Raw genomic sequence first — 72,089 nt, 5'->3', positions numbered from 1 at the left:
ATTTTGATGAGATGTATGTTGTCTAGCCTCTAGTGGTGTTATGTGAACGTCGACCACATAACACTTCACCATTATTTGGGCCTAGAGGAAGGCATTGGGAAGTAATAAGTAGATGATGGGTTGCTAGAGTGACAGAAGCTTAAGCCCTAGTTTATGAGTTGCTTCGTAAGGGGCTAATTTTGATCCATATGTTTCATGCTATGGTTAGGTTTACCTTAATACTTTTGTTGTAGTTGCGGATGCTTGCAATAGAAGTTAATCATAAGTGGGATGCTTGTTCAAGTAAGAACAGCACCCAAGCACCGGTCCACCCACATATCAAATTATCAAAGTACCGAACGCGAATCATATGAACGTGATGAAAACTAGCTTGAGGATATTCCCATGTGTCCTCGGGAGCGCTTTTCTCTATATAAGAGTTTGTCTAGGCTTGTCCTTTGCTACAAAAAGGATTGGGCCACCTTGCTGCACTTTATTTACTATTGTTACTTTTTGCTCGTTACAAATTATCTTATCACAAAACTATCTGTTACCACTTATTTCAGTACTTGCACAGAATACCTTGCTGAAAACCGCTTATCATTTCCTTCTGCTCCTCGTTGGGTTCGACACTCTTACTTATCGAAAGGACTACAATAGATCCCCTATACTTGTGGGTCATCAAGACTCTTTTCTGGCGCCGTTGCCAGGGAGTGAAGCGCCTTTGGTAGGTGGAATTTGCTGAGGAAAAATTTATATAGTGTGCTGAAATTTACTGTCACTTGTTACTATGGAAAGTAATCCTCTGAGGGGCTTGTTCGGGGTATCTTCACCCCGACCAGTAGAGGAAAGAGTTGCTCCTCAACCTACTGAACCTATTGCAAACGAAAATGTTCCCTTTGAAGTTCCTTCGGGTTTGTTAGAAAAACTGCTAGATAATCCTTTTGTAGGAGATGGAACAAAGCATCCTGATGAACACCTAATCTATGTGGATGAAGTTTGTGGATTATTTAAGCTTGCAGGTATACCCGATGATGTTGTCAAGAAGGTCTTCTCTTTATCTTTGAAGGGAGATGCATCGACATGGTATAGGCTATGTGATGACACGGGATCATGGAACTATAAACGAATGAAATTGGAATTTCATCAGAAGTATTATCCTATGCATCTTGTTCATCGTGATCGCAATTATACATATAATTTTTGGCCTTGCGAAGGAGAAAGCATCGCTCAAGCTTGGGAGAGGCTTAAATCAATGTTATATTCATGCCCCAATCATGAGCTCTCAAGGGAAATAATTCTTCAAAAAATTTATGCTCGGCTTTCTGAAAACAACCGCATCATGCTCGATACTTCTTGTGTTGGCTCTTTTATGATAAAGACTATTGAATTCAAATGGAATTTATTGGATAGAATTAAACGCAACTCTGAAGATTGGGATCTCGATGAAGGGAAGGAGTCAGGTATGACACCTAAGTTTGATTGTGTTAAGTCTTTTATGGATACCGATGTTTTCCGTAAATTTAGCACTAAATATGGACTTGACTCTGAGATAGTAGCTTCTTTCTGTTAATCTTTTGCTACTTATGTTGATCTCCCCAAGGAGAAGTGGTTTAAATATCATCCTCCCATAGAAGTAAAAGTAGCTGCACCTACTAAAGTTGAAGAAAAGATTGTCACTTATAATGATCCTGTTGTTCCTACTTCTTATGTTGAGAAACCACCTTTCCCTGTTAGAATAAAGGATCATGCTAAAGCTTCAACTGTGGTTCGTAAAAGCAATATTAGAACTTATACACCTCCTGAGAAAATTAAAGTTGAACCTAATATTGCTATTGTTAAAGATCTCTTAGCTGATAATATTGACGGGCATGTTATTCATTTCTGTGGTGAAACTGCTAGAATTGCCAAACCTTGTGCTAAAGATAAACATAGACCTATGGTAGGCGTGCCTGTTATTTCTGTTAAAATAGGAGATCATTGTTATCATGGCTTATGTGATATGGGTGCTAGTGCTAGTGTTATACCGCATACTTTATACGAAGAAATTAAGCATGAAATTGCACCTGCTGAGTTGGAAGGTATTGATGTCATAATTAAACTTGCCAATAGAGATACTATATCAGCAATGGGAATTGTTAGAGATGTTGAAGTCTTGTGTGGGAAAATTAAATATCCTGCTGATTTTCTTGTTCTTGGTTCCCCACAAGATAGCTTTTGTCCCATTATATTTGGTAGACCTTTCTTGAGCACAGTCAATGCTAGGATAGATTGCGAAAAGAATGTTGTTACTATTGGCTTGGGTGATATGTCTCATGAGTTTAATTTCTCTAAATTTAGTAGACAACACCGAGAAGAAGAATTGCCTAGTAAGGATGAAATTATTGGTCTTGCTTCTATTGCCATACCTCCTGGTGATCCTTTAGAACAATATTTGCTAGACCATGAAAATGATATGTTTATGAATGAAAGAAGGGAAATAGATGAATTATTCTTCAAACAGGAACCTATCCTGAAACACAATTTGCCTGTTGAAATCCTAGGGGATCCTCCTCCACCCAAGGGTGATCCTGTGTTTCAGCTTAAACCGTTGCCTGATACTCTTAAATATGCTTACCTTGATGAAAAAAGATATATCCTGTTATTAGTGCTAACCTTTCAGAGCATGAAGAAGAAAGATTATTGAAAATTCTGAAGAAACACCGTGCTGCTATTGGATATACTCTTTGACCTTAAGGGCATTAGTCCCACTCTATGTCAAGATAAAATAAATCTGGAAGAAGATACTAAACCAGTTCGTGATCATCAACGAAGGCTGAATCCTAAGATGAAAGAAGTGGTAAGAAAAGAAATACTAAAGCTTCTGGAGGCAGGTATAATTTATCCCGTTGCTGATAGTCAGTGGGTAAGTCCTGTCCATTGTGTCCCTAAGAAAGGATGTATTACTGTTGTTCCTAATGATAAAGATGAATTGATTCCGCAAAGAATTATTACAGGTTATAGGATGGTAATTGATTTCTGTAAATTAAATAAGGCTACTAAGAAAGATCATTACCACTTACCTTTTATCGATCAAATGCTAGAAAGATTATGCAAACATACACATTATTGCTTTCTAGACGGTTATTCTGGTTTCTCCCAAATTCCTGTGTCAGCCAATGATCAATCAAAAACTACTTTTGCATGCCCTTTTGGTACTTTTTCTTATAGACTTATGCCTTTTGGTTTATGTAATGCACCCGCTACCTTTCAAAGATGCATGATGGCTATATTCTCTGACTTTTGTGAAAAGATTTGTGAGGTTTTCATGGATGACTTTTCCGTCTATGGATCTTCGTTTGATGATTGCTTGAGCAACCTTGATCGAGTTTTGCAGAGATGTGAAGAAACTAATCTTGTCTTGAATTGGGAAAAGTGCCACTTTATGGTTAATGAAGGCATTATCTTGGGGCATAAGGTTTCCGAAAGAGGTATTGAAGTTGATAAAGCCAAGGTTGACGCTATTGAAAAGATGCCATGTCCCAAGGACATCAAAGGTATAAGAAGTTTCCTTGGTCACGCCGGATTTTATAGGAGGTTCATTAAGGACTTCTCAAAAATTTCTCGGCCTCTGACCAATTTATTACAAAAAGATATACCATTTGTCTTTGATGATGATTGTGTAGAAGCATTTGAAATACTTCAGAAAGCATTGATCTCTACACCTATTGTTCAACCACCTGATTGGAATTTAACCATTGAAATTATGTGTGATGCTAGTGATTATGCTGTAGGTGCTGTTCTAGGGCAAAGAGTTGATAAGAAATTAAATGTTATCCATTATGCTAGTAAAACTCTAGACAATGCTTAAAGAAATTATGCTACTACTGAAAAGGAATTCTTAGCAGTTGTATTTGCTTGTGATAAGTTCAGACCTTATATTCTTGATTCTAAAGTAACTATTCACACTGATCATGCTGCTATTAAATAGCTTATGGAAAAGAAAGATGCTAAACCTAGACTTATTAGATGGGTTCTCTTGCTACAAGAATTTGATTTGCATATCGTTGATAGAAAAGGAGCTAAGAACCCTGTTGCAGACAACTTTTCTAGGTTAGAAAATGTTCTTGATGATCCACTACCTATTGATGATAGCTTTCCTGATGAGCAATTAAATGTTATAAGTACTTCTCATAGTACTCCATGGTATGCTGATTATGCTAATTACATCGTTGCTAAATTCATACCACCTAGTTTCACATACCAGCAAAAGAAAAAGTTTTTCTATGATTTGAGACATTACTTTTGGGATGACCCACATCTTTATAAGGAAGGAGTAGATGGTGTTATTAGACGTTGTGTACCTGAGCATGAACAGGAACAAATCCTACGCAAGTGTCACTCCGAAGCTTATGGAGGACACCACGCTGGAGATAGAACTGCACATAAGGTATTGCAATCCGGTTTTTATTGGCCTACTCTCTTCAAGGATGCCCGTAAGTTTGTATTATCTTGTGATGAATGTCAAAGAATTGGTAATATTAGTTGACGTCAAGAAATGCATATGAATTATTCACTTGTTATTGAACCATTTGATGTTTGGGGCTTTGATTATATGGGACCTTTTCCTGCCTCTAATGGATATACACATATTTTAGTTGTTGTTGATTACATTACTAAGTGGGTAGAAGCTATTCCAACTAGTAGTGCTGATCATAACACTTCTATTAAAATGCTTAAAGAAGTTATTTTTCCAAGGTTTGGAGTCCATAGATATTTAATGACTGATGGTGGTTCACATTTTATTCATGGTGCTTTCCGAAAAATGCTTGCTAAGTATGATGTTAATCATAGAATTGCATCTCCTTATCACCCACAGTCTAGTGGTCAAGTAGAATTGAGTAATAGAGAGCTCAAATTAATTTTGCAAAATACTGTCAATAGGTCTAGAAAGAATTGGTCCAAGAAACTTGATGATGCATTATGGGCCTATAGAACTGCATATAAAAATCCTATGGGTATGTCTCCGTATAAAATGGTTTATGGAAAAGCATGTCACTTACCTCTCGAACTAGAACATAAGGCATATTGGGCTATTAAAGAGCTCAACTATGATTTCAAACTTGCCGGTGAGAAGAGATTATTTGATATTAGCTCACTTGATGAATGGAGAACCCAAGCTTATGAAAATGCCAAGTTGTTTAAAGAAAAAGTTAAAAGATGGCATGACAAAAGGATACAAAAGCGTGAGTTTAATATAGGTGATTATGTATTGCTATACAACTCTCGTTTAAGATTTTTTGTAGGAAGACATCTCTCTAAATGGGAAGGCCCCTATGTTATCGAGGAGGTCTATCGTTCTGGTGCCATAAATATCAACAACTTCGAAGGCACAAATCCGAAGGTGGTAAACGGTCAAAGAATCAAACACTATATCTCAGGTAATCCTATAAATGTTAAAACTAATGTTATCGAATGCCGGGGTACTGATCCACGGGCACCTATGGGACCGGCGGACCGAGTCCCTTTCGGTTCGGCGGGGGCGAAGGTCGCACGAAGAGCGGATCGAGGTGAAGCACACGAGCAGTTTACCCAGGTTCGGGCCGTACAGATGCGTAAAACCCTACTCCTGCTTTGTGGTTTGTATTGAGTTCTTGCTCGGGAGCGCGGAGTGCTACAGTACACTCCAGCAGCTAACGAGACCGAGCCTGAGAGTTCTTCCTCCCCCTATCTACGTTGCGCATGGGCCTCCTTTTATGTGCTCAAGGGGTCACCGACAGGTGGCAACGTAGACAAGGGTAAAAATGGAAAGGTGCTGCGGTTGGTACAGCTACCTGCTACAGTGTATCATACCTAACCCTGACGGCAGGGGACAAGGGCATTAAATGCCCGTCTGTGTCGCCTAAATAGTGCAAAAGGGACCTTCAGGGACGCCACCGCCCGCCACGATGGCAATCTTGTCAGCGCCGCTTGCCACCGCGCACCGCTGGCTGCACAACCTCCCGCCACGTACGCTTGGAAGGGTCCCAGAGCGACACGTTGGTGGACGTGCTGGAGCGCGGACACAGAGTGGTGGCTTGCCGCGGCAAGCGCCTTGCCGCGGTCGTTGTCTTGTCGTGTTCGGGAGCTTGTCGCTCACCGGGCCTTGCCGGGACGTGCGGCGCGTCGCGGCAAGTTCCTCGGGATGCCTTGGTTGGCCTTCCCGGCAAGCTCCTCTTGCCGGGGTCTTGTCTCCTTGGCTTGGATATGCCTTGGTTGGCCTTCCCGGCAAGCTCCTCTTGCCGGGGTCTTGTCTCCTTGGCTTGGATACTTTGTCCTTCAATGGCTCCAAAGGAACCACGGAGAACCTTGGCAGTCACCCGGCAAGCCTTGCCGCGGGATGCTGCGACTGCCCGTGCACAAGTTCGGGATACTAGGGTACCCCTACTCTAGTACACCGACAGGAGCCCCCGGGCCTGGGCCATACACGGTGCCGAGCGCTGTTGGGCCAGGCCCAAAACAGGGCACGGGCACGCGCGGCCTGGGTTACGCCGTATCTCTCTCCGTATCCACCGCGCCCTCCCCGAATGGCACACGTTGAATGCGGCATCGTGGGAGAGATCGTGGGTGGTTTCTTTATTCGGAAATGCGGAACGTCCGCCCCCTCCCTCCTTATAAGCAGGGGAAACAGGGGCAGTTCGCCCATTCGCCGGTTGCTACTCCAATCTCGGAAATCTCCGCCGCTCCCTCGTCTTCCCAAAGCTGAAAGAGAGCAGCGCCTCGCCCCCCATCGCCACCAGCACCACCAACGTCGTCGACCTCCTCCACCACTTCCGCCATGGCTCCGAAAGCCGACAAGGGGAAGGTTGTGAAGTCGACCGAGGCGCAGCGGCTTGCGGCGCTGCGAAAGGAGCGGGCAGTCTCCCCCCCCCCAAGCTTGCCGCGAGGGAGCTGAGGGAGAACTACTATCTCTTCTGGTCGACGGAGACGCGAGCGCATCCGCGCACGAAGGTACTTCCAGCCACCGCTTGGAAAATGGCTCCAAACGGATATCCTTTCTTCGCCTTGTTCTTCTACTGCGGGCTCTACCCGCCCTTCTCTGAGTTCTTCTGCGATATCATGAACACCTACGGATTCCACGTCCTTGACTTCACCCCCAATGCCGTTCTTACCATGGCAGTTTTCGCACATCTCTGCGAAAACTTTGTCGGAGTCCATCCCAATGTAGCCCTTTTTCGCCACTTCTTTATGCCCCGAGTAGAGAGAGGAGAGCCTTTGTCCGGCGGAATCGCTTGGATCTCGAGGGTCGACAAGAAGGACACTTATCTGGAGGGAGAGTTCCGCGGCAAGTGGGAGGAACGGAGAGCAGACTAGTGCTGGATTGACGAGGAGAACCCGCAGCCGTTTACCGCCCGATGCCAAACCCCAGTAGCACGCGGCAGCGATTCGAGTGACGTGGCCCCGGAAGATGATAGGCTTAAGATTGCCGTCACACGGATCCTACGCCTTAGGCTTGCCGGGCTCACTGTAGGCGCTGTTGGCGCAGATTTTCTTCGCCGCCGCATTGGCCCCCTGCAGGAACGGGGGAGACCCACCTGGGAATTCAAGAATGCGGCGGATATCATGAGGCTGCGTCCGGGCCTCAACTTCAACTTCACTGTTTTGGAGCTCAACGCGATGCTCCAGGAGCTGTTCAAGTACGACCCTCAACATCCTGAAGTGTTCAGGTTGCCGCAGGGTGTCGTTCCGCTGTGCAACAACTCCGCGCTCGACCGCATCCGTGCAATGATGCCGCAGTGTGATTCGCATGGAATTGTCCCAACTTGGCAAGAGCCTGCAGACGACGTCGTGTAGCAGTTCTTTGACGGCTTGGTAGAAGTGCCAGTCTGCTCCGATGAAAAGGATAGGCTCACCCGCGACACCACCGATGAGGAGATGACACGCATTGCCACCAGGCTGGAAGAGGCGGCGGCAGCCGCAGCCGCGGGCGAGTTTGGATTCACCGTAGAGGAGGCAGATGCAGCAGAGGCGGTAAGCCGTGCCGAGCGAGAGGAGCCCGCCGGCGAGAAAGGGCTTGCCGGGCATAACGCCGAGTCGAGCGAGCCCGCCAAGGATACGAGCGGCTCGCTGGAAATCAACTCCTCTTCGTCCTCATCTTCAGACAGTTCGCCGCAAGCAGAGCCTCCATCCCCACCAAGAAGGTGTCTCCGCAAGGCCGGGGACGTAGCGGGGCGGCAGGCGAGTGAACAGTCGCCGCGCCATGTGACGCGCTCCACCGCGGCAAGTACTGTTGCGGCGGGAGTACCTCATGCTGCTGCGGCAACTGGAGCGGGGTCGTCTCAGGCCACCGCCACTGTTCCCGCCAAGCGGCCAAGGGAAACTACTCCTCCGCCTCCTCCGCCTCCTCGTGCTGGACGTGGGCCGGACTTCGACTTCTCCGCGTTCAGCTCCGACGAGGAAGAAGAAGAAGAGTAAGCTTCTCTTGTTGTGCTTGTAGTTCTTCAATTCTTGCTATTTGGTCTTGTATCTCATTTGCTTGACTCTGAATTTGTTCCTTTTCAGGACTCTAGCCCAGAGAGCAGTGAAGAGAGCCAAGGTCCCGGTGATTGTCATCGAGGACGAGCCCACCGCGACAGCAGGAGGTGCGCCCAAGAGCACCTTGCCGGACCCGACAACTGTTCTCCAGAGCAGCCCCCAGCGTAAGTATATGGTTTACTTGCCGCCGGTAAGCGCGCATGGATACTGTTTCTTTGCTGACATCTGACTGTTGGTTTGTGTAGGCGCAGAGCAGCCCCACCAGGAGCGCCTGGAGGCCGCCCCCGAAATGCCAAGGGAGAGTCCTCCGACAAGTGAGAGTTCTCCGGCAAGGGACAGCACCAGCGTTCCCCCGGCGACGGAGACTACGACTGCTGAAACCAGTAGAGGTAATCTTTTCTTCAAAGCTTCCCTTGGGTTCTTCTTCTTTTTGGGTATTTGCTTGATTTTCTCCCCTTTTCCGGCAATCAGACCCATCTGCTGCGGAGCCGATGGAGATCGAGGTTGCCGCCGGCGACGAGGCCGCCAAAGCTGCCGCCGCAACAGCTGGCGGGGGGTCTGGCGATCGCACTGACGGCCCTGAGGCCGCAGGAGCGCCAGGCGCTGCGTCGACCGCCGACCCGTCCGCCGCTACCGCAGCGCCAGGCTCCGAAGAGCCCCAGCCAAGCGTCTACTTGAATGCCGGCGACGGCGTCTTCATCAACCTCCCCTGGGCGTCAAGCTCCAGGGTGCCGGTCGAGGGAGAGAGCTTCGACGGAGAAGTGCTCGCCTCTGCTGGGCTGACGCTAGTTGACGCGCCGAGCAGCAGCAGTGGCGAGCCTGAGGAGGAGCGGCTGCTGTGGAAGCTGTTGTCGCTCTACCGCGCGCGGCATGCCAAGCTGGAATCCTGCGAGGCGCTTGTCGCAAAGGCGGGAGCGGACATCGAGAAGCGCGCGGAGGTGCTCCGGGGTCTCAACCAGGAAGCTCTCCGGTCCCTGGCAGAGGAGCGGGAGCAACTCGCTGACGAGCAGAAGGCCTTCTTGCTCGAGAAGGCCGAAGTTGAAGAGCAGCAGCGGCTTGCCGCTGAGAAGCTGTTTGCACAGGAGGGCGAGCTGGCGCAGCAGAAAGTTAACCTCGACAGCCACGAGGAGGAGCTTGCCGCGCGTGAGCGAGAAATTGGCGGAGCTCTCAAGCAAGCAGAGGATGCTGCCGCAGTTGCCGAGGCTGCCAAGAAGGAGCTGGAGACGAAGGTAGCGCAGCTGGAGGCCGATATCAAGGCGAGTGGTGAAGAGCTTGCCGCGCTCAAGCTTGAGCGGGAGAAGGACGCCCACAACAACTCAGAGCTGCAGGCTCGTCTCGCCGAGAAGGGCAAAGAGCTTAGTGCCGCCAAGGACTCCAATGCAGATCTTGAGTTGAAGCTGACCACTTTGACCAAGACGCTGGAGAAAGTGGAGCACTGGACGGAGGGTCTCGTGAGTGCTGCCGCAGATATCGACAAGGAGCTGGCGCAGCTGGGGGTGGAGGATCTCGGGTATCCCTCTGATGAGAACCTCCAACCCAGTGCCAAGCTCACCTTGTTCTTCAAAGGCGTGGCGACGGCCCTCCAGCGGCTCCGGGAGAAGGTCCCAAAGCAGCTGGCCGACGAGTCGCGCAAGATCTGCGCGGGAGCTCTTCAAAAGGTGTTGGTGAAGGTGGCCTTCCGCAACCCAGGCCTCAACCTCACCAACGTCCTCAGGTCCCTGCCGCCGGATGCTGATCTGGAGGCGCTCAAGACCCTTGTCGCACCCATTGTGGATAAGGTGAGCGGGATCAAGAGGATTGAGGGCAATCGCGTAGACTAGGCCGCCCATTTTCTTCTTTTCTTGTCGCTGCTGGTCATGTTATGAAAACAATCTGTTAGAGCCGCGACAAGCTACTTTGTAATATAACTCTATTCTGGGTAATGATTGCAATGTTATTCCCTTTACTTGATTCCTCCCTTTGTATGTTTTTGCCCTACGCCTGGTCCATACCATTATCTTCTCCTTTCCCCCCCGGCAAACTTGTGGGCGAGGGAACCTTCCTTTCCTTGAGAAAAAAGAAAGAGGAGAAAAATAAAGATATGGAGCCTTATGGCTCGTTATTGCTTACCGGGGAGTAGGTGCTGCACAAAGTGTCAGATCTTATATGCAAAAAATAGAAAGCATGAAATTGACAAGATGTGCGGAGCACATGAGCTTTACTTATGCACGGGTTCTGCGCCCGGCTTTGTACAAAGGATTACATGCAACAGCGGCAAGACTTGTACAAAAGGTGGTTGCCGGAACAGGTTCCGGCAACCGCGCCTTACGGGTAAAACTTACGAAGATGCTCAATGTTCCAGGAGTTGCTCACCGGAATGGCATCTTCGGTCTCAAGGCGGACAGCGCCAGGCCTAGTGACTCGTTTCACCCGGTAAGGGCCTTCCCACTTCGGCGTCAACTTGTTGGAATTCTTGGCGGACTGAACACGCCGAAGAACAAGGTCGCCTTCCTCGAGACTTCTGGCATTAACTTTGCGGCTATGGTAGCGGCGCAAAGCTTGCTGGTAGCGAGCAGCTCGTACAGCAGCCTGAAGACGGTCTTCCTCAAGGAGCAGCGCGTCATCTTGTCGCAGCTGCTCTTGCTCAAGCTCATCATAAGCGAGCACTCGAGGTGACCCGTATATGAGTTCCGTGGGGAGAACTGCCTCTGCTCCATAGACTAGAGCGAAAGGTGTCTGGCCAGTGGCTCGATTTGGCGTCGTCCTGATCGACCAAAGAACCACCGGCAACTCCTCGATCCAGTTTCTTCCGCACTTGTGCAGCCTGTCGAAAGTCCTGGTCTTGAGCCCGCGCAACACTTTAGCATTTGCCCTCTCCGCTTGACCGTTGCTTCTCGGGTGAGCAACAGAAGCGAAGCAGACCTTGGCGCCAAGATCTTGGACGTACTGCATGAAGGTGCGGCTCATAAATTGCATACCGTTGTCGGTGATTATCCTGTTAGGGATCCCGAAGCGGTAAACAATCGACCTGAAGAACTTGACTGCTGACTGTGCTGTCACCTTCCTCACTGCTTCCACTTCCGGCCACTTTGTGAACTTGTCGATTGCAACATACAAGTACTCAAAGCCCCCGATTGCTCGGGGGAAGGGGCCGAGGATGTCGAGCCCCCAGACCGAAAATGGCCAGGATAAAGGGATTGTCTGGAGAGTTTGAGCTGGTTGGTGTATCTGCTTGGAATGGAACTGGCATGCTTCACACTTGGTTACTTGTGCAGTTGCATCCTGGAGGGCTGTCGGCCAAAAGAAACCTTGCCGGAAGGCTTTGCCGGCAAGTGCTCTTGCGCCAATGTGGTGACCACATATGCCTCCATGTATCTCTGCCAACAGCTTTTGTCGGTCTTCCCGGTGAATACACTTCAATTTCACACCGTTGAGTCTTCTTCTGTACAGTGTCTTGTCGACAAACTGGTACATACTTGACTGCCGGGCTACTCTTTCCGCTTCTTCTTGCTCTTCGGGAAGTTCTCCTGTCTGAAGGAAACGGACAATCTGCTGTGCCCATGCTAGAGCTTGTGGCTCGACAACAAGGACTAAAGGCAAATTTGCTGCTGCGGGAACATCCGCTTCTACGGCGAGAACCTGCGGCTGTGCCGGAGCTTGACGTTCCCCGGCAAGTTTGTCGGAGCAAAACTTGTCGGGAGTTTGTGCTTCAACGGAACAAACCCTAGGGCTTGCCGGAGCAGACTGCTCCTCAGCACTCTTGGCGTTGATCTCAGCTGCTGCGGGAACATCCGCTTCTACGGCGAGAACCTGCGGCTCTGCCGGAGCTTGACGTTCCCCGACAAGCTTGCCGGAGCTAAACTTATCGGGAGCCTCTGCTTCAACGGAACAAACCCTGGGGCTTGCCGGCGAATGGGCGAACTGCCCCTATTTCCCCTGCTTATAAGGAGGGAGGGGGCAGACGTTCCGCATTTCCGAATAAAGAAACCACCCACGATCTCTCCCACGACGCCGCATTCAACGCGTGCCGTTCGGGGAGGGCGCGGTGGATACGGAGAGAGATACGACGTAACCCAGGCCGCGCGTGCCCGTGCCCTGTTTTGGGCCTGGCCCAACAGCGCTCGGCACCGTGTATGGCCCAGGCCCGGGGGCTCCTGTCGGTGTACTAGAGTAGGGGTACCCTAGTATCCCGAACTTGTGCACGGGCAGTCGCAGCATCCCGCGGCAAGGCTTGCCGGGTGACCGCCAAGGTTCTCCGTGGTTCCTTTGGAGCCATTCAAGGACAAAGTATCCAAGCCAAGGAGACAAGACCCCGGCAAGAGGAGCTTGCCAGGAAGGCCAACCAAGGCATCCTGAGGAACTTGCCGCGACGCGCCGCACGTCCTGGCAAGGCCCAGTGAGCGACAAGCTCCCGGACGCGACAAGACAACGACCGCGGCAAGGCGCTTGCCGCGGCAAGCCACCACTCTGTGTCCGCGCTCCAGCACGTCCACCAACGTGTCGCTCTGGGACCCTTCCAAGCATACGTGGCGGGAGGCTGTGCAGCCAGCGGTGCGCGGTGGCAAGCAGCGCTGACAAGATTGCCATCGTGGAGGGCGGTGGCGTCCCTGAGGGTCCCTTTTGCACTATTTAGGCGACACAAACGGGCATTTAATGCCCTTGTCCCCTGCCGTCAGGGTTAGGTATGATACACTGTAGCAGGTAGCTGTACCAACCGCATCACCTTTCCATTTTTACCCTTGTCTACGTTGCCACCTGTCGGTGACCCCTTGAGCACATAAAAGGAGGCCCATGCGCAACGTAGAGAGGGGGAGGAAGAACTCTCAGGCTCGGTCTCGTTAGCTGCTGGAGTGTACTGTAGCACTCCGCGCTCCCGAGCAAGAACTCAATACAAACCACAAAGCAGGAGTAGGGTTTTACGCATCCGTGCGGCCCGAACCTGGGTAAACTGCTCGTGTGCTTCGCCTCAATCCGCTCTTCGTGCGACCTTCGCCCCCACCGAACCGAAAGGGACTCGGTCCGCCGGTCCCATAGGTGCCCGTGGATCAGTACCCCGGCATCTTTGGCGCGCCAAGTAGGGTTTGAGTACTTGTACGTTGCAATCGACAAGTTCACAAAGTGGCCGGAAGTGGAAGCAGTGAGGAAGGTGACAGCACAGTCAGCAGTCAAGTTCTTCAGGTCGATTGTTTACCGCTTCGGGATCCCTAACAGGATAATCACCGACAACGGTACGCAATTTACGAGCCGCACCTTCATGCAGTACGTCCAAGATCTTGGCGCCAAGGTCTGCTTCGCTTCTGTTGCTCACCCGAGAAGCAACGGTCAAGCGGAGAGGGCAAATGCTGAAGTGCTGCGCGGGCTCAAGACCAGGACTTTCGACAGGCTGCACAAGTGCGGAAGAAACTGGATCGAGGAGCTGCTGGTGGTTCTTTGGTCGATCAGGACGACGCCAAATCAAGCCACTGGCCAGACACCTTTCGCTCTAGTCTATGGAGCAGAGGCAGTTCTCCCCACGGAACTCGTATACGGGTCACCTCGAGTGCTCGCTTATGATGAGCTTGAGCAAGAGCAGCTGCGACAAGATGACGCGCTGCTCCTTGAGGAAGACCGTCTTCAGGCTGCTGTATGAGCTGCTCGCTACCAGCAAGCTTTGCGCCGCTACCATAGCCGCAAAGTTAATGCCAGAAGTCTTGAGGAAGGCGACCTTGTTCTTCGGCGTGTTCAGTCCGCCAAGAATTCCAACAAGTTGACGCCGAAGTGGGAAGGCCCTTACCGGGTGAAACGAGTCACTAGGCCTAGCGCTGTCCGCCTTGAGACCGAAGATGCCATTCCGGTGAGCAACTCCTGGAACATTGAGCATCTTCGTAAGTTTTACCCGTAAGGCGCAGTTGCCGGAACCTGTTCCGGCAACCACCTTTTGTACAAGTCTTGCCGCTGTTGCATGTAATCCTTTGTACATCCGCGCAATGATGCCGCAGTGCGATTCGCATGGAATTGTCCCAACTTGGCAAGAGCCTGCAGACGACGTCGTGCAACAGTTCTTTGACGGCTTGGTAGAAGTGCCGGTCTGCTCCGATGAAAAGGATTGGCTCACCCGTGACACCACCAATGAGGAGATGACACGCATTGCCACCAGGCTGGAAGAGGCGGCGGCAGCCGCAGCCGCGGGCGAATTTGGATTCACCATGGAGGAGGCAGATGCAGCAGAGGCGGCAAGCCGTGCCGAGCGAGGGGAGCCCGCCGGCGAGAAAGGGCTTGCCGGGCATAACGCTGAGTCGAGCGAGCCTGCCAAGGACACGAGCGGCTCGCTGGAGATCAACTCCTCTTCCTCCTCATCTTCAGGCAGCTCGCCGCAAGCAGAGCCTCCATCCCCACCAAGAGGCGTCTCCGCAAGGCCGGGGACGTAGCGGGGCGGCAGGTGAGTGAACAGTCGCCGCGCCGCGTGAGACGCTCCACCGCGGCAAGTACTGTTGCTGCGGGAGCACCTCATGCTGCTGCGGCAACTGGAGCGGGGTCGTACTTGAACAGCTCCTGGAGCATCGCGTTGAGCTCCAAAACAGTGAAGTTGAAGTTGAGGCCCGGACGCAGCCTCATGATATCCGCCGCATTCTTGAATTCCCAGGTGGGTCTCCCCCGTTCCTGCAGGGGGGCAATGCGGGGGCGAAGAAAATCTGCGCCAACAGCGCCTACAGTGAGCCCGGCAAGCCTAAGGCATAGGATCCGGGTGACGGCAATCTTAAGCCTATCATCTTCCGGGGCCACGTCACTCCAATCACTGCCGCGTGCTACTGGGGTTTGGCGTCGGGCGGTAAACGGCTGCGGGTTCTCCTCGTCAATCCAGCACCAGTCTGCTCTCCATTCCTCCCACTTGCCGCGGAACTCTCCCTCCAGATAAGTGTCCTTCTTGCCGGCCCTCGAGATCCAGGCGATTCCGCCGGACAAAGGCTCTCCTCTCTCTACTCGGGGCATAAAGAAGTGGCGAAAAAGGGCTACATTGGGATGGACTCCGACAAAGTTTGCGCAGAGATGTGCGAAAACTGCCATGGTAAGAACGGCATTGGGGGTGAAGTCAAGGAGGTGGAATCCGTAGGTGTTCATGATATCGCAGAAGAACTCAGAGAAGGGCGGGCAGAGCCCGCAGTAGAAGAACAAGGCGAAGAAAGGATATCCGTTTGGAGCCATTTTCCAAGCGGCGGCTGGAAGTACCTTCGTGCGCGGATGCGCTCGCGTCTCCGTCGACCAGAAGAGATAGTAGTTCTCCCTCAGCTCCCTCACGGCAAGCTTGGGGGGGAAGACTGCCCGCTCCTTTCGCAGCGCCGCAAGCCGCTGCGCCTCGGTTGACTTCACAACCTTGCCCTTGTCGGCTTTCGGAGCCATGGCGGAAGTGGTGGAGGAGGTCGACGGCGTTGGTGGTGCTGGTGGCGATGGGGGGCGAGGCGCTGCTCTCTTTCAGCTTTGGGAAGACGAGGGAGCGGCGGAGATTTCCGAGATTGGAGTAGCAACCGGCGAATGGGCGAACTGCCCCTGTTTCCCCTGCTTATAAGGAGGGAGGGGGCGAACGTTCCGCATTTCCGAATAAAGAAACCACCCATGATCTCTCCCACGACGCCGCATTCAACGCGTGCCGTTCGGGGAGGGCGCGGTGGATACGGAGAGAGATACGGCGTAACCCAGGCTGCCCGTGCCCGTGCCCTGTTTTGGGCCTGGCCCAACAGCGCTCGGCACCGTGTATGGCCCAGGCCAGGGGGCTCCTGTCGGTGTACTAGAGTAGGGGTACCCTGGTATCCCGAACTTGTGCACGGGCAGTCACAGCATCCCGCGGCAAGGCTTGCCGGGTGACCGCCAAGGTTCTCCGTGGTTCCTTTGGGGCCATTCAAGGACAAAGTATCCAAGCCAAGGAGACAAGACCCCGGCAAGAGGAGCTTGCCGGGAAGGCCAACCAAGGCATATCCAAGCCAAGGAGACAAGACCCCGGCAAGAGGAGCTTGCCGGGAAGGCCAACCAAGGCATCCCGAGGAACTTGCCGCGACGCGCCGCACGTCCCGGCAAGGCCCGGTGAGCGACAAGCTCCCGGACGCGACAAGACAACGACCGCGGCAAGGCACTTGCCGCGGCAAGCCACCACTCTGTGTCCGCGCTCCAGCACGTCCACCAACGTGTCGCTCTGGGACCCTTCCAAGCGTACGTGGCAGGAGGCTGTGCAGCCAGCGGTGCGCGGTGGCAAGCGGCGCTGACAAGATTGCCATCGTGGCGGGCGGTGGCGTCCCTGACGGTCCCTTTTGCACTATTTAGGCGAACGGACTCTGATAGCTCTTGTTTACTTGGCGGACGACAAGCTGCGAGTCACCCCTGACAATGAGTTTCTTGATCCCAAGGTCTGCCGCGATCCTGAGACCGGCAAGCAAGCCTTCATAATCTGCAGTATTGTTTGTTGCTTGCTCCTTGGGAAAGTGCATCTGGACTACATACTTGAGGTGCTCTCCGGTGGGTGCAACAAGTAGCACGCCAGCGCCGGCGCCTTGCAGCGAAAAGGCACCATCAAGGTACATCAGCCACTCTTTACTTGCTTCCTTGACGGGGATGCTCGTTTCTGGAATTTCTTCATCTGGTGTTGGCGTCCATTCTGCTATGAATTCTTCCAATGCTCTGCTTTGGATAGTTGAAGTACTCTCAAACTTGAGGCCAAAGCTCGACAGTTCCAGTGCCCATTCAACAATCCTGCCTGTCGCTTATGGATTCTGCAGTATCCTCTTCAGCGGAAAACGAGTGACAAATGTGATCTCATGTGCTTGGAAGTAATGGTGCAGCTTTCTCGAGGCCATGAGAAGGCCGAAAAGCAATTTCTGCACGCGAGAGTACCTTGTCCTAGCCCCTTGCAGAAGGGAACTGACAAAGTAAACTGGGCGCTGCACCATTCTCTTCTGTATCTCCTCGCGCGTCTGCGCAGATCCATCCTTGTCGAGACCAGAGCTTGTCGGGGAAGCCCCCTGCTTGTCGCTGGATGCGCTTGCCGTGGTTGCTGGCTCGTCATCTGCCTCCCTCTCTGCTACTAACGCAGCACTAACCACTTGATTGGTTGCCGCTATATACAGCAGCAACTTCTCTTGTGGCTTAGGTGCGACAAGTATTGGAGCAGAGAACAGGTATCTCTTTAAGTCTTGCAGCGCAGCCTCCGCTTCCGGAGTCCATTTCATTGGACCTGCCTTTTTCAATATTTTGAAAAACAGCAGGGCGCGCTCAGCAGACCTAGAGATAAACCTGCTGAGAGCAGCCACGCAACCGGCAAGTCTTTGTACATCCCATATGTGCTTTGGTGCTTCAATCTGCTCAATGGCCTTGATCTTGTCGGGATTGGCTTCGATTCCCCGCTGAGACACGAAGAACCCGAGAAGCTTGCCGGAGGGGACTCCAAACACTCACTTCTCGGGGTTGAGCTTGAGGCTGATCTTGCGCAAATTTGCAAAGGTCTCGTCTAAATCTTGAATCAGAGTCGCCTTGTCTTTGCTCTTGACCACTATGTCATCCATGTAGGCTTCCACATTTCTGTGCATTTGTGGCTCCAGAGAGACATGGACTACCCTTGCAAATGTTGAACCAGCATTCTTTAAACCGAAAGGCATCCGTATGAAACAGTACGTGCCACATGGAGTAATGAATGCGGTCTTCTCCTCATCCTCTTCTGCCATGAAGATCTGATGGTATCCTGAGTATGCGTCAAGAAATGAAAGCAGGTGACATCCGGCCGTGGAGTCAACAATCTGGTCAATGCGCGGCAAAGGAAATGGGTCTTTGGGACAAGCTTTGTTAACATCGGTAAAGTCGATACAAAGTCTCCATTTCCCGTTCGCCTTGCGCACGACTACAGGATTGGCCAACCACGTAGGATGGAGCACTCCTCTGACAAGGCCTGCTGCTTCCAACTTCTTGATCTCTTCTGCGATGAATTCTTGGCGCTCCACTGCTTGCTTCCTGACCTTCTGCTTGACGGGCCGCGCATGAGGACAAACGGCAAGATGGTGCTCAATTACTTTCCTGGGAACACCGGGGATGTCAGACGGTTGCCATGCAAACACGTCGACGTTCGCCCGCAGGAAAGCAATGAGCGCGCTTTCCTATTTAGGGTCGAGAGTGGCACTGATGGTAAAGGTACCACCAGTGCCGTCCTCCTTGGCGGACACCTTCTTTCTCTCTGGCGGAGCTGACATTGCCTTCTTGCACTTGCCGGTGGAGCTCGATGGTGCGTCCTCGATGGCAGCGCAGCACTCCGAAGAGGTGCGCTTGCCGGAGTGGGCATCAGAACTCTTGCTGGACTTGGTCTTCTTCTTCCCCCCGGGAGCTTCAACGGCAGGTGACTCGCGATCTGCTGCGGCTGCCGCTTCCCGGTAGATCTTGTCAGCGCAGATAAGAGCATCCTTCTTGTCGCTAAGGACAGAGATGACACTTATCGGGCCTGGCATCTTCAGCATGTTGTATGCATAGTGAGAGGCTGCCATGAACTTGGCGAGTGCTGGACGGCCGAGTATCCCATTATAAGGCAATGGAAAATCGGCAACGTCAAAAGTGACCCTCTCAGTCCTGAAGTTCAACTCGCTGCCAAACGTTACTGGCAACGTGACCTTCCCCTTCGGCTTGCTCCTTCCCGGGTTGATTCCTTGGAATGTGCCGGTCTCTTCAAGCTCGCTGTCAGGGATCTGGAGTTTGTGGAGTACAGCGGAGGAGATCAAGTTCAAGCCGGCCCCGCCGTCAACTAGCATCTTAGTGACCTTGAGGTTGCGGATAGTTGGTGAAACCAACATCGGCAAGCACCCGACCGCAGTTGTGCGATCAGGGTGGTCCTCAATATCAAAGATGATAGGCGTGCTGGACCATTTCAGAAGCTTGCGTGACTCGACAGGTGGTTCCGCCGCATTGACTTCCCGCACCCACTGCTTGAGTTGGCGGTGCGAAGTATGCAGAGAAGCACCGCCGTCAACGCACAAGACCTCTGTGGCTTTCTGGAACTCCTGCTCACTGGTCTCGACATCATCCATGTCTTCGTCGTCGTCGTCATCTTCATCCTTGTCGCGGCCGCGGGGAGGTCTGTCTCCTTGCCGCTGCTTGGCCTTGCCGCGGCGTCCTCCCCGGCCGGCGCGCTTCTTGCCGGATTCTCCAGCACCTCCTTGGGCCCTCTCCTTGTCGCGTCGCTCGTACTCAGCCTTTTGCTGCTGGACAAGCTGCTCGACCTTCTTGCAGCTCTGGAGGTCATGGCCCTTGGTGCGGTGGATCTTGTAGTACTGCTTGTCGGTGCCGTCCTGCTTGTCGGCGACTGCCACAGCCTGGCAGTTGGTGCATGCAGCATCCTCGCTGTCAGATCCTCCTGCTCCTGCATTCTCTCCGGGGAGTTTCCTCCCTTCTTTAGCACGTGCACACTTATCGGCCAGGGCATACAGCTCACTGACGTCTCTGATCTTGCACATCGCCATCTCCTCCCGCATCCTGCGGTTACGCACGTTCTGATGGAACGCGTTGATGAACGCAGCAGGGTGGACATCTGGGATGTTGTGCTGTACACGGCTGAATCTCTGAATGTACTTGCGCAGGGGCTCTCCTTCCTTCTGGGCGAGCAGATGAAGGTCACTCTCTTGGCCATGAGGTTTGTGGCCGCCTGTAAAGGCGCCGACAAACTGATGGCATAGGTCTGCCCAGGAAGATATGGAGTTGTCCGGCAAGTGCATGAGCCAAGACCTGACATTGGGCTTGAGCACCAGTGGGAAGTAGTTGGCAAGGATCTTATCGTCCCGCCCCCCGGCAGCCTGCACCGCGATGGTGTAGATGCTGAGGAACTCCGACGGATGCGACTTGCCGTCGTACTTCTCTGGTACATCTGGTTTGAAATTCTTCGTGATGGGCCACTGGACTTGCCGCAGCTCACGAGTAAACGCAGGACAACCTACCGCGTACGGCAAGCCGCCTGGTTCCCCTGGCGCATGCATGTCGACAGAGGGCCTAGCGCGCTGGTCTAATTGACGTCGCGCTTCTCTTCGGCGCTCGATGCGAGTACGAGCGTCTTCTTGCTGTCGTTCGTGAAGAACTTGGCGCTGATCGCGACGAGCTCGTGGATCTGATGACGCGGTGGAGTCGCTGTCGAGGTGGATCCGGAGAGTCGGCGATCTTGGCCTTTGGGGCGGAGAGTGCATAGTGGTTGCACCCCCACCGGTCTTGTCACCACCAGCTCGTGCCTGGCTGACTTGCCGCGGCTGCGACGTGCTCGACTGCCGTTGAGTGTCGCCGTTGGCGAAGCCGATGAGACTCTGAATGGTGGCCCTCCAGTCGTCGATCTTGTCTGCCGTTGGAGGGTAGTCCAGGAGTAGTTGAGCTCGCGCCAAAGCTTCTGCTGCAGTGGAGGGTGGCGGTGGCGAACGGTGCGAGGAGTGGGATATGCTCGGACTTCTAACTATGTTAGAAGGAGCAGTATCCCGTCCACGCGACCGTGCCTCGCTCGTGCCAGCATGTTGGCGTGCATGCTGGTCCTGAGCACTCCGTGATCCACCAGCTCGATCTTGGTCCAGCAAACGCATGGTACCGTGAATACCATGACGCTGCCGGTCCCGCGCCTCCTGAGATGGGCGCACCAGTACGGACGCCGAGGTCTTGGAGTGCGCCCGGTCGTTGTGGGAGCCGGCTACGCCGCCGATGGGCAGCGCAGCCTTGTCCTTGGACCTGGCAGCACCGTGAGCTCCGTCGTCGACGCCCGTTCTTCCGCCGGCGTCTGCCCCATCAGCCGTTTGCTCCGGCGGTGGTGGGTTCGGCGCGGACGGAGCAGCCGCTTCTGAAGCCTTCTTCTTCGGCGGCATGTTGATTAAGATGATGAAGATCTAGCTCGTGTGAACGCCGGATCTGGTTCACACAACCTCGACGCCCCTGCCTGGCGCGCCAAAGATGCCGGGGTACTGATCCACGGGCACCTATGGGACCGGCGGACCGAGTCCCTTTCGGTTCGGCGGGGGCGAAGGTCGCACGAAGAGCGGATCGAGGCGAAGCACACGAGCAGTTTACCCAGGTTCGGGCCGCACGGATGTGTAAAACCCTACTCCTGCTTTGTGGTTTGTATTGAGTTCTTGCTCGGGAGCGTGGAGTGCTACAGTACACTCCAGCAGCTAACGAGACCGAGCATGAGAGTTCTTCCTCCCCCTCTCTACGTTGCGCATGGGCCTCCTTTTATGTGCTCAAGGGGTCACCGACAGGTGGCAACGTAGACAAGGGTAAAAATGGAAAGGTGCTGCGGTTGGTACAGCTACCTGCTACAGTGTATCATACCTAACCCTGACGGCAGGGGACAAGGGCATTAAATGCCCGTCTGTGTCGCCTAAATAGTGCAAAAGGGACCGTCAGGGATGCCACCGCCCGCCACGATGGCAATCTTGTCAGCGTCGCTTGCCACCGCGCACCGCTGGCTGCACAGCCTCCTGCCACGTACGCTTGGAAGGGTCCCAGAGCGACACGTTGGTGGACGTGCTGGAGCGCGGACACAGAGTGGTGGCTTGCCGCGGCAAGCGCCTTGCCGCGGTCGTTGTCTTGTCGCGTCCGGGAGCTTGTCGCTTACCGGGCCTTGCCTGGACATGCGGCGCGTCGCGGCAAGTTCCTCGGGATGCCTTGGTTGGCCTTCCCGGCAAGCTCCTCTTGCCGGGGTCTTGTCTCCTTGGCTTGGATATGCCTTGGTTGGCCTTCCCGGCAAGCTCCTCTTGCCGGGGTCTTGGCTCCTTGGCTTGGATACTTTGTCCTTGAATGGCTCCAAAGGAACCACGGAGAACCTTGGCGGTCACCCGGCAAGCCTTGCCGCGGGATGCTGCGACTGCCCGTGCACAAGTTCGGGATACTAGGGTACCCCTACTCTAGTACACCGACATCGAAACCGTAACCCCGGAGGAATACATAAGAGACACTTTCCGCAACGTTGCAGACTCCGAAAAGGAATAGGTATGTGGTACGGTAAGTAAACCGACTCCAAAACTGTTTTTAAGGCAATATTTCTCCATTTTGGAATATTTAGAAAAATAGAAAAATAAGTAGAAGTCCGGGAAGGACACGAGGGCCCCACGAGGGTGGAGGGCGCGCCCCCCTACCTCGTGGGCACCTCGTGTGCCTTCTGGACTCCGTTTTCTTGCACGATACGTATTTTGGTCGGTAAAAAATCATTATATATTCTCCCGAAGGTTTTGACTCCCGTATCACGCAAATATCCTCTATTTTTGTTTTGAGCCGTTACCGCTGCAGATTAGAGCAAGATGTCTTCTCAAGAGTCAGTCGGGGAGAGTCGGGTGTCACATCCGGCATCGGAACCAAGGGCAAACAAGGGCGCTGACCACTTTGGGCCAGCAACGGAGGAAGAGAGGGAGGCTGACTTGATGAGGGTAGATGCCATGCAGGATCAAGAAGTCACTTCTCGCTTCCGATCTGGGTTCACGATGGGGGAACTACAGGGCTCAGCTATTCCAAACTCGGTTATCCCTTCCAATGTTAGATTTCTTTCTTATGAAAATATGAAGAGGAGTGTCACTTGTTCTCCCGCAGCTATGCAACACCCTTGGGTGCAAGGAGCCTTAGCCGTTACAGGAAAGCTTCGTAAGGAAATAATGGACCTCAAGCAGCAAGTCAATAAGCTCGAGGAGGAGAATCGTATCCTGAGGGGCATCATCGCCAAGAAAATTACACCATCACCAAAGAAGGAGACATAATCACATGGGTATGGGCAGTCCCCTTGGCAACTGCCAAGCTTGGGGGAGGTGCCCCGGCATCGTATCACAACCACATCTCCTATCTTTACCGTTTTTCCTAGTTCGATCCTATTAGTAGTATCTTGATCTAGTAGAATAAAGTTTTGGCATGGTCTATTTTTGAGTTTTGCTTTATGATCTCTCTATGTAATCGAGTCCGTGAGCTATATAATAAAGATTAGTGTTGAGTCAAGGGCTTGATTATTTTTCCATGATCTTGAATGAATAAAAGAATAGAGAAAATAATAAAAAGAAACAAAGAGTTCATATTGATCTTATTGAGAGTAATGACTTCACATAGAAAGAGTATGATGATTAAAAATTGTTGGGAGTTGACAAACATATCTTTGGTCATCGTTGCAATTAATAGGAAGTAATTAGGAAAGAGAGGTTTCACATATAAATATATTATCATGTACATCTTTTATGATTGGGAGCACTCATTAAAATATGACATGCTAAAGAGTTGATGTTGGACAAGGAAGACAACGTAATGGGTTATGTTTTCTTATATCTGAGATAAAGTATATTGTCATGGATCATCCAACATGTTGAGCTTGCCTTTCAATCTCATGCTAGCCAAATTCTCAGCACCAAGTAGAGATACTACTTGTGCTTCCAAAAACCCTTAAACCAGTTTTGCCATGAGAGTCCACTATACCTACCTATGGATTGAGTAAGATCCATCAAGTAAGTTGTCATCAGTGCAAAGAAATAAAAATTGCTCTCCAAATATGTATGACTTATTAGTGTGGGAGAAAATAAGCTTGACACGATCTTGTGATGTGGAAGAAATAAAAGCGACGGACTGCATAATAAAGGTTCATATCACAAGGGGCAATATAAAGTGACGTTCTTTCACATTAAGATTTTGTGCATCCAACCCAAAAAGCGCATGGCAACCTCTGCTTCCCTCTGCGAAGGGCCTATCTGTTACTATCATCTTCTACCTTATGCAAGAGTCATGGTGATCTTCACCTTTCCTTTTTACACTTTATCCTTTGGCAAGCACAGTATGTTGGAAAGATCCTGATGGATATATCTAATTGGATGTAGGAGAGCATGAGTTATTATTGTTGACATTACCCTTGAGGTAAAAGGTTGGGAGGCGAAACTATAAGCCCCTCTCTTTCTCTGTGTCCGATTAAAACTCCGTAACCACAAGTATTGCGTGAGTGTTGGCAATTATGAAAGAATAAATGATAGTTGAGTATGTGGACTTGCTAGAAAGCTCTGACATAGACTCTTTCTGATGTTATGATAAATTGCAATTGCTTCAATGACTGAGATTATAGTTTGTTGGTTCTCAATAAAGTTTCTGATTCATACTTTTGCATTGTGAATGGATTATTACTTGAGCATAAGAAACCATATGACAATATCTATATATGTTGCTGTTATGGGAATAATCATGATGTCCTCATGTCCGTATTTTATTTTATCGAAACCTCTACCGCTAAACATGGGGATATATTTATCGTTATCGACTTCCGCTTAAGGACAAGCGAGGTCTAGGCTTGGGGGAGTTGATACGTCCATTTTGCATCATGCTTTTATATCGATATTTATTGCATTATGGGCTGTTTTTACACGTTATGTCACAATACTTATGCCTATTCTCTCTTATTTTACAAGGTTTACATAAGGAGGGAGAATGCCGGCAGCTGGAATTCTGGGCTGGAAAAGGAGCAAATATTAGAGACCTATTCTGCACAACTCCAAAAGTCTTGAAACTCCACGAAAGTCATTTTTGGAAATAATAAAAAATATTGAGCGGAAGAAGTTTACCAGAGGGGGACCCACCTGGCCACGAGGGTGCGGGGCGCGCCCTACCCCCCAGGGCGCGCCCCCCTGCCTCGTGGGCCCCCTGTTGGCTCTCGGATGGCCATCTTCTGCTATATGAGGTCTTTCGTCAAGGGAAAAATCATAAGCAACCTTTCGGGACGAGACTCCGCTGCCACGAGGCGGAACCTTGGCGGAACCAATCTAGGGCTCCGGCAAAGCTGTCTACTAGGGACACTTCCCTCCGGGAGGGGGAAATCATCGCATCGTCATCACCAACGCTCCTCTCATCGGGAGAGGGCAATCTCCATCAACATCTTCACCAGCACCATCTCCTCTCAAAACCCTAGTTCATCTCTTGTATCCAATTCTTGTCTCCAATTCTGGGATTGGTACTAGTAGGTTGCTAGTAGTGTTGATTACTCCTTGTAGTTGATGCTAGTTGGTTTATTTGGTGGAAGATCATATGTTCAGATCCTTTATGCATATTAATACCCCTCTGATTATGAACATGAATAGGCTTTGTGAGTAGTTACGTTTGTTCCTGAGGACATGGGAGAAGTCTTGCTATTAGTAGTCATGTGAATTTGGTATTCGCTCGATATTTTGATGAGATGTATGTTGTCTAGCCTCTAGTGGTGTTATGTGAACGTCGACTACATAACACTTCACCATTATTTGGGCCTAGAGGAAGGCATTGGGAAGTAATAAGTAGATGATGGGTTGCTAGAGTGACAGAAGCTTAAACCCTAGTTTATGCGTTGCTTCGTAGGGGCTGATTTGGATCCATACGTTTCATGCTATGGTTAGGTTTACCTTAATACTTTTGTTGTAGTTGCAGATGCTTGCAATAGAGGTTAATCATAAGTGGGATGCTTGTTCAAGTAATAACAACACCCAAGCACCGGTCCACCCACATATCAAATTATCAAAGTACCGAACGCGAATCATATGAACGTGATGAAACTAGCTTGACGATATTCCCATGTGTCCTCGGGATCGCTTTTCTCTATATATAAGAGTTTGTCTAGGCTTGTCCTTGGCTACAAAAAGGATTGGGCCACCTTGCTGCACTTTATTTACTTTTGTTACTTGTTGCTCGTTACAAATTATCTTATCACAAAACTATCTGTTACCACTTATTTCAGTACTTGCAGATAATACCTTGTTGAAAACCGCTTATCATTTCCTTCTGCTCCTCGTTGGGTTCGACACTCTTACTTATCGAAAGGACTACGATAGATCCCCTATACTTGTGGTCATCACATCACACTCCTATGTTTACCGTTTTTCTTAGTTCGATCCTTTTAGAAGTATCTTGATCTAGTAGAATAAAGTTTTGGCATGATCTAGTTTTGAGTTTTTCCTTTATGATCTCTTTATGTAACCGAGTCCGTGAGCTATATAATAAATATTAGTGTTGAGTCAAGGGCTTGATTATTTTGCCATGATCTTGAGTGCATAAAAGAAAGAGAAAAGAATAAAAAGAAACAAAGAGATCATATTGATCTTATCGAGAGTAATGACTTCACATAGAAAGAGTATGATGATTAAAAATTGTTGGGAGTTGACAAACATAGCTTTAGTCATCGTTGCAATTAATAGGAAGTAATAAGGAAAGAGAGATTTCACATATAAATATATCATCATTGACATCTTTCATGATTGGGAGCACTCATTAAAATATGACATGCTAAAGAGTTGATGTTGGACAAGGAAGTCAACGTAATGGGTTATGTTTTCTTATATCTAAGAGAAAGTATATTGTCATGGATCATCCAACATTTTGAGCTTGCCTTTCCCCCTCATGCTAGCCAAATTCTTAGCACCAAGTAGAGATACTACTTGTGCTTCCAAAAACTCTTAAACCAGTTTTGCCATGAGAGTCCACCATATCTACCTATGGATTGAGTAAGATCCTTCAAATAAGTTGTCATCGGTGCAAGCAATAAAAAATTGGTCTCTAAATATGTACGATTAATTGGTCTGGAGGAAATAAGCTTTATACGATCTTGTGATGTGGAAGAAATAAAAGCGACGGACTGCATAATAAAGGTTCGTATCACAAGTGGCAATATAAAGTGACGTTCTTTCGCATTAAGATTTTGTGCATCCAACCCTAAAAGCGCATGGCAACCTCTGCTTCCCTCTACGAAGGGCCTATCTGTTATTATTTTCTTCTACCTTATGCAAGAGTCATGGTGATCTTCACCTTTCCTTTTTTTTACATTTTATCCTTTGGCAAGCACAGTGTGTTGGAAAGATCTTGATAGATGTATCTAATTGGATGTAGGGGAGCATGAGTTATTATTGTTGACATTACCCTTGAGGTAAAAGGATGGGAGGCGAAGCTATAAGCCCCTATCTTTCTCTGTGACCGATTAAAACTCTGTAACCACAAATATTGCGTGAGTGTTAGCGATTATGAAAGACTAAATGATAGTTGAGTATGTGGACTTGCTAGAAAGCTCTGACATAGACTCTTTCTGATGTTATGATAAATTGCAATTGCTTCAATGACTGAGATTATGGTTTGTTAGTTCTCAATAAAGTTTCTGATTCGTACTTTTGCATTGTGAATAGATTATTACTTGAGCATAAGAAATCATATGAAAATATTCATCTATGTTGCTGTTATGAGAATAATCATGATGCCCTCATGTCCGTATTTTATTTTATTGACACCTCGACCTCTAAACATGTGGACATATTTATCGTTATCGGCTTTCGCTTGAGGACAAGCGAGGTCTAAGCTTGGGGGAGTTGATACGTCCATTCTGCATCATGCTTTTATATCAATATTTATTGCATTATGGGCTGTTATTACACGTTATGTCACAATACTTATGCCTATTCTCTCTTATTTTACAAGGTTTACATAAGGAGGGAGAATGCCGGCAGCTGGAATTCTGGGCTAGAAAAGGAGCAAATATTAGAGACCTATTCTGCACAACTCCAAAAGTCCTGAAACTCCACGAAAGTCATTTTTGGAAATAATAAAAAATATTGAGCGGAAGAAGTGCACCAGAGGCGGAAACTTTTGGAACGAGAAAAATCAGAGGTCTTTCGTCCAGAGAAAAATCAGAAACAACCTTTTGGCACGAGACTCCGCCGCCACGAGGCGGAACCAATCTAGGGCTCCGACAGAGCTGTTCTGCCGGGGACACTTCCCTCCGGGAGGGGGAAATCATCGCCATCGTCATCACCAACGCTCCTCTCATCAGGAGAGGGCAATCTCCATCAACATCTTCACCATCACCTTCTCCTCTCAAAACCCTAGTTCATCTCTTGTATCCAATTCTTGTCTCCAAGTCGGGGATAGGTACTAGTAGGTTGCTAGTAGTGTTGATTACTCTTTGTAGTTGATGCTAGTTTGTTTATTTGGTGGAAGATCATATGTTCAGATCCTATATGCATATTAATACCCCTCTGATTATGAACATGAATATGCTTTGTGAGTAGTTACGTTTGTTCCTGAGGACATGGGAGAAGTCTTGCTATTAGTAGTCATGTGAATTTGGTATTCGTTCGATATTTTGATGAGATGTATGCTGTCTAGCCTCTAGTGGTGTTATGTGAACATCGACTACATAACACTTCACCATTATTTGGGCCTAGAGGAAGGCATTGGGAAGTAATAAGTAGATGATGGGTTGCTAGAGTGACAGAAGCTTAAGCCCTAGTTTATGCGTTGCTTCGTAAGGGGTTGATTTGGATCAAATTGTTTCATGCTATGGTTAGGTTTACCTTAATACTTTTGTTGTAGTTGCGGATGCTTGCAATAGAGGTTAATCATAAGTGGGATGCTTGTTCAAGTAAGAACAGCACCCAAGCATTGGTCCACCCACATATCAAATTATCAAAGTACCGAACGCGAATCATATGAACGTGATGAAAACTAGCTTGATGATATTCCCATGTGTCCTCGGGAGCGCTTTTCTCTATATAAGAGTTTGTCCAGGCTTGTCCTTTGCTAAAAAAAAGGATTGGGCCATCTTGCTGCACTTTATTTACTTTTGTTACTTGTTGCTCGTTACAAATTATCTTATCACAAAATTATCTGTTACCACTTATTTCAGTACTTGCAGAGAATTCCTTGCTGGAAACCACTTATCATTTCCTTCTCCTCCTCGTTGGGTTCGACACTCTTACTTATCAAAGGACTATGATAGATCCTCTATACTTGTGGGTCATCAGTCTCCTACTGGATTGATACCTTGGTTCTCAAAAACTGAGGGAAATACTTATGTTGCTTTACTGCACCACCCTTTCCTCTTCAAGGGAAAACCAACGCAGTGCTCAAGAGGTAGCAAGAAGGATTTCTGGCGCCTTTGCCGGGGAGTCTACGCACAAGTCAAGACATACCAAGTACCCATCACAAACTCTTATCCCTCACATTACATTATTTGCCATTTGCCTCTCGTTTTCCTCTCCCCCACTTCACCCTTGCTATTTTATTCACCCTTCTTCTGTTCATCTTTTCGTTTGCTTTGATGTCTTACTTGGCTTGTTTGCTCGTTTGGTTGGAATAGTTGTTTATTTATTGCTAAATAGAGAATCTAAGATCTATGGATCCTCATCTGCTTGCTAATCTTTTTAAGAGATCCAATTATGACGAACCAATTGCTAGTGAGTTTTGTGCACTAGATTATCTTTATGAAGTTTTGCTTGAAATTCGTAAATCTGAAAATGAAGTACCTTATGGAGTGATTCACAGTGGATCTTTGAATAGAAAGCATGATTGCAATGATGATAGTATAAATTCTATTAATGTCAATTGTGCTAATAATATGCAAAACCCTAAGCTTGGGGATGCTAGTTTTGCTATGTCTACTACTTGTTGCAATGATCATGATTGGGGTGATTCTTCTTATGACCTTGAAAATTTATTTAAGCCCCATGATGAATATGAGATTGATAATAATGTTTGTAATAATATTGAAAGTGGGTTTGGAAGAGTGTCGACTTTAGATCCCACATATTTGGAGAATGTTCAATCTTGTGAATTTTTTGATAAAAGTGGGTTTGGAGAGGTCATGACTTTAGTTAATGTTAATCCCACTATTTTGGAAGAGTGTCAACTTTACATGCATGTGGATCATGTTGAGAATATTGTATGTGATAGCTATATTGTTGAATTTGATTATGATCCTACATGTAATTATTATGAGAAAGGAAATTATGATTGTAAAAATTTTCATGTTACAAAATTACCTCTCATTATGTTGAGATTGCTATCGTTTGTTTCCGCTTCCTTGCATATGCTAGTTTTTGCTTGCTATGATAATTTTTTTGCTTATAAAATACCTATGCATAGGAAGTATGTTATACTTAAGTGTGTTTGTCACATGTTTTATGATGCTCTCTTTGTGCTTCAATTCTTGTCTTTCATGTGAGCATCATTGAAGTTATCAATGCCTAGCTAAAAGGCTTTAAAGAAAAGCGCTTATTGGGAGACAACCCAATATTTTTCCTTGCTTTTATTCAATAAATAATTCATCTATACTCTGTTTAGATGTGGTTTTATGCTTTTAATTAGTGTTTGTGCCAAGTAGAACCTTTGGGAATACTTGAGGAAAGTCTTTGCGATCTTGCTGTAAAAAACAGAAACTTAAGCACTCACGAGATTTGCTGCCATTTTTTATTGGAGAGTGCTATTTAGTTAATTCTATTTACAGATGAATAATAGATAAATTCCTCACGTCCACATTTATAATTTTTGGGGTTCCAGAAGTGGTAGAAACCTACAGATTACTACAGACTGTTCTATTTTTGACAGATTCTGTTTTTCATGTGTTGTTTAGTTATTTTGATGAATCTATGGCTAGTAATAGAGTTTATGAACCATAGAAAAGTTGGAATATAGTAGGTTTAACACCAATATAAATCAAGAATGAGTTAATTACAGTACCTTGAAGTGGTGATTTGTTTTCTTTTACTAACCGAGCTCACGAGATTTTCTTGTTAAGTTTTGTGTTGTGAAGTTTTCATGTTTTGGGTAAGGATTCGATGGATTATGGAACAAGGAGTGGCAAGATCCTAAGCTTGGGGATGCCCAAGGTACCCCAAGGTAAAATCCAAGGACACCAAAAAGCCTAAGGTTGGGGATGCCCCGGAAGGCATCCCCTCTTTCGTCTTCGTTCATCGGTAACTTTACTTGGAGCTATATTTTTATTCGCCACATGATATGTGTTTTGCTTGGAGCATCTTGTATGATTTGAGTCTTTACTTTTTAGTTTACCAATATCATCCTTGCTGTACACACCTTTTGCGAGAGACACACATGAATTGGAATTTATTAGCATACTCTATGTGCTTCACTTATATCTTTTGAGCTATATAGTTTTTGCTCTAGTGCTTCACTTATATATTTTAGAGCATGGTGGTGGTTCTATTTTATAGAAATAATTGATCTCTCATGCTTCACTTATATTATTTTGGGAGTTCTTTAGAACAACATGGCAATTTTCTTATAGACATAATAAAACCTTTCATACAAGTGCATTGAATACTAAGAGAAGTTTTATACTTGATGATGTTTTGAGATATGGAGATGGTGATATTAGAGTCATGCTAGTTGAGTAGTTGTGAATTTGAGAAATACTTGTGTTGAAGTTTGTGATTCCCGTAGCATGCACGTATGGTGAACCGTTATGTGATGAAGTCGGAGCATGATATATTTATTGATTGCCTTCCTTATGAGTGGCGGTTGGGGACGAGCGATGGTATTTTCCTACCAATCTATCCCCCTAGGAGCATGCGCGTAGTACTTTTTTCGATAACTAATAGATTTTTGCAATAAGTATGTGAGTTCTTTATGACTAATGTTGAGTCCATGGATTATACGCACCCTCACCCTTCCACCATTGCTAGCCTCTCTAGTACCGCGCAACTTTCGCCGGTACCATAAACCCACCATATACCTTCCTCAAAACAGCCACCATACCTACCTATTATGGCATTTCCATAGCCATTCCAAGATATATTGCCATGCAACTTTCCACCGTTTCGTTTGTTATGACACGCATCATCATTGTCATATTGCCAATCATGATCATGTAGTTGACATCGTATTTGTGGCAAAGCCACCGTTCATAATTTTTCATACATGTCACTCTTGATTCATTGCATATCCCGGTACACCGCCAGAGGCATTCACATAGAGTCATATTTTGTTCTAAGTATTGACTTGTAATTCTTGAGTTGTAAGTAAAAAGAAGTGTGATGATCATCATTACTAGAGCATTGTCCCAGTGAGGAAAGGATGATGGAGACTATGATTCCCCCACAAGTTGGGATGAGACTCCGGACAAAAAAAGAAGAGAAAAGAGGCCAAAAAAAAGAGGGGCCCAAATAAAAAAATGAGAGAAAAAGAGAGAATGGACAATGTTACTATCCTTTTTCCACACTTGTGCTTCAAAGTAGCACCATGATCTTCATGATAGAGAGTCTCCTATGTTGTCACTTTCATAAACTAGTGGGAATTTTACATTATAGAACTTGGCTTGTATATTCCAATGATGGGCTTCCTCAATTTGCCCTAGGTCTTCGTGAGCAAGCAAGTTGGATGCACACCCACTTAGTTTCTTTTGTTGAGCTTTCATACACTTATAGCTCTAGTGCATCCGTTGCATGGCAATCCCTACTCACTCGCATTGATATCTATTAATGGGCATCTCCATAGCCTATTGATATGCCTAGTTGATGTGAGACTATCTTCTCCTTTTTTTCTTCTCCACAACCACTATTCTATTCCAGCATAGTTCTATATCCATGGCTCACGCTCATATATTGTGTGAAGATTGAAAAAGTTTGAGAACATCAAAAGTATGAAACAATTGCTTGGCTTGTCATCGGGGTTGTGCATGATTTAATATTTTGTGTGATGAAGATAGAGCATAGCCAGACTATATGATTTTGTAGGGATAACTTTCGTTGGCCATGTTATTTTGAGAAGACATGATTGCTTAGTTAGTATGCTTGAAGTATTATTATTTCTATGTCAATATTAAACTTTTATCTTGAATCTTTCGGATCTGAACATTCATGCCACAATAAAGAAAAATTACATTGAGAAATATGTTAGGAAGCATTCCACATCAAAAATTCTGTTTTTATCATTTACCTACTCGAGGACGAGCAGGAATTAAGCTTGGGGATCACTACTAGGGAAAACCCTAGCAGTAGCGCTGGTTTTGTGCTCACTAGTAGCGCGGGTAGGCGCGCTACTAATAAGACGCTACAACTATTGCTTAGCAGTAACGCGTGCCCGCACGCGCTACTGCTAGGACAAATAGTTGCAGCATTTGTTCACTCCCACGCTACTGCTAATGTAACTACTGGCAGCGTGTTTTCTCTCCATCGCTACTAGTATTCTTTTTAATTTTTTTATTTTTAGTGTATGTATGCGCCATCGTACAAATATTGGTACAATACCAGTTATGAGGTTTACATCATTATGTCCATAACAGTGTGTCAAATGAAGGTGGATTAGGTTCAAGTGGAGGCAATATGTGGTGCATGTCAAAAGTATACTACTAATCCAAACTTGATCTAGTTTGGACTAGTAGTACTTTCGATGTGCACCTCATGTTGCCTCCACTTGAATCTAATCCGCCAGCACAAGTTATTTAATCATCATCATAGTCATTACCACCAACAGTATTTATTTAATCACCACTAACACTAGCTAATAATAATCATCATAGTCATTACCACCAACGCTAGCTATTTTATCATCATAGTAAAGTGTAGCACATCATCATCCTCAAACTCATTTCTAGCTAGCTAATCACTCCTGCTGCTCTCTCTTAGGTAAAATAACATAAAACATGTGTAGCTCTCCTCCTTGATCAAGTTGGAGCATGCAGATGAACCTGTCGCCTAATCGTGGGTAGCGCATCTGTTTGCTGCCCCCTAGTACTTCTCTGTGCTCCCCCATCACATATTTGGTCCAGTCTTGCACTATTAAGCATCCGTCGCTAATCTTGAATGCACTAAAGTAATCTGTAGGATATCTTGGCCGTAAGCTAATAATACTCATGGTACCTTTAGTCTCGATCCCATAAGGCACAACATTCATCGGGAGTCCCTGTTGAAGAACATCGTATGGTAACATACTTAGCAATGAAGTTTAGCTTCAAAAATAATGTATGAAAAAGATGCACTGATGACAAATAGTAAAAATCTTACCATCCTTCCTAAATAGATGTGACCGTAGTTCATTACGAACACTATTGGTCGCACGTTTTCAGTACTAACATTTCTAAGTGCGGGAAGAAAATTTGTCTTGACAGTATCAAGATCCTCAAGCCATGAAACATAATGACTTAGCTCCTCGCAGTTTAGTTCAGCCCCGGGACAATAGTAGGTCCTGTCTACCAAGCGTTGGACATGTTTGCTTGCACCGAAATAAGCTGACAATACAAATTAGTTGTCAACTATTTTTGAATAAACAATATCAAAGACATAAATCTGGTTGAGAAACTTACATAATGGTATAACTGGAGGCGTCTGCACATCGACCCAGATGTCGGTATTACCTTCAATATCATCTTCCGGACGAATATCAAAGGTGATAACCATATCAGGCTCAAATGCATAAGTCTTGCATAGTGACCGCCATGTTTTGCATCCAAAATAGGTGTAGTCTTCTGAATTGTATAATTTTACGTTGAAAATATAACCATGCTCGGTCTTCAAGTAAAATTTCTTTTCCTCCATAGTACGACTGAAACCTATCTTATCCAATACAAAAACTCTTGCATGGCAGGGGATACGCTAGTAGAATAGTAAAAAGAAAGACTTGTCATGCTTAATGTCATGCTTAAATTATAAGTTGAAGCAAATGAAGCAAATGTCATGCTTAATTATGAAAAAAGACTTGTCACTGTGACTTACTGTATCCACTTCGAAGTTCTCATCCAGCTTGATGCTGAAGCGCCTATCATCATCTAGGAAGATTCCGTCGCACAGGCCGCGCTCGTCTTCGCGGTATTTGCAAATACCGAAATCCTTTTCGTCGTCAGACATTTCCTATGTTCATAGTTAAAACATTAATTGAAAATCGATCGAAAACAACTACCAGGATACTCAACACACAAATCCAGGGCACTCGATATTTCCTACATATTCTGGCACAAGTCATGCCAAAATTCACGGAAAAATCCGGCATGGCCTTTGCTAAAATAGGACATATCGAGCGCCTGAAATTTGCCGGAACGGAAATGAATCAACACTCCGGCAAAACATAGGCCACTCGGAGGTGTAACCTGCAATCATGACCGGCCACTTGGGCAAGCACATATCCTATTTGAGCAACACAAGATATACATTTCAAAATATCTTGTACGACTTAAATTAGCATGCATTCAATAAGCAAAAGTAAATCATCTCATGCGTCCGTACATCGTCGAATATTATCACTAATACATCCCGAATAGTGTCATACATATAACATCACTAATACAACTAAAACCCTAGCACACGATGGGTATCGGCGCGGGCGGTGGACACCCACAGAGAAGGAACCATCACGGGATCATAGCTCCAGTGAGATCCCTGGAGAACCTGTGCTCCAACGCAAACAAGTAGCGACGGACGTGTGCGTCCTCCTCACTGACACGGTGACGCACCACCTCCGCGGGGTCCTCGAGCCTCTGGACCATCACTGGCCCACACGACCGCCACCAAAGAAGGTTCGGGTCAACGACAGGCTGGCTCCTCACCAACCTGCGCCTCCCGGTAGGTAGCGCCTCCCAGTACCACCCCGGCGGAGCCTAGTCCCGGACATGGCCCGTCTGGTCAAGCAGGTGTCGTCTTCCGCCGACTCGACGACGAGGATGCGTGTGATAGCCTGGCTTATTAGGGATGATAGACTACTCATATCAATAAGGAATTCCTTCTTTTCCGGGAGCCCATTCGGATAGAACTCCAAAGTTAAGCGTGCTCAGCTTGGAGTAGTGTCAGGATGGCTGACCGACCGAGAAGTTGCTCCCGGGTGCGCATGAGTGAGGACAAAGTGCGCAGAAAAGACTAGTATTGATCTGTGGGGCCAGTCTAGATCCCGCCAGGAGTAACGACCACCGGCGGGTGTATCGAGGGCGTTACAAGTTGGTATCAGAGCCGACCCTCGCGGTTACACGGATGGTTGCGGACAGGTGTGTGGTCATGTTGTTCATGACGTTTGTGACCCGTCGTGGCACCCGGCATGGCACATGTACCGGACTGGAAGCACAGACGTTTGTGCCAAGAGGGAACGTTCCTGTGGCCCGACGAGGACGTCGGTTCCTCTGAGTGGGGGTGTATGTGATAGCCTGGCTTATTAGGGATGATAGACTACTCATATCAATAAGGAATTCCTTCTTTTCCGGGAGCCCATTCGGATAGAACTCCAAAGTTAAGCGTGCTCAGCTTGGAGTAGTGTCAGGATGGGTGACCGACCGGGAAGTTGCTCCCGGGTGCGCATGAGTGAGGACAAAGTGCGTAGAAAAGACTAGTATTGATCTGTGGGGCCAGTCTAGATCCCGCCAAGAGTAACGACCACCGGCGGGTGTGTCCGGGGCGTTACAATGCGGGATAGGCATCGTCGACGTCGATGCGGGAAAAATTGCTTTAACTAAAAAAATAGCAACAAGTTCTTACTAACGAGTTCTATTAATTCAATTAGTTCTTACTAGAAATAAACTTACTATAAATAAAAATAAACTAATACCTAATTAGTACCTAGTTCTTACTAACTAATTAGTACCTAGGAACTACTGCCCTAATTACCATATAAGTAATTAACTAACTAGCACTAAAAATAGACTAGGGTTCATACTAACTAGCACTAAATAGCTTGGGTTCATACTAAGCAGAGAAGAGGGATCGGAAGGGGAGAGTGCTTACAGAGGGCGGGGAGAGAGATGGGGTCGGGGGAGACGGCGGCACCGAGGCGCGGCGAGGCGGGATCGGAGGAGACGCGGCGAGGCGGGTCGAGGGAGACGGCGGCGAGGCAGGGTCGGGGAGACGGCGGCGAGGCGGGGTCGGGGGAGACGGCGGCGAGGCGGGGTCGGGGGAGACGGCGGCGAGGCGGAGGCGACGAGGAATAGTAGAGGAGAATTGGGGGAGGAAGCAGAGGAGAGGGAATCAGGCCGCGCGGGGGGTTAGGTGAAAATAGCTTTAACAGTAGCGTGGGGAGGCAAAACGCGCTGCTGCTAAAATCCGTAGTAGTAGCGTTGTTCGTAGAAGCACGCTACTACTATACCTAGCACGTTGGGAACGGTGTGGCAATTATAGTAGTAGCGCGTTCTCTTCCTGCCGCGCTACTGCTAAGCGGGTAACAGTAGCACCGTTCTAGCAGACGCGCTACTGCTAAGTAGCAGTAGCGCCTCATTTTAACAAGCGCTACTGGTAACATTCTATGTATAAGGTTTTCCCTAGTAGTGGATGCTTGATATGTCTCCAACATATCTATAAATTTTGATTGCTCCATGCTATTATATTATCTATTTTGGATGTTAATGGGATTACTTTTACACTTTTATATTATTTTTGGGACTAACCAATTAACTGGAGGCCCAGCCCAAATTGCTGTTTTTTTTGCCTATTTCAGTGTTTCATAGAAAAGGAATATCAAACGGAGTCCAAACGGAATGAAACCTTCGGGAACATGATTTTTGGAACAAACATGATCCAGAGGACTTGGAGTGGAAGTCAAGCAATCAACGAGGCGGCCACGAGGCAGGGGGCGCGCCCTCCCCCCTCGTGGGCCCCTCATTGCTCCACCGACCTACTTCTTCCTCCTATATATGTTCACATACCCGCCAAACATCCAGGAGCACCACAAAACCCTATTTCCACCACTGCAACTTTCTGTACCTAAGAGATCCCATCTTGGGGCCTTTTCCGGAGCTCCGCCGGAGGGGGCATTGATCACGGAGGGCCTCTACATCAACTCCATGGCCCCTCCGATGATGTGTGAATAGTTTACTTCAGACCTACGGGTCCATAGCTAGTATCTAGATGGCTTCTTCTCTCTCTTTGGATCTCAATACAAAGTTCTCCTCGATTCTCTTGGAGATCTATTCGATGTAATCTTCTTTTGTGGTGTGTTTGTCGAGATTCGATGAATTGTGGGTTTATGATCCAGATTATCTATGAACAATATTTGAATCTTCTCTGAATTCTTTTATGTATGATTGGTTTATCTTTGCAAGTCTCTTCAAATTATCAGTTTGGTTTAGCCTACTAGATTGTTCTTTCTTGCAATGGGGGAAGTGCTTAGCTTTGGGTTCAATCTTGCGGTGCTCGATCCCAGTGACAGAAAGGGAAATGACACGTATTGTATTGTTGCCATAGAGGATAAAAAGATGGGGTTTATATAATATTGCATGAGTTTATCCCTCTACATCATGTCATCTTGCTTAAGGCGTTACTCTGTTCTTATGAACTTAATACTCTAGATGCATGCTGGATAGAGGTTGATGTGTGGAGTAATAGTAGTAGATGCAGGCAAGAGTCGGTCTACTTGCCGCGGACGTGATGCCTATATACATGATCATGCCTAGATATTCTCATAATTATTCGCTTTTCTATCAATTGCTCGACAGTAATTTGTTCACCCACCGTAATACTTATACTATCTTGAGAGAAGCCACTAGTGAAACCTATGGCCCCCGGGTCTATTCTTCATCATATAAGTTTCCAATCTACTTTATTTTGCAATCTTTACTTTCAATCTATATCATAAAAATACCAAAAATATTTATCTTATTATTATCATCTCTATCAGATCTCACTCTTGCAAGTGGCCGTGAAGGGATTGACAACCCCTTTATCGCGTTGGTTGCGAGGTTCTTATTTGTTTGTGTAGGTACGAGGTGACTCGCGCGTGGTCTCCTACTAGATTGATACTTTGGTTCTCAAAAACTAAGGGAAATACTCCTTGGTTCTCCTACTTTACTGCACCACCCTTTCCTCTTCAAGGGAAAACCAACGTAGTGCTCAAGAGGTAGCAGTTCATCACAGAAATTAGTTCTAGTGATACCTACACCAATTAGTGAGGAAGTTAATGATGATGATCATGAAACTTCAGATCAAGTTACTACCGAACCTCGTAGGTCAACCAGAATATGTTCCGCACAGATTCCGGTAATCCTGTTCTGGAGGTCATTGACTTGACCCTTACGAACCTACGAACTATGATCAAGCGATGATGAGCCCAGATTCCGCGACATGGCTTGAAGCCATGAAATCTGAGATGAGATCCATGTATTAGAACAAAGTATGGACTTTGATTGACTTGCCCGTTGATCGGTGAGCCATTAAGAATAAATGGATTTTCAAGAGGAAGACGGACACTGATAGTAGTGTTACTATCTACAAAGCCCGAATTGTCGCAAAAGGTTTTCGACAAGTTCAAGATGTTGACTACGATGAGATTTTCTCACTCGTAGCGATGCTTAAGTCTGTCCGAGTCATGTTAGCAATTGCCACATTTTATGAAATGTGGCAAATGGATGTCAAAACTGCATTCCTTAATGGATTTCTTAAAGAAGAGTTGTATATGATGCAGCAAGAAGGTTTTGTCAATCCTAAAGGTGCTAACAAAGTGTGCAAGCTCCAGCGATCCATCTATGGACTGGTGCAAGAATCTCAGAGTTGGAATATATACTTTGATAAAGTGATCAAAGCATATGGTTTTATACAGACTTGCGGTGAAGCCTGTATTTACAAGAAAGTGAGTGGGAGCACTACAACATTTCTGATAAGTATATGTGAATGACATATTGTTGATCGGAAATAATGTAGAATTTTCTGGAAAGCATAAAGGAGTGTTTGAAAAGAGTTTTTCAAAGAAAGACCTCGATGAAGCTACTTACATATTGAGCATCAAGATCTATAGAGATAGATCAAGACGTTTGATATATTTTCAATGAGTACATACCTTGACAAGATTTTTTAGTAGTTCAAAATGGAAAAGTCAAGGAAGGAGTTCTTGCCTGTGTTGTAAGGTGTGAAGTTGAGTAAAGACTCAAAACCTGACCACGGCAAAAAACAAAAAGAGAATGAAAAGTCATTCCCTATGCCTCAGTCATAGGTTCTATAAAGTATGCTATGCTGTGTACCAGACCTATTGTGTACCTCACCATAAGTTTGGCAAGAGGGTACAATAGTGATCCAGGAGTGGATCACTGGACAGAGGTTGAAAAATATCCTTAGTGGAACAAGGAAATGTTTCTCAGTTATGGAGGTGACAAAGAGTTCGTCGTAAAGAGTTACGTCGATGCAAGCTTTGACACCGATCTGGATGACTCTAAGTCTCGATCTAGATACATATCGAAAGTGGGAGCAATTAGCTAGAGTAGCTCCGTGCAAAGCATTGTAGGCATAGAAAATTTGCAAAATACATACGGCTCTGAATGTGGCAGACCCGTTGACTAAATTTCTCTCACAAGCAAAACATGATCACTCTTTGGGTATTAATCACATAGCGATGTGAACTAGATTATTGACTCTAGTAAACCCTTTGGGTGTTAGTCACATGGAGATGTGAACTAATCACATAAAGATGTGAACTATTGGTGTTAAATCACATGACGATGTGAACTAGATTATTGACTTTAGTGCAAGTGGGAGACTGAAGGAAATATGCCCTAGAGGCAATAATAAAGTTGTTATTTATATTTCCTTATATCATGATAAATTTTTATTATTCATGCTAGAATTGTATTATCCGGAAACTTAGTACATGTGTGAATACATAGACAAGCAGAATGTCACTAGTATGCCTCTACTTTACTAGCTCATTGAATCAATGATGGTTATGTTTCCTAACCATAGACATGAGTTGTCATTTGATTAACGAGATCACATCATTATAGAATGATGTGATTGACTTGACCCAACCGTTAGCTTAGCTCGATGATCGTTTAGTTTGTTGCAATTCCTTTCTTCATAACTTATACATGTTCCTCGGACTATAAGATTATGCAACTCCCGAATACCGGAGGAACACCTTGTGTGCTTGCTACCTCTTGAGCACGGCGTTGGTTTTCCCTTGAAGAGGAAAGGTTGATGCAGCAAAGTAGCGTAAGTATTTCCCTCGGTTTTTGAGAACCAAGGTATCAATCCAGTAGGAGACTACACGCAAGTCCCTCGTACCTACAAAAACAAATAAGAACCTCGCAACCAACGCGATAAAGGGGTTGTCAATCCCTTCACGGTCACTTACGAGAGTGAGATCTGATAGAGATGATAATAATAAGATAAATATTTTTGGTATTTTTATGATACAGATTGAAAGTAAAGATTGCAAAATAAACGGTGCAAGAAATAACTTGTTGACGGGAGATTAATATAATGGAGAATAGACCCGGGGGCCATAGGTTTCACTAGTGGCTTCTCTCAAGATAGCATAAGTATTACGGTGGGTGAACAAATTACTGTCGAGCAATTGATAGAAAAGTGCATAATTATGAGAATATCGAGGCATGATCATGTATATAGGCATCACGTCCGCGACAAGTAGACCGAAACGATTCTGCATCTACTACTATTACTCCACACATCGACCGCTATCCATCATGCATCTAGAGTATTAAGTTCATAAGAACAGAGTAACGCATTAGGCAAGATGACATGATGTAGAGGGATAAACTCAAGCAATATGATATAAGCCCCATCTTTTTATCCTCGATGGCAACAATACAATACGTGCCTTGCTGCCCCTGCTGTCACTGGGAAAGGACACGACAAGATTAAACCCAAAGCTAAGCACTTCTCCCATTGCAAGAAAGATCAATCTAGTAGGCCAAACCAAACTGATAATTCAAAGAGACTTGCAAAGATAACTTAATCATACATAAAAGATTTCAGAGAAGAATCAAATATTGTTCATAGATAAACTTGATCATAAACCCACAATTCATCAGATCTCGACAAACACACCGCAAAAAGAGTTACCTCAAATAGATCTCCAAGAAGATCGAGGAGAACATTGTATTGAGATCCAAAGAGAGAGAAGAAGCCATCTAGCTAATAACTATGGACCCGAAGGTCTGAAATAAACTACTCACACATCATCGGAGAGGCCATGTAGTTGATGTACAGGCCCTCCGTGATCGATTCCCCCTCCGGCGGAGCTCCGAAAAAGGCCCCAAGATGGGATCTCTTGGGTAAAGAAGGTTGCGGTGGTGGAAATAGGGTTTCGTGGTGCTCCTGGATGTTTTCGTGGTATATGGATATATATAGGAGGAAGAAGTAGGTCGGTGGAGCCATGAGGGGCCCACGAGGGTGGAGGGCGTGCCTAGGGGGGTAGGCGCGCCCCCTGCCTCGTGGAAACCCCGTTGGTTGCTTGACATCCACTCCAAGTCCCATCGATCACGTTTGTTCCAAAAATAACTCTCCCGAAGGTTTCATTCCGTTTGGATTCCGTTTGATATTCCTTTTCTGCGAAACACTGAAATAGGCAAAAAAACAGCAATTTGCACTGGGCCTTGGGTTAGTAGGTTAGTCCCAAAAATAATATAAAAGTGTATAAATAGGCCCATTAACATCCAAAACAGATAATATAATAGCACGGAACAATCAAAAATTATAGATACGTTGGAGACGTATCAAGCATCCCCAAGCTTAATTCCTACTCGTCCTCGAGTAGGTTGATAAAAACATAATTTTTGATGTGGAATGCTACCTAGCATAACTCTTAATGTAATTTTATTTATTGTGGCATGAATGTTCAGATCCGAAAGATTCAAGACAAAAGTTTAATAGTGACATAAAAATAATAATACTTCAAGCATACTAACTAAGCAACTATGTCTTCTCAAAATAACATGGCAAAAGAAAGTTCATCCCTAGAAAATCATATAGTTTGGTCATGCTCCATTTTCATCACACAAGAATGCTCTCATCTTGCACAACCCCGATGACAAGCCAAGCAATTGTTTCACACTTTAGTAATCTCAAACTTTTTTCAACTTTCACGCAATACATGAGCGTGAGCCATGGATATAACACTATGGATGGAATAGAATATCATGATGGGGGTTGTGTGGAGAAGACAAAAAAAGGAGAAAGTCTCACAATGACGCGGCTAATCAATGGTCCAGGGAGATGCCCATCAATTGATGTCAATGCAAGGAGTAGGGATTGCCATGCAACGGATGCACTAGAGCTATAAATTTATGAAAGCTCAACAAAATAAACTAAGTGGGTGTGCATCCAACTTGCTTGCTCATGAGGACCTAGGGCATTTGAGGAAGCCCATTGTTGGAATATACAAGCCAAGTTCTATAATGAAAAATTCCCACTAGTATATGAAAGTGACAAAACAAGAGACTCTCTATCATAAAGATCATGGTGCTACTTTGAAGCACAAGTGTGGGAAAAAATGATAGTAGCATTGCCCCCTTTTATTTCTTCTTTTTTGGGGCTTTTTTTATTTGGCCTTTCTCTTTTTTTGGGACAATGCTCTATTAATGATGATCATCACACTTCTATTTATTTACAACTCAATGATTACAACTCGATACTAGAACAAAATATGACTCTATATGAATGCCTCCGGCGGTGTACCGGGATGGGCAATGAATCAAGAGTGACATGTATGAAAAATTATGCATGGTGGCTTTGCCACAAATACGATGTCAGCTACATGATCATGCAAGGCACTATGACAATGATGATGTGTGTCATGATGAACGGAACAGTGGAAAGTTGCATGGCAATATATCTCGGAATGGCTATGGAAATGCCATAATAGGTAGGTATGGTGGCTGTTTTGAGGAAGATATAAGGAGGTTTATGTGTGACAGAGCGTATCATATCACAGGGTTTGGATGCACCGGCGAAGTTTGCACCAACTCTCAAGGTGAGAAAGGGCAATGCACGATACCGAAGAGGCTAGCAATGATGGAAGGGTGAGAGTGCGTACCATGGACTCAACATTAGTCATAAAGAACTCACATACTTATTGCAAAATTCTACAAGTCATCAAAATCAAGCATTACACGCATGCTCCTAGGGGGATAGATTGGTAGGAAAAGACCATCGCTCATCCCCGACCGCCACTCATAAGGAAGACAATCAAAGAACACCTCATGTTTCAAATTTGTTACACAATGGTTATCATACGTGCATGCTACGGGACTTGCAAACTTCAACACAAGTATTTCTCAAATTCACAATTACTCAACTAGCACACTCTAATATCACCATCTTTATATCTCAAAACAATTATCAAGTATCAAACTTCTCATAGTATTCAATGCACTTTCTATGATAGTTTTTTATTATACCGATCTTGGATGCCTATCATATTAGGACTAAATTCATAACCAAAGCGAATTACCATGATGTTCTAAAGGACTCTCAAAATAATATAAATGAAGCATGAGAGATCAATAATTTAGATAAAATAAAACCACCACCGTGCTCTAAAAAGATATAAGTGAAGCACTAGAGCAAAATTATCTAGCTCAAAAGATATAAATGAAGCACATAGAGTATTCTAATAAATTTTGATTCATGTGTGTCTCTCCCAAAAGGTGTGTACAGCAAGGATTATTGTGGTAAACTAAAAATCAAAGACTCAAATCATACAAGACGCACCAAGCAAAACACATATCATGTGGTGAATAAAAATATAGCCTCAACTAAAGTTACCGATAGAAGAAGACGAAAGAGAGGATGCCTTCCGGGGCATCCCCAAGCTTAGGCTTTTGGTTCTCCTAGAATTTTACCTTGGGGTGCCTTGGGAATCCCCAAGCTTAGGCTCTTGCCACTCCTTATTCCATAATCCATCAAATCTTTACCCAAAACTTGAAAACTTCACAACACAAAACTTAAATAGAAAATCTCATGAGCTCCGTTAGTATAAGAAAACAAACCACCACTTAAGGTACTGTAATGAACTCATTCTTTATTTATATTGGTGTTAAACCTACTGTATTCCAACTTCCCTATGGTTCATACCCTTCGATACTACCCATAGATTCATCAAAATAAGCAAACAACACACGAAAAACAGAATCCATCAAAAACAGAATAGTCTGTAGTAATCTGTAGGTTTCGGATACTTCTGTAACCCCCAAAATTCTAAAATAAATTGCTGGAAGTGAGGAATTTATCTATTAATCATCTGCAAAAATAATCAACCTAATCTCACTCTCCAGTAAAAAAATGGCAGCAAATCTCGTGAGCGCTAAAGTTTTCTGTTTTTTTATAGCAAGATCGCAAAGACTTTCCCCAAGTCTTCCCAAAGGTTCTACTTGGCACAAAAAATAATTAAACATAAAAAACACAACCATAAAATAGGCTAGATGAATTATTTAATACTAAACAGAACCAAAAAGCAAGAAACAAAAATAAAATTGGGTTGCCTCCCAACAAGAGATATTGTTTAACGCCCCTAGCTAGGCATAAAAAACAAGAATAGATCTAGGTATTGTCATCTTTAGTATGCAATCCATAAGTGGCTCTCATAATAGATTCATAAGGTAATTTAATTTTCTTTCTAGGTAAGTGTTCTATGCCTTTCCTTAATGGAAATTGGAATCTAATATTCCTTTCTTTCATATCAATAATTGCACCAATCGTTCTAAGGAAAGGTCTACCTAGAATAATGGGACATGTAGGATTGCAATCTATATCAAAAACAATGAAATCCATGGGCACATAATTCCTATTTGCAATAATAAGAACATTGATACATCTCCAACGTATCTATAATTTTTGATTGCTCCATGCTATATTATCTACTGTTTTGGACTATACTGGGCTTTATTTTCCACTTTTATATTATTTTTGGGACTAACCTATTAACCGGAGGCCCAGCCCAGAATTGTTGTTTTTTTGCCTATTTCAGTGTTTTGAAGAAACGGAATATCAAATGGAGTCCAGACGGAATGAAACCTTCGGGAACGTGATTTTCTCACTGAACGTGATCCAGGAGACTTGGACCCTACTCCAAGGAAGCAAAGAGGCGGTCACGAGGGTGGGGGCGCTCCCCCCTAGGGCGCACCCCCTGCCTCGTGGGCCCCTCGGAGCTCCACCAACGTACTCCTTCCTCCTACATATACCTACGTACCCCCAAACGATCACTAGTAGAAAAAGGGTCAAAAGTGAAGCACATTAGTGCCGGTTTGTATTTGAGCCGGCACTAATGTATACATTAGTGCCGGTTCCAGCAGCTAGCCGGGTTGCTTTCATTAGTACCGGTTTGTGGCGAACCTTTAGCACCGGTTCGTGCCACGAACCGGTACTAATGAGAGTGGTGGCAGGATGTTGTCAGACTGGGGCCCCTCCAGCCCCTTTAGTACCGGTTCTTGGCACGAACCGGTACTAAAGGTCGTCCTACATAAACCCTTCGTCCACCCGAGCTCGCTCTGTTCTTCCCCTTTCCCCTCTCCTCTCTGTTCTTCCCCTCTTCCTCTCGAGCTCATCACACATTTTGTCCAAAATTTGTCAAGATTTCAAGGCCCCCATCCATTCAAATGATCACAAAGGTTAGCAACTTTGTCCTTTCATCTCTCATTGCTAGATTAGCTCTTGCAATGCTTTATATAGTGATTAATTTGTGAGTTTACTTAGTGCCTTGTCCATGTGCTAGTATTTGATTTATATGCAATTTGAGGTCAAAAATAACACTTAGTTTGCATATGTAGGTGTGGTTTACTTAGTGCCTTCTAAATCTCCGTCGTAACCACCGTCGATTGCCCGCACCGTCCCGCCGCCGGCACCACCTTGTGGTGAACCTCTTGTTCATGAAATTTTATATAAAAATTGATGTTTGTGTGATTTGGATATATAGTTACTCGTATAATAATCTTACCCGTACGTTGTTTGTTATACATATAGTGCCATGGTTTTGATATCCGTCCCCGTCGGCCCTCGTCCTTGTTATGATTCGGATGTGGTATATATATTCTCTTTTAAAACTAGTTGCATTTCGTGTTTATGACAAATTATGCCCATCAAGTTGACATAGAAATTTTTTCTAGGAGGTATGTGAACCGGAAATTCCAACCGACCCTATTGTCGAGAGGTTAAATTTAGTTGAAAGAGAAAACGAGTACTTGAAAGAAAAATTGAAAAGAATTGAGGGGGAGAAGATGGAATTGGAGTTGCATGTTGCCGATGTTGTCGATGATCACAAGATCAAGATGGAGAAAATGCGCTTGAAGATTAGAAAGATTAGAAAATATGCCATCGATAGTGAGGCTTGGTATCACTATGTTGTTGGATCAATTGTTACCTTAGTTGCGATCTTGATCGCATTTGTTGTTGCATTTAAATGCTTTAGCTAGAGAGTTATTTGTTTGTTGCATTTAAGTGTTGTATGAACTTTATGTATGAACTTGTATTAATTTGGTCTATTCGGTGTTGTGTAATGAAGATGAGTCGGCAATGGATGTACGATGACCGATGCTCTCCCCAGTTCGTTGAGGGCGTGCATACTTTTCTGCTTGCGGCTGAGGCAAACAAGCGGGCGGATGGTTTTATGCCTTGTCCATGTGCTGGCTGTAAGAATGGTCACAATTACTCTACGTCAAGAACCATTCACGTCCACCTGTTTGAGTCTGGTTTCATGCCCCACTATAATGTTTGGACCAAGCACGGAGAAAGAGGGGTTATGATGGAAGACAATGAAGAAGAAGAGGACGACGACAGCTATCCTGGCCATGGGTTCCCTGAATACGATGATACAACAATGGGGGATGAAGATGAGCCGGTAATGCGGGAAGAAGCTGAGCCGGCAATGCGGGAAGAAGCTGAAGAAGAGGCATCAGATGAGCCCGTTGATGATCTAGGTCGGGCCATTGCCGATGCAAAGAGAATCTGCGCTAGTCATTTGGAGAAGAAGTGGCAGTGCATGTTAGAGGATCACAAAAAATTGTTGTACCTGAATTGCGTAGGTGACAAGAAAAAGTTGGGCACCATACTAGAATTGCTGCAATGGAAGGCAGAGAATGGTGTATCTGACAAGGGATTTGGAAAGTTGCTGGTAATGATAAAGGATATGCTTCCAAAGGACAACGAATTGCCCGAGAGTACGTACGAAGCAAAGAAGGCTGTCTGCCCTCTAGGGTTAGAGGTGCAAAAGATACATGCATGCCCTAATGATTGCATCCTCTACCGCGGTGAGTACAAGGATTTGAACGCTTGCCTGTTATGTGGTGCATTGCGCTATAAGATCAGCCGCGATGACCCTGGTGATGTCGAGGGCGAGCGCCCCAGGAAGAAGATTCCTGCCAAGGTGATGTGGTATGCTCCTATAATACCACGGTTGAAACATTTGTTCCAAAACAAAGAGCATGCCAAGGCGATGCGATGGCACAGAGAAGACCGTAAGAAAGACGGAAAGTTGAGAGTACCCGCTGATGGGTCGCAGTGGAGAAAAATCGAAAGAAAGTACAGGAAGGAGTTTGCAGATGACGCAAGGAGCATATGGTTTGGTCTAAGCGCAGATGGCATTAATCCTTTTGGGGAGCAGAGCAGCAACCATAGCACCTGGCCTGTGACTCTATGTTTGTATAACCTTCCTCCTTGGTTGTGCATGAAGCGGAAGTTCATTATGATGCTAGTGCTCATCCAAGGCCCTAAGCAACCCGGCAATGACATTGATGTGTACCTAAGGCCATTAGTTGAAGAACTCTTACAACTGTGGAATGGAACAAGTGTACGTGCGTGGGATGAGCACATGGGGGAAGAATTTGACCTAAAGGCGTTGCTGTTCGTGACCATCAATGATTGGCCTGCTCTCAGTACCTTTCAGGACAGACAAACAAGGGATACCGCGCATGCACACACTGTTTGGACGATACCGACAGTATATATTTGGCTAATTGTAAGAAGAATGTGTACCTGGGACATCGTTGATTTCTTCCGAGCAGGCATCCCGTAAGAAAGAAAGGCAAGCATTTCAAAGGTGAGGCGGATCGCCGGACGAAGCCTCGCCACCGTAGTGGTGCTGATGTACATGATATGGTCAAGGATTTGAAGGTGGTCTTTGGAAAGGGTCCTGGAGGACAACCTATTCCGAAAGACGCTGACGGACGCGCACCCATGTGGAAGAAGAAATCTATATTTTGGGACCTGCCCTATTGGAAAGACCTAGAGGTCCGCTCCGCAATCGACGTGATGCACGTGACGAAGAATCTTTGTGTGACCCTGCTTGGCTTCTTGGGCGTGTATGGGAAGACAAAAGATACACCTGAGGCACGGGAGGACCAGCAACGTATGCACGGAAAAGACGGCATACATCAGGGTCATGCAAGCTACGCTCTTACCAAAGAAGAGAAGGAAATCTTCTTTGAATGCCTGCTCAGTATTAAGGCACCGTCTGGCTTCTCGTCTAATATAAAGGGAATAATAAACATGGCAGAGAAAAAGTTCCAGAACCTAAAGTCTCATGACTGCCACGTGATTATGACGCAACTGCTTCCGGTTGCATTGAGGGGGCTTCTACCGGAAAACGTTCGATTAGCCATTGTGAAGCTATGTGCATTTGTCAATGCAATCTCTCAGAAGGTAATCGATCCAGAAATCATACCAAGGTTAGAGAATGATTTGGTGCAATGTCTTGTCAGTTTCGAGTTGGTGTTCCCACTATCCTTCTTCAACATCATGATGCACGTCCTAGTTCACCTATGCGAAGAGATTAACGTTTTGGGTCCTGTATTTCTACACAATATGTTCCCCTTTGAGAGGTTCATGGGAGTCTTAAAGAAATATGTTCATAACCGTGCTAGGCCAGAAGGAAGCATCTCCAAGGGTCGTCAAAATGAGGAGGTCATTGAGTTTTGTATTGACTTTATTCCTGACCTTAAGCCGATTGGTGTTCCTGAATCGCGGCATAATGGGCAGACTGGATGGAAAAGGCACGCTAGGAGGGGAACAAATAATATGTATGGACGGACATTCTTTCACTGAAGCACACTACACAGTTCTAGAGAATTCCGCCTTGGTGGCTCCGTATATGGATGAACACAAGAATTTGCTACGCTCCAAACACCCGGAGCAGTCCGATGACTGGATTACACGTGAACAAACCAGGAGTTTCGCCAGCTGGTTGCAGACACGTACCATGCATGACACCTCTATTGAAGATGACCTGTACTTGCTGTCCCAGTTACCATCTTCGAATATAATGACTTTCAAAGGGTACGAGATAAATGGTAATACATTTTACACGATCGCCCAAGATAAGAAGAGCACCAACCAAAACAGTGGTGTCCGCTTTGATGCAGAAACCAAGATGGGAAAGGAAACATATTATGGTTATATACAGGACATATGGGAACTTGACTATCGACGTGGTTTGAAGGTCCCTTTGTTTCGGTGCAAATGGGTCAATATGACACGAGGCGGGGTAACGGAAGACCCGCAGTACGGAATGACAACAGTGGATCTCAACAATCTTGCGTATGCAGACAAACCATTCGTCCTAGCCAATGATGTGGCACAGGTTTTCTATGTGAAGGACATGTCTACCAAGCCAAGAAAAAGAAAAGATAAGGAAGCGAATGCATCGTACGATGAGCCAAAGCGGCACATAGTTCTTTCTGGGAAGAGAAACATCATGGGAGTGGATGACAAGACAGACAAGTCAGAAGATTATGAAAAGTTTGATGAAATTGCTCCATTCACAGTGAATATTGACCCGAGCATCCCGTTAAATGATGAAGATTTTCCATGGTTACGGCGCAAAGGGACACACGCGAAGAAAAAGTTTCACACCCAAAGATCTGGGATGTGATCGGCTTCACTATCATCACTTTCTTCTGTGTTTCACACCCAGAAGGGAATCTCTGTAATAGTTAGGGTAGTTAATTATGTGTTTTGGCATTTGAAACGCGAAGAAATTTTATGTGCAAACAAATTCTTTCATGCCTTTACTGATTTCAAATAATTCAAAATTTAAACTATTCAAATTTCAAAACTACGGGCACTAACAGAAAGTTTGTAATTTTTTGTACCTAAAGCAAAAATATTCACAAAGAAACTCTAAATACACAAAAAAAAACAACTCAAAAATAAATAAATCAAAAAAATAAAAAAAGCCCGCCTACTAGGCCAGAGCGGCTTGCATACGACTAGAAACCCAACCTGTTGTTGGGCCAGGATGCAGGCCCGCAAAGGCCGAGTAGGCCCACAGGGCAGGACAGAACATGTAGGCCCAGTAGGCCTGCTTTGGAGAGGAGCTCGAGAGGGCTACCGCACGGGGGTTTATAAACCAGTGCGGTCGCCCCTCGGCTAGCGAGGTGGGACTAAACTTCCTGCACCGCACCTGCGCCAGCGCACCCCATTTAGTACCGGTTCGTGGCACCAACCGATACTAAAGGGGGGGCCTTTAGTACCGGTTGGAGCCACCAACCGATACTAAAGGGGGTCGCTTCCCGCCGCTTGGCCTGGCCAAAACAGGCCTTTAGTACCGGTTGGTGGCTCCAACTGGTACTAAAGGTGCCTCCTATATAAACAACACTTACGAAAATTTCAGTTTCTCATCTGGTTCTTCTCCTCTGCACCGTCGACGCCCACCGCCCCCGTACTCCATCGATCCCTCGTCGCCGCCCCCGTCACCGGCCCGTCCCCGTCGTTGCCGCCCCGTCGTCCCCGTCGTCACCGCCGCCCCGTCCCGGCCCGTCCCGCGTCGTCCCCGTCCCCGTCGTTGTCGCCGCCCCGGCCCGTACGTCCCCGTCCCCGTCGTTGCCGCCCCGTCGTCGTCATCCCCGTCGTCACCGCCCCTGTCGCCGTCCCCGTCGCCGCGCGCCCCCCGTCGCCTCTCGCCTCGCCGGTGAGCACACGCACACACACACACATACATTTCTGTTTTTTAGAAATTGTTAGAATTGTTAGAATAGTTAGAAATGTTAGAATTGTTAGAAATGTTAGAATTGTTAGAAATTTTTCTGTTTTTTAGTTATAGAAATAGTTATAAAAAAGTTAGAATTGTTAGAAATTTTTTCTGTTTTTTAGTTATAGAAAAAGTTATAAAAAAGTTAGAAATTTTTCTTTTTTTTAGTTATAGAAATATTAGAAATGTTATAGAAATGTTAGTTATATATAGCATTGTTAGAAATGTTATAGAAATGTTAGTTATATAGAAATGTTAGAAATTTTAGTTATCAAAATCCAATCATTAAAAAAATGTTACTTTTTGCGGGCATATAGCTAGTATTTGTTCTCGACAATGCCCGGCCCACATCCTCGCCATCGACCCATCCGCGACGACGTCCTGCCGACCCATGTCCGGGACTGGGCTCCGCCGGGCTGGCACTGGGAGGTGCTGCTTGGAGGGGCGCGCCGCTTGATGAGGAACCCGGCCCCGGGTCCCGTCGTCGACCCTGATCTCGTTTGGTGGCGTTCGCGTGGGCCAGTTTCGGTGCGGAGGGAGCCGGCCCCGCCGAAGGTGGTACGTCGCCGTGTCAGGGAGGAGGACGAGCACGTCCATTGCTACATGGTTGCGTTAGAGGGCGGCAGGTTCTCCAATACTTGGCAGTTTCTTCAGGGATCTCACTTCAGCTATGATCCTGTGAGGGTTCCTTCTCTTTGGGTGTCCACCGCCCGCGCCGCAGGAATCGCGAGTGTCCTAGATTCTTCTGTAGTATTCGATCTTTAATTAGCTACCTAGCCAGTGATGTACTATTCAATATTATATATTATTCGAGACGATGTATTCGAGATTATATCTATTATTCGAGACGATGTATTCGAGATTATATCTATTATTCAAGACGATGTAATTTGAATACTAAATTGTTTTATATTTCTTTTGGATTAGTTAAATAAAAGCTATGGCGGACAATACCGACAGAGAGGGAGAACAGACCATGTTCGATATGATACGCGGGCCAGATGATGATCAGAATGAAGAAGATTATGACGGCTCCGAATTTCTAAACAACACCGGAGAGGGTGATATGATATTCGATCGCGACGACCGAATTGATGAAGTCATGAACTACGATTATGACGATGACGAAGAACATGTTGATCCTGAAACAACAAAGACCGGCGAGGTATATATATTTATATAAGCAGGCATCTGGTGATCATCACATGTTTTAAATGAGTTGAAGATATATTAACGAATCGATCTTTCTTCTTTCAGCCATCCGGATCGAGCAAATCTTCAGACAACAGGACGAAACGAGGCCCGAACAAAAAGTTGAAGGAGGGCGTAAAGTACAATATCGAGGCAATCAGACCTAATGGCGAACCATTAGCGCCTAAGAAGATTGCAGACAAGTTCGTTCGTCAGTGCGGAGTTCTAGTGAAGGACCAACTCCCGACCCCCCCTTCAAGAATGGAGAGAGCCAGCAAAGCCACGTCCAAATGTTACTTTTATCGACAACAGACAAAAAAAACTGCTTTGGGATACTCTCATGGAACATTTCACCCTACCAGATCATTTCACAGATGCAGATGTGGAGAAAGTCAAGGACGCCGCTCTTAGGAAGATGGCGGTTGCATTCAAGAACCACAAGAACAAAGTATGGGACAAGTACATCAAGGATGGAAGGAAGACTCCAGGAGGTGGGCGATGTGGTAATAACCCAGGAGCATATAATGCAGGCTGAAACTCTCAACATCACTATTGGACAACTCCTCGAGATCGAGGACATGCCTGTGCTTACAGAGGAGGAAATAAAACAGAAATATGCCCGGGGCCAACCTTTGGTCAAGCCAGAAGAGGTCAAGAAGCTCCCAACGAGAATGTATGAATTGCATCAATGGTACATGGACATTACCAAGAGATCCGATCGAGAGTCCCTCATGGTGCAAGTCCAGAAGGATCATTACTACCATGAGAAACCTGTGACCGTTGAGTATTCTGAACTGTTTCAGTTATACAATCAAGACGCACTCGACAAATCTATCGTTAGTTGCTATTGTCTGTAAGTGATTTCTTTCTGTAATTTAAGTCTCAAGCTAGCTGTAGTCATCCTTTTGATCAATCATTACCTGTAATACTATCATCACTATATTCTTTTCTGTGGTATTATGCAGGATGAAGATGTATGAAATGAGAAAAGGTGGACGCTATGGCATTGGGTTCATTGACCCAAACACCGTTAATGAATACACATGGAAAATAAACAAGCATCATGAAAAGCAGGTAGAGGACAGCATGCTAGAGTTCTTGAAGCGCCTCAAATACAATGAAGATATACTACTTTCTTACAACTTCCAGTGAGTCACGCTTTATTGTACTACAAATTCTCTGTTTTTGCCTACTAGCTAGCTACATGTTTTTGCTTACATATGCCCGCTTAATTAAGACATGCAAACGTGTGTGCATGCAGATTTCACTAGATCTTGTGTATCATTAAAGTTGACGCCGGAACAGTTGAAATACTGGACTCACTACTCAAACAAAATAAAGACTATAACATCTTGTTTGGGATAGTCAACAGGTAATTTCAATCATTATTAACTATATATCTCGGCCTATTTAGTTCGTCATTTCATGATATGAACTATTTAATAACCCCTTTATTCATTTTCTTTGTCGGCGGGCAGGGCTTGGGCAAGGTTCATCACCGTCACGAAAGGCGAATGGAAAAAACAGCTGAAATGGTTTCGACCCAAGGTAAGTAATTAAGTAGTACTAGCTAGCTAGCTAGCTGCCATCTCTTTAATTATCATGCTTGATTAATTATTATCTGATCAAATTAAATTCCATTCTCGTAAAGGCCCTGAAGCAGGCGCAGGGGACTGATCTATGTGCATTCTGCGTTTGCGAGAACATTCGCATGATGGCGTCCGAAAGGAGCAGATCTCAAAGACAGGAATGGGTACGCTTGTCAGAACACTATTCACAATTTTTACACCATTATCGATATCTAGTTACACAACTAATACACATGCATATTGATCTCCTTCTTAACAGTTCACAGAGGTGCGGGACAAGCTCCTAGAAATGGAGCGCGTAGAAGCACTTCAAGAGGAAATAGCGGGATTTTTGCTCGACCAGGTCATAAATCCGAAGGGAGAATACTATTACCCGCTACCGCCCCCATCGACCAGGTCATGAAACCACTTCCAATTGTCATCGTGCTCCGAAGGCACCAATTAGGCTAATGCCACTGGCTCCGAAGGCAACATGCATATGTAGGAGAAATTGTATATAGCTATACATGTGTGTATGTGTGAATTAATATGGTGGTTTGTGAGACATTGATGATATATATATGATTGGTTCTACTAGAAATTCTATTTATATATATATATGCATAACGTGTACAATGTGTAGTATCGTAAAATACCAGCAAACGAAAAAGAATTAAAATGGAAAACACAAAATTAAATGAAAAAGAAATCATAAAACCAAAAACCCCCCAAACATTTTAGTACCGGTTGGTGTTACCAACCGGTACTAAAGGGCTCCCAGCCCCCGGAGCTGGCTCGTGCCACGTGGTTGCCCTTTAGCACCGGTTCATGCTGAAACGGTACTAAAGGGGGGGGGGCTTTAGTGCCCACACTTTAGTGCCGGTTATGGAACCGGCACTAAAGGGCCTTACGAACCGGTGCTATTGCCCGGTTCTGCACTAGTGGATCAGGGACGGAGCCAAAAACCTAATTCCACCGCCGCAACTTTCTGTATCCACGAGATCCCATCTTGGGGCCTGTTCCGGAGCTCCGCCGGAGAGGGCCGTCATCACGGAGGGCTTCTACATCATCATAGCCTCTCCGATGAAGTGTGAGTAGTTTACCTTAGACCTTCGGGTCCATAGTTGTTAGCTAGATGGCTTATTCTCTCTTTTTGGATCTCAATACAATGTTCTCCCCCTCTCTCGTGGAGATCTATTCGATGTAATCTTCTTTTTGCGATGTGTTTGTTGAGACCGATGAATTGTGGGTTTATGATCAAGTCTATCTATGAATAATATTTGAATCTCCTCTGAATTCTTTTATGTATGATTGGTTATCTTTGCAAGTCTCTTCGAATTATCAGTTTGGTTTGGCCTACTAGATTGGTTTTTCTTGCAATGGGAGAAGTGCTTAGCTTTGGGTCGATCTTGCGGTGTCCTTTCCCAGTGACAGAAGGGGCAGCAAGGCACATATTGTATCGTTGCCATCGAGGATAACAAGATGGGGTTTATATCATATTGCATGAGTTTATCCCTCTACATCATGTCATCTTGCTTAAGGCATTACTCTGTTTTTAACTTAATACTCTAGATGCATGCTGGATAGCGGTCGATGAGTGTATTAATAGTAGTAGATGCAGGCAGGAATCGGTCTACTTGTCTCGGACGTGATGCCTATATACATGATCATACCTAGATATTCTCATAACTATGCTCAATTCTGTCAATTGCTCAACAGTAATTTGTTCACCCACCGTAGAAATACTTATGCTCTTGAGAGAAGCCACTAGTGAAACCTATGGCCCCCTGGTCTATTCTCATCATATCAATCTTCCATCACTTTATTATTGCTTTACTTTTTACTTTGCCTTTTATTTTACTTTGCATCTCTATACCAAAAATACCAAAAATATTATCTATCATCTCTATCAGATCTCACTTTCGTAAGTGACCGAGAAGGGATTGACAATCCCGAATCGCGTTGGTTGCGTTGAGCTATTGTTTTGTGTAGGTACAAGGGACTCGCGCGAAGCCTCCTACTGGATTGATACCTTGGTTCTCAAAAACTAAGGGAAATACTTACACTACTTTGCTGCATCATCCTCTCCTCTTCGGGGAAATCCAACGCAGTGCTCAAGAGGTAGCAAGAAGAATTTCTGGCGCCGTTGCCGGGGAGGTCTACGCAAAAGTCAACATACCAAGTACCCATCAAAATCCCTATCTCCCGCATTACATTATTTGCCATTTGCCTCTTGTTTTCCTCTCCCCCACTTCACCCTTGCCGTTTTATTCGCCCTCTCTTTTCCGTTTGCCTTTTTCTCGCTTGCCTTGTCATCATGGCTAGTCTTATATCTTCTCCGTTGTCTCCCGAGAATGAAGACTTAAATTTTAAACAAAGGGAAGGAGAAAATTTAAAAGACGCTTGGTATAGAATTTGCAATGCTCAAAACAGATCTACCAGGAAGCAATCTACTTCAGTTCTTCTTCACAATTTTTATGTTGGTGCTAGTCCTTGGTATAGATATATCCTTGATACCATTACCGGGGGGAATTTCTTGGGTAGCCATACTTTTGATTCTTATAATGCTATGATAGATTTATTTGGCTCGCCACCTCTCTTGGTTAATGGAACTATGTTAACTTTGGAGCATGAAATTATTGAAAATAAAGTTGCTACCATTGAATCAATTGAAAATCTAGATAAAAAGATCCACAATCAAATTACCCAATATGGATCTAAGGAAGGAATGACTTTAAAAAATATTAAGGAAAAGGAACCCATAGTTAATGAGAAAATAAATCTAGATTCCACTAGAATCGATAAACTTGCGAGTATCATTACAAACTTGGGAACCGCTTTTTCTTCCGTAAAGAATACTCCAAGTCCTCCTACTAAAATTTCCAAGCTTATGTATGTTCCTAAAAATAAGAGTGAATCCTCTAGTAATGAAACTGCGGATCTTAAATCTATAAGTATTCATCCCGATCTTTTTGCTATCATTAAGGAACCATTTGCTACCAATGAATTTTTCGATCTTGTGCCTAAAAGTTTGATAATTACTAGAAAGAAAGAAATCCTTAAGGAAGGTATATGCATCATTGATGGATTGCCTACCGAAGATGGCAATACCTAGATCTATCCTCGCTTTTATGCCTAGCTAAGGGCGTTAAACGATAGCGCTTGTTGGGAGGCAACCCAATTTTTATTTTAGTTTTTTGCTTTTGGCTTCTGTTTAGGAATAAATATTTGTTATAGCCTCTGGTTAGATTTGTTTTTGTGTTTCAATTAGTGTTTGTGCCAAGTAAAACCGTTAGGATAACCTACGGTAGTAGTTATTTGATTCTGCTGCAGAAAACAGAAACTTTATGCGCACGAGATTAGTTTAATAAATCACAGGAACGTGCTTTTTAGTTGATTCTTGTTGCTGTAGATCAATAAACAAATTATATAGAACTTCCTAATTTGGATGAATTTTTTATGTCCCAGAAGTTTGCGTTAGCTATAGATTACTACAGACTGTTCTGTTTTTGACAGATTCTGTTTTTCGTGTGTTGTTTGCTTATTTTGATGAATCTATGGCTAGTAAAATAGTTTATAATCCATAGAGAAGTTGGAATACAGTAGGTTTAACACAAATATAAATAAAGAATGTGTTCATTACAGTAACTTGAAGTGGTGTTTTGTTTTCTTTCGCTAACGGAGCTCACGAGATTTCTGTTGAGTTTTGTGTTGTGAAGTTTTCAAGTTTTGGGTGAAATATTTTGATGGATTATGGAACAAGGAGTGGCAAGAGCCTAAGCTTGGGGATGCCCATGGCACCCCCAAGATAATCTAAGGACACCAAAAATTCAAAGCTTGGGGATGCCCCGGAAGGCATCCCCTCTTTCGTCTACTTCCATCGGTAATTTTACTTGGAGCTATATTTTTATTCACCACATGATATGTGTTTTGCTTGGAGCGTCTTGTATGATTTGAGTCTTTGTTTGTTAGTGTGCCACAATCATCCTTGATGTACACACCTTTTGAGAGAGCCATACATGAATTGGAATTTGATAGAATACTCTATGTGCTTCACTTATATCTTTTGAGCTTTATAGTTTTGCTCTATGTGCTTCACTTATATCTTTTGAGCTTTATAATTTTTCTCTATGTGCTTCACTTAGATCTTTTAGAGCACGGTGGTGGATTTGTTTTAAAGAAACTATTGATCTCTCATGCTTCACTTAGATTATTTTGAGAGTCTTTAATAGCATGGTAATTTGCTTAATAATAATATGCTTGGTATTCAAGATTAGTAAAACTTTCTTTTGAGTGCGTTGAATACTAAGAAAAGATTGATGCTTGATAATTGTTTTGAGATATGAAGATGGTGATATTAGAGTCATGCTAGTTGAGTAGTTGTGAATTTGAGAAATACTTGTGTTAAAGTTTGTGATTCCCGTAGCATGCATGTATGGTGAACCGTGATGTGATGAAGTCGGAGCATGATTTATTTATTGATTGTCTTCCTTATGAGTGGCGGTCGGGGACGAGCGATGGTCTTTTCCTACCAATCTATCCCCCTAGGAGCATGCGCTTAATACTTTGCTTTGATAACTTCTAGATTTTTGCAATAAGTATATGAGTTCTTTATGACTAATGTTGAGTCTATGGATTATACGCACTTTCCTTCCTTCCACCATTGCTAGCCTCTCTAATACCGCGCACCTTTTCGCCGGTATCATACACCCACCATATACCTTCCTCAAAACAGCCACCATACCTACCTATCATGGCATTTCCATAGCCATCCTAAGATATATTGCCATGCAACTTTCCACCGTTCCGTTTATTATGACACGCTCCATCATTGTCATATTGCTAGCATGATCATGTAATTGACATCGTATTTGTGGCAAAGCCACCGTTCATAATTATTTCATACATGTTTCTCTTGATTCATTGCATATCCCGGTACACCGCCGGAGGCATTTACGTAGAGTCATATTTTGTTCTAAGTATTGAGTTGTAAAAAAATAAAAGTGTGATGATCATCATTTTTAGAGCATTGTCCCAAGTGAGGAAAGGATGATGGAGACTATGATTCCCCCACAAGTCGGGATGAGACTACGGACGAAAAAAAAGAGGCCAAAAAAATAGAAAAGGCCCAAATAAACAAAAAGAGAGAAAAAAAGAGAAAAGGGACAATGTTACTATCCTTTTACCACACTTGTGCTTCGAAGTAGCACCATGATCTTCATGATAGAGAGTCTCTCATTTTGTCACTTTCATATACTAGTGGGAATTTTTCATAATAGAACTTGGCTTGTATATTCCAATGATGGGCTTCCTCAAATTGCCCTAGGTCTTCGTGAGCAAGCGAGTTGGATGCACACCCACTTAGTTTCTTTCGTTGAGCTTTCATATACTTATAGCTCTAGTGCATCTGTTGCATGGCAATCCCTACTCACTCACATTAATATCTATTGATGGGCATCTCCATAGCCCGTTGATACGCCTATTTGATGTGAGACTATCTTCTCCTCTTTTTGTCTTCTCCACAACCACCATTCTATTCCAGATATAGTGTTATATTCATGGCTCACGCTCATGTATTGCGTGAGGTCGAAAAAGTTTTGAAAATGTTAAAGTATGAAACAATTGCTTGGCTTGTCATCGGGGTTGTGCATGATTTAAATACTTTGTGTGGTGAAGATAGAGCATAGCCAGACTATATGATTTTGTAGGGATAACTTTCTTTGGCCATGTTATTTTGAGAAGACATAATTACTTTGTTAGTATGCTTGAAGTATTATTATTTTTATGTCAATATGAACTTTTGTCTTGAATCTTTTGGATATGAATATTCATACCACAATTAAGAAGATTTGCATTGAAATTATGCCAAGTAGCACTCCGCATCAAAAATTCTCTTTTTATCATTTACCTACTCGAGGACAAGCAGGAATTAAGCTTGGGGATGCCTGATACGTCTCCAACGTATCTATAATATTTGATTGCTCCATGCTATATTATCTACTGTTTTGGACTATATTGGGCTTTATTTTCCACTTTTATATTATTTTTGGGACTAACCTATTAACCGGAGGCCCAGCCCAGAATTGCTGTTTTTTGCCTATTTCAGTGTTTCTAAGAAACGGAATATCAAACGGAGTCCAGACTGAATGAAACCTTCGGGAACGTGATTTTCTCACCGAACGTGATCCAGGAGACTTGGACCCTACTCCAAGGAAGCAAAGAGGCGGTCACGAGGGTGGGGGCGCGCCCCCCTGCCTCGTGGGCCCCTCGGAGATCCACCGACATACTCCTTCCTCCTACATATACCTACGTACCCCCAAACAATCAGGGACGGAGCCAAAAAACCTAATTCCACCGCCGCAACTTTCTGTATCCACGAGATCCCATCTTGGGGCCTGTTCCGGAGCTCCGCCGGAGAGGGCCGTCATCACGGAGGGCTTCTACATCATCATAGCCTCTCCGATGAAGTGTGAGTAGTTTACCTCAGACCTTCGGGTCCATAGTTATTAGCTAGATGGCTTCTTCTCTCTTTTTGGATCTCAATACAATGTTCTCCCCCTCTCTCGTGGAGATCTATTCGATGTAATCTTCTTATTGCGGTGTGTTTGTTGAGACTGATGAATTGTGGGTTTATGATCAAGTCTATCTATGAATAATATTTGAATCTCCTCTGAATTCTTTTATGTATGATTGGTTATTTTTGCAAGTCTCTTCGAATTATCAGTTTGGTTTGGCCTACTAGATTGGTTTTTCTTGCAATGGGAGAAGTGCTTAGCTTTGGGTTTGATCTTGCGGTGTCCTTTACCAGTGACAGAAGGGGCAGCAAGGCACGTATTGTATCGTTGCCATCGAGGATAACAAGATGGGCTTTATGTCATATTGCATGAGTTTATCCCTCTACATCATGTCATCTTGCTTAAGGTGTTACTCTGTTTTTAACTTAATACTCTAGATGCATGCTAGATAGCGGTCGATGAGTGGAGTAATAGTAGTAGATGCAGGCAGGAGTCGGTTTACTTGTCTCGGACGTGATGCCTATATACATGATCATACCTAGATATTCTCATACACTACAAAAAATACACTTCCTTGATGATACGTGTTTGTCACAGTAGGTCGCTTTTTTTTTCATGCATGTACATCCATGACAAATTTATGACAGAATCAAGATAGTCATACCTGTGCTGTGTAGAAGTGTTGCATGACATTACTAAAATTATCATCACGGAAGTGTCCACTTCCATGACGATAAATCGCGCGTCACAGAAGTGCTTTCGTCAAGGGTGACCGACACATGGCATCCACCGTAGAGGAACACCGTTAAGCTATCGGGTCGGGTTTTGGATCCAATAACCCGTTAACAGTCCCGACCAATGGGAAATTTCCACGTGTAAAATTCTTATTGGCCGGACGAAACACGTGTCAACTCGTCAGTGGGTCAGATAGGCGCCTATGATACGTCGACACATGGCACGGCCCAATAGAGGCCCATTCCTTTGAAAAGGCCGGCCCGTTTGACTTGGTCAAAAGCTGGCGGGCCGGCCCATGGAAAGCCTGTTAACGGCCTGTTCATATATAGCCCATTTACAGCCCGCTAACCCAAGGCCCGTTACGCCCTATCCGAATTAGGCCCAGTAGCATCATCTGGGCCATCCAATACGATTCCAGCCCGTTTTCACTTCTGGCCCATGTATGGCCCATGACGTCTTTCGGCCCATATGAGGCCCTATGTAACTCTTGGCCTATTAACGGCCCATGGTGAAACTGGCCCGTAATGAACAGTGTATCACTTTACACCCATTAATGGCCCGTGGTGAAACTGGCCCGTAATGAACAATGTATCACTTTATACCCATTAACGGCCCGTTATTCTGTTGGGCCGTTTCCAGCCCATGTTATCTTTCGGCCTTCTCAGAGCCCATTTATTCTTGGGCTCATTTCCAGCATTCGTTTACTTACGGCCCGTTACTGTCATTTTCTGCTTGTGGGCCAAATTCAGCCCGTGGTTACAGTCGGCCCGTTTGTGGTCCGTTAATACGTTGGGCCATTTTCATAGCGTCGTCAAATACGGCCTATTAACGATGGCCCGTTACGGTCGGCCCATGAACGGACGATTCCAACTCTAGACCGTTTACGGCCATAATGCGGCCTGTTATTGGCCCATGTTTGGCCAATCGATCATACGGCCCGTATAAGGCCCATTGATGATACGGCCCGTAGAAGGGCCATTGTTTCTACGGCCCGTAGAAGGCCTACTTTTTCTACGGCCCGTAAAAGGCCCACTGTTTCTACAGCCCGTAGGAGGCCCAGTGTCACTACAGTAAATATAAGCCCATGGTTATTGAGGCCTAGTTTTTAAAAATAGATTATTGCAGCCACTAGTTAACCGCGAAAAAAGAACTGCAATGACTACAAGCAAACAAATAAACAACACAACAAGGAAATAAATAAGCAAGCAACTAACGCTAGGCTATCACGGCTATTACACATATTACATCCACTAGGCATCAAAGTTTGCCACCAGTGCAAATATAGGGAACAAAGCAGCATATCATATACACTGGCCATCAAAATTGGCCACCAGTGCAAATAAACGCGGCAGCAAAACAAGAGCATAACTGAAACAACTTCAGAAGAGCTCAAGAAACGTTATCCTGGGTATCCGCCATGCTGGCAATAAGCTTAGCAAGCTGATTAGCTTTGTCTTGTTTGGCGCTAAAATCCTCCAACGCTTGCTGTTGCACTAGAAAGTATGCATCTGAATGCTCCAGGGACTTCCACAGTCCTTCCGCTTCTTGTCGCAGCACAGCTGATCGATGTCTTTCAGCTTGTAGTTGAGACTCAAGAAACCGAACTGATTCAGACAGTGAGTTTGAATAGCTTGTGCAAGCGGTAGTGGCCAGTAACTCCAAGAATAAACCAAGACAGGATGTGTCACTATCCTAAACCTTATCTGCATTACTTCCTTTACCGTTGCTTAATAAGTCACTCTTCCCCAATATTCTGTCAGCATTCTAAAAGAAGAAACAAGCAGACACATAACAAGTTTAGCATGTACTACTATATGAAACTCATTTCGGTGAACCAGTTCATTAGTAAGGTGGACAGGATTAAACTACCAAGTCTTCTATTGCCAAGTACTAGTACATAATAAAAGCATCAAACAAACATATATCTATGTCCTATGGTAGCAATGGAATCTTAAATTAGAACAGTTGTTCTTCAGGTTTAGGCACTTGTTCTACATGAACAGAGTATAGTAAGACGCAAGAATATAATACTTAAAATAGAAAATGAGCTCATAGACCTTAACACATTCTTGGTTCGGGACCAGTACAGAACAAGGCGTTCCCAGTCATCGTCCAGTAAATGTGTCTCAGGAGAACATAAGGGAATTTGATGAGTTTCTTTGCCGGTGAAGTACGTTTTCTTCAGGTAATTCCGATACTGCCACCAAGCATTCTTGAAGATAGCAGAGGTATTAGCACAGGTTACCTCATCCTGAGTTTCCAAATCGGTCCTTCTCTATAGAGAAAAATGGGAAAATTTGATGTATTATAACCATCATGGAGGTATGATGTATGGGATGAAGCAAAGTAATTGCCATGAATAACATTACTTACACATAACTCCTGGACAAACACCTGCAACTGGCATTTTCCTTCATCTTCAGTATAATATTTCCAAGATGGGAAGATACGCACATACGATTTAACAACATCAAATGCGATAGATGCTAAACTACGACTAGCTGGTTGTGCTTCCTCCACAGGAATAGGCGTACTAACTGGTGGAGTTGGGGTTCGCCGTGATAGTACTGGCCCTTTGGGCACTGGAGCTGCCTTACTAACTGCTCTTGTTTGGGAGCTCTGTGGTGGAGATGGTGTTGTGTCAATAGGAACTGGGTTACTATCGGCTGGGGTTGGGGTTAGATTGGGTGAAGCTGGTTCTCTGTCCATCGTAGTAGGGGTACAATCTGCGAGAGTTTGGGTTATGTGTGGTAGGGCTGGTTCTTGTGCATGTACAACTAGGGTGCTATCTCCACCAAGAGGTAGCACTGTTTTATTTGAAGACTGTGTTTTTAGTCCGCTAGATACTGGCATCACCCGCTCCAATTCAAATGGCTGATAAACAGGAAACATAGTTGAATGTACAGACATTGTATGAGAGACAGATGCAATAGATAGTGTGGAAAAAAGAGGGCATGAAATAGTTGACATGTATATTGTTTAACTAAAACGGATAGCATGACATAATTTCACATATATGATGGCTATCTAAACTGGATAGCATAGCATAACATAATTCAAAGATATCATGAATAACTAAACAAGATCGCATGACATAATTCACCTACATGTTATCTAAGTAATCATGATCGCATCATTTAATTCACATATGTGATTTATATGCTAAACAGAGGGCACTCAATATGATGTCTGAACTAAGAACATGGTGTTGAATATTGTGTATATGATGTCTAAACTATGCAATGCAAGACACTGTATGCATGATATGAACAGTATAACCGTGCCAAGTTAGAGCATACACCTCAGTGGGGGAATAGGACTGGTCATCTGTCTCTGAATCCATCTCTGAGGAGCTATCGGGACCCAACAAGAGATCTGCTTCGACAGGTAGCACTGTCTGCTCTGAAGGCCTTGTTTTCACTCCAGATTTTTCCATCTCCCACCCAAATGGATGATTCACAGGAAGAGTAGTTTAATGTACAAACATTGTCGACAAATGGAAATGTAATGAAGAAAAGGAAGGGCAAGATATCATTCAAATATATGATGCCTAGTTAAACAGGATGGCATTGCACATTTCACATATATTATGGCTGGCTAAAAGACATGAGACTGCATAATTCCCATATATGATATAGAAACTAAATAGGTGGCATTACAGAACATGTCTAAACTAAGCAGATGACATATATGATGTCAAAAGGCAACATATGCATGATATGACTAACATCATCATGCCAAGGTAGAGCAAGCACCTTGGGGGTAAATAGGAGTGGTCAGCAGCGTCCGAATCCACCTCAGAACAGATATCTTCCTCTGGATTACAATCTGGAGAGGGGTGGGGAGGGTTTGCCATTGAACCCACCATGGAGCGATGTCTGCATGACATTGTATTGCCGCGCAAAACTCTTCTCTTTTTCTCTACATGTTCAGCATGACTGTGTACAATATCTGACATGCATACGAAAAAAATATGGTGAGATTATGTAAGGAGAGCATGCAGAAATTTAGAGTGATGGTAACAACCAGTGGATCGATGTTTTTCCGTTGAACCAAAATAGCCCTAATGGATCGACGTGAATGTATAGTAATAAGTGATGCAACAAGTGTACAACCTCTTTGCCGTAGCCGTGTCGACCTCAGCATCATTGGGTTGGTCGCTGAAGCAGTTGAGGCAGAGGTGGCTGTCGGAGGTGTGGAGGAAGATCTGAGGAATCTGTAGACGGCGTCCAAGGCACTGCTCTGTTGTGATGGATCGTTCTGTCGTTGGAGCAGCTCCGGTGAGCCGTAAGACGTCAAGGCTGGAGTAGCACAAGACAGACATCGTTAGTCTCAAGTGGGATTCTAATAGCATCTCCAATAGATGATGTAAAATGGATGTAAAATTAACATCACCAAAAACCACCTGACTACAACAGATGAGGTAAAAACTGTTGACTCTGAACTTAACTATCAAAACTGAAATTTACTGTGGAATCTGAATGCTACTGTTGAAACTGAACGCAATGGTAGCAGAGAGGCACTTGACATGTGGTTTAGGGAGGGCCTGCAGTTCATCTTCAACCTGCACCCCCTGAGCCACCAGCCACCACCGGCCGAACCGCCGGCCCTAGCGCAGCCCCCGTCCCCATTGCGGGTGGTTCTTCCTTAACTCCGGCGAGCCCCCCCAACCCCTGAAAATCGTCTAACCCAAAAGTCGATTCAGTTGACTGAAGTGGGGCTTAATCGGAGCAGAGCAGCAGCACGAGCGAGGGGGAGAGCAGCAGCAGCAGCTAGGCGATCGAGCGATCGAGCGAGAGCCGGTGCAGCAGCAGCAGCAGATCCGGCTGGTATGGACGCCGCCGCCGACGGGGCCTCGTACTGGGCGAGAGCCGCCGTGGAGATGTCGCCCGCGGCACCGGCTTCAAGGTAGCCGCTCCATGGGGGTGCGGGATGGAGCACTGTTGGCGCTGGGAGGTCGAGTTAAGGAGAAGGTGCGATGCGATGAGTGTACAACCTCTTTGGTGGCGCCGAGTAGGCCTCGGCTTCGTCCGAGGATGCTGCGGTTCCGGTGGAGCAGGTTAAGGTGGCGCTGTGGGGATGGAGCAGCCGCGATAGACGAGGCGATCATCGGAGCAGCTCCTTGGAGGTGGAGGATGGGGTGGCTGAACCGGCGGGACGGCGAGATGGATGACGGATCCTCATCCGGGGAGGTGGAGGAGGGACGTCGAGCTGTTGCGGTGGATGACGTCGTCGGGGAATAGGCTCCGGCTGGGCAGCGGTGACGTGGCGGACGGAGGAGGGTGGGGTTTCGCGGCTGGAGCGGAGAGGTTATGGCGGCCTGGGATTTCGAATGGCGAAAAGGGGGTGATGGGAGGGGGTGAAGCATGACTTAGGAACGCTCTTGTCCAAAATGTAGGGTGTGTTACAAAAGTACCCCCCACCGATTTGAACTAGCGGCGCTTTCGGCTCAGGGTTAGAAGGGGGATTTCGCGTGTCGGGATTTGGCAGCTGGAGGGAGTTTTCGCGCGCGCTGTAATTTCGGGATAGCAAGGCGCGGGTTGTGAAGGTGCCAGTTTTGGGAGCACGATATCTAAATTTTCGGGATATAACAAGACGCGGGTTGAATTTCAGGGACAAGCCTAACGTGTCGTAATATTGTACTTGTACGTACCAAATCAATTCGCACTTCCCTCAACCAAAAAGAAAACGAAAAAAATAAAACTATGCACACCACACAAAGAGAGAGTCTTGCCCCGTTTTACTATACAAATGCTATTCAAAGCTACTCCTTCCTTCCATCTATATAGGGCCTAATGCGTTTTTCGATGCTAACTTTCGGTCAAATATTAGAGCAATGATATATGACATGCAACTTACACAAAGCATACCGTTAAATTCGTCTGTGAAAGGTTCTTTCAATGATATAATTTTCACATTGTGCATGTCATGTACTATTAATCTTGTCAATAGTCAAAGGCGGTCTTAAAAATCTCATTATGCCCTATGTAGATGGAAGGAGGGAGTATGAATCCATGTTATGTCCGATTAAATTTTTTTGCTTGCTGTATAATGCATGTAACCTACTCATATCAACATTTTAGCGCATTCTAAATGTCTATACTACCGCTGCAATTCGAACTAAATTTGAATTCGTTTCTCTATTTCAATAAGAATCTACAATCATGATTGTTGCCAACTTCAACCATCAAAGTTTCCTTGCTATCCGCCAGATATAAATAAGACAGCCTATAATGCAAGATGGCACGCACGGTGTGTGTAGGCCCCCCAGCTCCTTCTTTACGGCACACATCGATCGATATGCCTCTCTAGCCAGGTGTGCCCAGCACAAACACAAGCTTCCCCTCTTCTCTTGTCACCGTCCATGCCTCACTCCCACCACCCTTTTCATCGTTCTCGTACTCGCACACTCCTCCCCCTCGATATAGTATGCCTCTCATACCACCTCCTACATGCATCCCTCTATCTCTATCCTTCTCCTCGTGCCTCATTTGCTTCTAACACACACATGCATGTATACCGATCGATCTCCCAACATATACCTAGATCGACTTTAACTACCCCCCCATCGATCGACGTACCTCACAAGTTATGTCTCTCCTTTCTCTTACAAAGGGCGATTGATCTTCCTATGTAGTTACGTCTGCTTACCACAGCCACATCGTCCCCCCTCATCATTCGTGCATGCCTCCTGACCTGTCTCTCACACGCACGTGCACAGACAACAAGCAGCCATCTCCTCTCTTATTGATATTGCGGGCATGCCCTCCATTTGTCTAGCAAGCCTATCCCACCATTTGTTAGAAGCAACTGCACTACCACCCCCTCCAACACTCTAGCTCTGTCTCTCTCCCAACCTTATTCATCTCCTGCACATATGCATGGATGTCGATCGATCTCCCTTAATACATGAGGCAGATCGATCTCCTTAATACATGAGGTAGGCCTCTCTCCTCCTCCACACATATACCAGCCATTGTACCTCTATAGTTAATTGGGCTTCCCTCTTCCTCCACCACACACCGATAGTCGAGCGCTGCAGGTAGGTATCCATGCCACAGAGACAAACTGCACATGTCCCATCTCACGTTCCAGTAGGCCAGCCACTCTATATCTTTGACGTGGGCACACACAAATTCGATGGCACTCTTTATCGATCGCGTGCGCACACACACACACACATCATCCCTCTCTTCGATTCTATGGACACCTCAAGCCGATGATACCTCCACTCTCTTCTCGTGGATCACCCCCTCTATATATATGTTATATCCAGGACTCTATTTCACACACATTGCATATGTTAAATTTTTTGATTGACCCCCCCCCCCCAAAAAAAACTCTCAAGAACCCACACACTATATCTCTCTAGGTTTGTATCTCTCTCACACAACCCCACGTAGGTGGTGTACGTATACAAGAAGAGAATAGGTGCACCGTGCACGTACTCACGCTTCGTGCCCAGCCACACCCGCGCGGGTACACGGTGGAGCTCATTTCTTTACGAAATGGTAGCCCACGTGCTAAATTGAACGCCTGCAACGGTTGTTTACCTAGGGAGGTCGTGTACCACGCGTGCACGAAACAAAGTTTGACTTGGCGCGTTGCCGCGTTATTTTTAAATAAAGTTATAGTGCTCAATGGCATGTACACAGAATATAAAACGATTTTTATGGAGGAAAAGGTAGTCCGCTCTTCAAAGTATCTCACACAAGGCTCCAGTGGCCTCTCTCTCTCTCACCGTTGGTCACTGATCCGGCCGCATCCCGTCCGCCTGGGGAAAGGGAGTGCGGTGGCCTCTCTCTCTCTCACCGTTGGTCACTGATCCGGCCGCATCTCGTCCGCCGGGGGAAAGGGAGTGCGGTGGCCTCTCTCTCTCTTTCACCGTTGGTCACTGATCTGGCCGCATCCCGTCCGCCGGGGAAAGGGAGGAAGTGCATCGTTTCTCCGTTCGATGGCACCGAGGCACCACGTCCTGATCTGCGGTACACGTCGTTCTCTCTGACCAAGCTCCAGCGCGGCAGGGCCTACGCCACCTGCTCGTAGATTCCGCCCGCCGCCGCACCTAGTTACATCCCGATGACCTCCAGGTATCCCCTCCGGCCTTGCTCCACTGCCCGTTTTCCCACGTCGCTGCATGTGGATCTTCCATAGTTCTTTGCCCAAAACGTAGCTCGTCCGGCGTACTTTCCATATTGCATTCTCGTCCTCACCTCACACCGTTTTAGATAAACACACCCGTGTTGTTATCTTCCCTTAGGACAAGGAATATGCTTCTTTTTTGTCGTCGCATGTGTCATCAACTGTTATTGGCCAGTAATTGTTTCCTTTCTACCTCTTTTTTTGCAAACAGGGCTATCTATTTCACCTCGTTGCTATTGCGACCTTTTGGTGAACTGCACAAATCACTTTTTTCTTAAGAGTGTTTTGTGCAATTGTACTAAAATGTCACATGGGCTACGTCTCTACATTTTAGTGCGACTGCACAAAGGGAGATTGGTTTTGCTCTATCCTCCTCATCCAACTCCGAGCCTAATCTTCTCCAACTAGTTACTCTTAAGAGAGATCGCAAAGGTGACCGGCTTCTATTTGTGTGTTTATTGTTTCATCAGCAGTCCTCTATTATCGTAATCACACTTGATATCTTTGGAACAGGGACGCTCAGCTCTATTTTAGTGGAACTGCACAAAATGATCAGAATGTTGCATGCTCCAGACAGCTATTTTTATTCCCAACTGAAGGAAATATGCCCTAGAGGCAATAATAAAGTTATTATTTATTTCCTTATATCATGATAAATGTTTATTATTCATGCTAGAATTGTATTAACTGGAAACATAATACTTGTGTGAATACATAGACAAACTTAACGTCACTAGTATGCCTCTACTTGACTAGCTCGTTAATCGAAGATGGTTATGTTTCCTAACCATAGACATGTGTTGTCATTTGATTGATGGGATCACATCATTAGGAGAATGATGTGATTGACATGACCCATTCCATTAGCTTAGCACCCGATCGTTTAGTATGTTGCTATTGCTTTCTTCATGACTTATACATGTTCCTATGACTATGAGATTATGCAACTCCCGTTTACCGGAGGAACACTTTGTGTGCTACCAAACGTCACAACGTAACTGGGTGATTATAAAGGTGCTCTACAGGTGTCTCCGAAGGTACATGTTGGGTTGGCGTATTTCGAGATTAGGATTTGTCACTCCGATTGTCGGAGAGGTATCTCTGGGCCCTCTCGGTAATGCACATCACTTAAGCCTTGCAAGCATTGCAACTAATAGGTTAGTTGCGAGATGATGTATTATGGAACGAGTAAAGAGACTTGCCGGTAACGAGATTGAACTAGGTATTGAGATACCGACGATCGAATCTCGGGAAAGTAACATACCGATGACAAAGGGAACAACGTATGTTGTTATGCGGTCTGACCGATAAAGATCTTCGTAGAATATGTAGGAGCCAATATGAGCATCCAGGTTCCGCTATTGGTTATTGACCGGAGACGTGCCTCGGTCATGTATACATTGTTCTCGAAACCGTAGGGTCCGCACGCTTAACGTTATGATGACAGTTTCATTATGAGTTTATATATTTTGATGTACCGAATGTTGTTCGGAGTCCCGGATGTGATCACGGACATGAAGAGGAGTCTCGAAATGGTCGAGACATAAAGATTGATATATTGGACGGCTATATTCGGACATCGGAAGTGTTCCGGAGAAGTTTCGGATAAAACCGGAGTGCCGGAGGGGTTACCGGAACCCCCCGGGGAAGTATTGGGCCTTAATGGGCCTGAGGGGAGAGAGAGGGCAGCAGCCCAGGAGGTGGCGCGCCCCCTCCCATGAGGAGTCCGAATTGGACTAGGGGAGGGGGCGCGGCCCCTCTTTCCCTCTTCCTCTCCCTCTCTTTCCTTCCCCGTCCCTCTTCCTAGTTGGACTAGGAAAGGGGAGTTCTACTCCTACTAGGAGGAGGACTTCCCCCTCCTTGGCGTGCCCCAAGGGCCGGACGGCCTCCCCCCTTGCTCCTTTATATACGGGTGCAGGGGGCACCTCTAGACACACAAGTTGATCTTCGTGATCGTTCCTTAGCCGTGTGCGGTGCCCCCCTCCACCATATTCCACCTCGGTCATATCGTAGCGGTGCTTAGGCGAAGCCCTGCGATGGTAGAACATCAAGATCGTCACCACGCCGTCGTGCTGATGGAACTCCTCCCCGACGCTTTGCTGGATCGGAG

This window comes from Triticum urartu, chromosome 2A (assembly GCF_056163025.1).
Source record: "Triticum urartu cultivar PI428250 chromosome 2A, HENAU_Tu73, whole genome shotgun sequence".
In the NCBI taxonomy this organism is placed as follows: domain Eukaryota; kingdom Viridiplantae; phylum Streptophyta; class Magnoliopsida; order Poales; family Poaceae; genus Triticum; species Triticum urartu.
Note: the sequence above shows the minus strand (reverse complement) of the source record.